This window comes from Cyrtonyx montezumae, unplaced genomic scaffold, assembly GCF_038088225.1.
Source record: "Cyrtonyx montezumae isolate F1298 unplaced genomic scaffold, pur_monq_1.0 scaffold_3, whole genome shotgun sequence".
In the NCBI taxonomy this organism is placed as follows: Eukaryota; Metazoa; Chordata; class Aves; order Galliformes; family Odontophoridae; genus Cyrtonyx; species Cyrtonyx montezumae.
The window spans coordinates 52,263,292-52,328,771 of record NW_027072034.1 but is presented as its reverse complement, the minus strand read 5'-3'; the positions used below and the strand labels follow the sequence as shown (position 1 = coordinate 52,328,771).

Sequence of the window (65,480 nt, the reverse complement as noted above, 5' to 3'; positions counted from 1 at the left end):
AAATATACTCAAAGTCATTTTTACAGGTCTCAGTATAGACTTTATTTGAATCCAGAAATACTACTAACCTTGGAGGGCCTACTTTCATTTTCAAGTTTATCATTGAAATCTGCTCTCAGAAACATGTACATCTCATTCTCATATAATTTAAATTTTGATAGAAGAATTTGGAACAATTCTGCCACTGTCAGTTTTCCACATGTACAGTGGTATGCACATAAGTATCCATGCACATAAGGAAATTAATCATTTCAACTGTTGTCCTGAAGGATACTGAAAGGACTCCTAACGTTCATTGTCTCTCAAGCTCTGCATCATACAGAATTCTTCATAAGAACAAAGCACCTGGTTTAAGTTACTCTAAAAGAAGGGATCCAGCTCCTCAGGTAGTATAACTAATGGCTCTGCTAAAGAAAGTGTCATTATGCTGTTTGGTTGGGCTTGCTCCATTCTTAGTCCCTCCAAAACTCAGCACCTCAATACAGTACTTTGTTACAATGGTTGGAGAAAAAACTGTTCTAGGTAGCCACGGAGTAGCAGTTAAACAGCACGCTCCCAAAGCGCATTAAAGCAAAATCTTCCTCTGCCAGAATCAATAGACACCTTTATAGCCTAAGTTCACCAAAAAGAAGCATTCCAGAAAAATAATCCTGCATTTCACTACAACATTGTCGTGATCGTTACCACTCAACCATTTCTAAACATCATCTTGTGTTAATCTTACATTTATGTTTATGTGAAAGGGTTTAAAAATAAAGCAGCTGGAGAAGTCAGCTGATGTTACTGAAGATCACACTACTGTAGTGCAACTAAGCCTGCAAGCAGGAATGCTCTGGCATAAAAAAAAAAGTAAACTGCGCTGTTTATGAATCACCATTCTCAAACACAAACAGATATTACCAAGAGAAGCAGCAGTAGTAAATAAGGTTGAAGCAGCATGTGGGATTCGTTTAATAACAAATTTTTCCAGTGTCCTAACAGTCACTGCAAGTAACTTGTTCATGCCCCCTTTATTAAATGATATATAAATTTCAGAATAAGAAATTGTCAGCCAGCAAGTTCAGAAACATCTGCTTGAATGCATTCTCTTACAAATAGAAAGACTTCTTATTTTTAGGGAGTCATGCAGATAGCCCATTTTCTCTTTGTGCCATCCATACTCACTTGCAAACAAAGAATAATCACACCACGGGGAGAACGCCTTAACCTCAAATATATTTTCTACTGCTATTTTCAGATCATCTCTCAACAGAACGAGTTCCTGCTTTTGTGATGTGTACCTTTGAAAATAAACCACAAGCCACTTAGGTATGCTAGGTCCTTCAAAGCCAGACAAACACACAAGGAGACAAATCAAACTCCTAAACCACAAAACACACTGTTAATAGTCATGGCTCACCTGTTTATTCCCTCCCTTGCCCCTTTAGAAGAAGTGATGTTGTATAATCCTTCTGCTGCCATCTTTTGCCTAAAAGCTGCTATCTGGGTATGCATATTAGGATTACAGTAAAGGGAAACACTTAACAGTATAAAAGGATGTCAGAATTATTTATCCCCAAGTACCTAACATAAACACTCTCAAGACCTCATACGTGTATCTTTACTTCTTTTCTTCCCAAAAAACTATTAAAATGACAACTTATTACTGAAAGTAGAATGCCTTGTTAAATATTTAATCATTAGTGATTCACAGGTCTTCTGATTTTCTTCCCAAAACAACAACAAAAAAAAGTGGAAACAATAGGGGATCTTACATTCACAACAAGGCTCAAGGAGATCTGCAGTAATAAAAAGTTTCAGCCTTCTCACATCATTTATGCATTAACAGATTTCATTGCTTTCCCCAGGCATAAGCTGCATGAAGATGCATCTGCATAGTTATCTAACAAAATACTTGTTTCTATAGATGTTTTCTGTGTTTATGAAGATACACATACACATTCTTTCTAAATATATCTCCAGCTTCTATACTACACAGACTATAGTTAAACTCCAACTTAGAGCTTTTTAGGGTATTTCACTGTCTTGACACATTTTGCACTCATGCTCTCCTCTCTCCCAGGTGAAAGTCACAAGCATCGGCCTCCTGCAAGTACACTCTCTGCCAGCTATCACAGCCTCTTCACCTGCTGTGATAAGAAGTCAGGAGAGACAGAAACCCTCTAAAGTCAAAACCACTGTCAATTTTCCTCTGGTTTTAGCTTGCACCTACTTAAGTAAAAAGCATCTCCACTTGAAAATCAGTAACAGTGACAAGTCAAGCAGCTGCCCTCCACTTAGTGATACCTGTCCTATTACCTGCTATTGTTTCACTTGGATTCCCTGTAAAAAACACATCCAATGCTACCCAAGAGTTACACATGAACACCATTCTGTTCCTCCTTCCATTCCTCCCTTCCTCATACACTACAATGTAAAAGAACCTTCAGCATGATCTTATTCCCTCAGCATTAACAAGAACAGGAGTGCCAAAATAAGTCAGCTTCAAAAGCATAGGCAGCTGCAAACAAGTTCAAATGTATACATCAGCAACAGAGTACTCACAAGCAAAACCAGAAGAGCTGTACCAAATCAAAGGACAAGAACACCAAACTCAGATCTGTTTATTTCAAGAACTGGAGCATAGGACAATCAAAGAAAATTCAATGTACTGCACATAAACATGTCACTATTCCACCACAACACAAGGACATAGAACTATGAGACAGCACCCAAAGGAGGGATACAAAGATGGAGAAGGGTCTGGAAAGAAAAAAGTATGAGAAGTGACTGAGGCCCCTTGGTGTGCTCAGTGCAGAGCAGAGGAGTTTGAGGGGTGGGCTGATGGTGGCTGCAGCTCCAAGGGTTGCATCAGGGGAGGGACAAGTGGGAGTTATGGAGAGGTTCTGCACTGGAGGGCAGTGAGCATGGCCTCAAGCACCAGAGTTCAAGGAGCACCTGAACAATGTTTCAGAAACATGGCCTGATTTTTGGATGGTCCTGCATGGTGCTAGTCCTTCAGTCCTGAGCTGACAAGGGAAACAACATCCTTGGGAAGGTGGAAAGCTTGAAACAGTTCTACACCACTCTCTTGAACTGGACTTTCTGCTCCTAAGCATAAAATCCCCCAACACAGATTATTTCTAAATATCCCCAAGATTTAATTCTGTTCTGAAAAGTGATGTACAGACTATTTTGTGACTGATTTACCAGTTTTACTACTGCTATTTAGTTATTAATTGATTAAGGCAGGCAGAACACTACAGAGTTCGCTTTCCTCACATACAAAAGGTACACAGCTATGCAAACACCATTGAAAGCAGTAGCAGGATCCCACCTAAGCTTCCTCACTAGAAGCTGAAGGATGTGGGTAATGAACACAAATCATTTAGAACATCTATTTCTCATCCTTTTCTCAAAACCCAGCTCCATCATGTCTGAAAACATGACAATATCGGATGTCTGTAACAATCATCAGAATTATCTTCACTAAGTTACTGAGAAGGCTTTTGCATGCATCAGTGGTTCAGGTACTCCACCAAGCCTAAAGCTGAATGCTTAACTGCTTTTACTTCAAACACAGACTCTTCATAGCAGAAAATGTAACAAACATTAAATACACTTACTCAAAACTAATCAGAAATGAGCTCATGGCTTCATTCAAAGTATTTTTTGTATAAGCACTATTGCACCAGTAATTTAAACTCCTAATTGAGAATATGAACTCTTAAAAATCATTTCCCACAAATCATTTCAAAATGTTTTTACTCTCTTTCATAGCAGAAATTAATCATCATCAGTGAGGTCATGGACCAATGTAATTTCAGAGTAAACTACAAATTCCTGGCAAATAAGTGTCTCAAACATCAAGAAGAGATTTGATCAGGAAGAACTTGTAGCTTGCCAAGGATGTTACTGTTTGAACAATGCCCTAAAAGTTTATCCCAACCATAAGCAAAACAATCCCTGCCGTAAGAAATTCAGATAAAAAAGAAATCTAAACACATTTTTTCTTAGATGCAAGGCCAACATCCAGGTATTAGTAGAATATGCTGTTAAATTGATCAAAGTAGCATCAACTCAGGTTCTCAGAACAGCAGAAACTAGACAAACATCTGCTAAAGAAAGTACAAGATTTATGAGCACACAAGCACCACCACTGCATGCCAAGCTTGTCACACCCTCATCTTTCAGCACACCCCTTACTGCAGCACCAGCCAGATGACACCCATGTTTGCACAAGTTATTCATACTTCACCTTTCTCTGCTACTATCCACATTTCACAGAGGGATGCACACCTTTGAGCAGAAATGGAAGACAGCAAGAAGGGATACACTTCTCACTTGTTAGTTTTCAACTGTACCTAATAAGTCATTGTCTTTTATCCACTCAACCACATCCTACTTTTTCACCTTTTCCTGACATTGAGGGTTTCAAAACCAGACCATGTTTAAACAGCAGCTTCACTGTAACCTTAAAAACCTTAGGAACTGTAACCTTCAGGAGCAGGAAATAATTTCTTCCATTTTTCCCTCCCATTAGGCCCTATCTACTTCCTACAAAGATTTAGGAAAATGAACAAGAGTTCAGAAGTGACATATAATGTATGTTCTTCTTAAATCTGATTTACTTCTCCAGTTCTGACGTGCCCCTTTGTAGGGTGAATTCCCCAGAAGAATAGTACCCACACAAAATAACGGAGGTGGATGGTATATTTTATATGGCTTATACAGATGGTATAAAGACAACCAGTAAATTAGGAAAGGCTCACCTGTCACTGACAGTCAAGGCTCACCCAGAACTCCACAAGGGGAGGGATCTCCAACAAGAGATCCTTCCCCAGTGGTGGTCAGCCCTGAAATGGGGTCTGGGAGAGGTGGAGCCAGACTGCACCCCTTCCGGTCACACAGTGCATTGCCTTCACCTGTGCTCCTGCGGCTGACTCAGTGCTCACCTCAGCTGATCCAGCAGTGCTTCAGGCCAGGATTCAACAGTTCCCATACACCCTTGAAATGAGGAAGCAAGTTCAGATTAAACTTGTATACAACTGTTCAAAAAGCTATTGACTCTGCCATATTGCAACTGCAAATGAAAAAGATCACTAATGAATGGCTTCCTTTAAAACAGTGCTGTCTCCCAGAAGTCAGTCAAATGCCTAGGGAGCCTGTTTTGGCAGGGGGGTTGGACTAGATGATCTCTAGAGGCCCATTCCAACCCCTACAACTCTGTGATTCTGTGAAATAACAGAATCCTTGGAAACAATGTTTCCATGGTCATGGACATTTACTTCCATGGTATTCAGATAACCTCCTAGAAGTTGAGCAACATGCTGACCAAAGAAATGATTCCCTCAAGCTCCAATCTGCTGTTCAAGTCCTGTCAGTGCATTGGTGCTATGCATCAAGGCTGACCCAAAAGTAATGTCTCTTGTTTTATTACAGTAGGCCACATCATCGGATCTGGATGTTGGTGGTATGGCAGTAAAGGCTGAATCTTCCTGTTATGTTGAAAAACAGAGTTTTGTAGTTGAAAATACTCACTATCAAATAGTATTACTATACTCTTTGTAGCTGTTGAGGTTTCCATGGAAATAAAAAGAAGGCATTACTTTTGGAGCAACCTACATACAATTCCCATATGATTTCTATCTCCTCTTTGTATATAAAAAAAAAAAAAAAGATATTCATACTTCAGAATGCTTTCCTCTCCCCTGCTGATGCATTGCTGCTTCTACTGTTTGTGGGGCTGTACAGATGAAGGGCATGAGTCCCAGTGAAGAGACTCTACAAGTTGAGCTCTATTCACTTCACAATTTAAGCCAACGTGTAATGCTGTCACTCCAAAAAACACAGTCTTTCTTGCAATAAAAAGATGCACTGAAGAGTAATTTCTTACAAAAGCAAACAAACAAAAAGAGCGTTGTAACAAATTTATCTGGAATTGAGACTTAGAGCAACTGAAAATAGAACAAGAGATGCCCCTGAAAATTTAAATATTTCAGACATGCATTTAAGTGAAGAGTCAGAGAGTTTCTCAATAAAGGAAAAAAAATGCTTACTGAAGGAGATCCCTGTTAACACACTTCTGTGGAACACAGTAAACATGACAGTGGAATCTTCTTTCATCTCTGAGATCTGTTTACATTTCTAAATGATACAAAAAGCCTTCCCAGGGAAGAGTTATAGTGAAAATAAAAAGGTGCTGATTAAAGTAAATGAACTATGAAGAAACTCTGGTGCAGGCTGATTCAGCAAGCAAATCCAGTTCCTGCATAATTGGTTCTGCTCTGAAGCTATCCCTCAGTCCATGGGGAGAAAAAGAAAAACACAACAACCCCACTCAGAACACTGAGCCTCTTGGTCACATCCAGGACAACCTAAAATACAAGCTCAAACAGCTTTTTCCTACTGCAGAGTCCAAAGGCTGCTCTGAACAGACTGCATTGGTATACATTTTATGTACAAGTACATGTTCATTGGCATACATTGTAGGTGTGTCTGTGGTTCTTCTGCATAAATAGATGGAAAAAAAAAATGCTCTAAAGATCCAAAGAAAAATATGTGTGTACCAGCCACCATGAATACACCTTTTACTACCTGCCTTGAACTCAGAGCCACACCATTCTTTAAGGTTTACACTTCAGCCATTCTTATTTATTCTGCTTCTTTATGTTACTTGTGTTTGCAAGCTCTGGGACAACACATAGGGATGTTAATCCCCACTATCAAGAAAGTTTGATAAGAAGGCAGAGTAAGTGCAGACAAGGAAGTAGCAATAAAGAACTGAAAAAACAGTGTGTATAATCCTACATCACAGCTGATTTCAGCCTTCACTCAATTAGCAGTTTCCCTTTCTCCCCACACTAAAAAGCCAGATGTCTTATTAATAAGCTAATCATCATATTTGAAATGCACATTTCTTTTGATAAGGAGGTTTGAAGCAGATAGCACTCTGCATATAACAACAACATGTTTTGTAGACACTCAAATAAGTACATGATAGCAAATTAACTCTATGAAAGGTTTCATAAGATCCTTCATACCTACTATCTTTCCACTGTAGAAATATAGCATCAACACAAAAAGGGATTTTCACATTGAATTTCAATTGAATTATGATTCCTCCATTCAGAAAGAACTGAAGATTTCAACTACCATAAGGAGTAGAAGTCAGAACACACTGATAAGTATCTCTTCACAGTAGTGGTAGTTCTGAAGGCAGCTCAGAAATATCAACATGTTGAACTCAAGAAAGTGTTTCAGCACACTGATATAGCCTGGAAAACATAACCATACCTCCAAACTCTTACAGAACATATTCCTCTAAACTTACTCAGATTTCTGAGAAGCTGTCATTGCAACTCCTGCTCTGCAGAAATCCACTAGAATCACTTAGATGCTGACCCCTGGAACTAGTTGCATTTAGGGGATAATTTGGTTCAGAAATGCACAGAAAAGCATAGAGCCAATAACTAAGCTAACCATTAGTGTTATTTGAGTTCTTTTATGCAAAGAAAGTTGGGGGAGCAAAGGGAAAGAGAATATGGAGAGTGTGCTTTGAGTCAGCACAGCTTTTCTGACAACACGCCTGATGAATAAGGGTTCATTGTGATCACCTGTCCCAGTCTCCCCACCTGTGCATAGCCCATAAGATTGCCCCATACTACATAATGCAAAAAAAAAAAAAATCATTTAAAGTACTGATGCTTTTCTAAAAAGTTAAGTTTTTAAATGATGGGGAAAAAAAAATGTGGCCTAATGAATGTTGCTATTTGAAAAAAAAACTTCTCTCCCTTTTAGTCTCAATATGTCAAACTTGAAGTTTCCAACCCTGCATGTTGAAAAGCTTTTCCTAGCCTAACTTAAAAGCCCATTACTCCTCACCTTTACATTTCTAAACAATGACCCAAGCATTTCCTTCATCCTCTTTGATACACTCAAGGCCACATGCTCTGAGAGGCTGTAAAGCAAGGGCTTTTTAGATGTTTCTTATACTGGAGTGGGCTGCTTCTTGCACACAAGCCTCTTACCTGAAGCACCTACAGTTAAGCAGTAACACCTATGGACCTCACAGGTAATTCTCATACCCCCTGCTCTTCTGTCATCTCACATTCAGGAGAGGCTTGCCCCTGGCTGACTGTCCACCAAGCTCCCAAAGCCTTCCCAGAATCACAGCTCTGAGGAACAGAATCTTCTAACTCGTTGTTCCTTGTGGTATGACTTATACTTATAGAATCACTGAATCATTAAGGTTGGAAAGACCACTAAGATCATCTAGTCTAGCTGTCAGCCCATCAGCACCATGCCCACTGAACTCAGTATGTTGAAATATGCAATTGGGTAGAGGAGCTCAATTACCAAGTAATCCAAATCACTGTTCATGAATGATAGTTCATTTCAGTTAATATTAAATAGGCTGCTTTCCATAGGATCGTTTAGGCTGGAAAAGACCTCTGAGCCCCATTGCTAATCCATCCCTCTCAGCACCACCAGGCAAAGCGAAAAGCTAGAAGAAAACTTTGGGTAGCACACGAAGGGGAGCTGCCCTCCACCTGAGCTCCCCAGAACCACTCACCCACAGAGAGGACGATTAACTACCCCCTTCTTACCGTCCCCTCTGCCCAACGAGAGCTGCCTGCAGCATCGCAGTCAAGAGAAGTCTACTACCTTCAGTTTTCATAGTAACGTTGGTTAAAAGAGAGAGAAAAAATAGCTCCGGTCAGGTTCCCGACGGCAGCAGCGCTCGGTGCTGTCGGTGCAAGGGAGCGGGGCGAGCGCAGCCCTGGCTCCCGGGCAAGGAAGGGCTCCCGGGCAAGGAAAGGCGCCCGCAGCCGGAGCAGCGCAGCCCAACCCGACACGGCACGGCTCTCTGCCGGGACTCCTGCCGCAGGTTTCCTCATTCTCTACTCGAGCGAGGAAAGCAAAATAAAAAGAACAAGAGCAATCATTTCTAAAAGGCTGCCGATAAAGAGAGAAGGACTCACCACGAACCTCAGTAGGAGAGAAGTGAGTGTATTTATCAGCATCCCCGCTGCAGCCGAGACGGCGAAAAGACTGCTGATGTCAACTCCGCAGCTCTACGGGGCGGGGAAGCAAAGTACTACTCCAGCCTCGGCGGGATGCAGTCCCCGGGGCACGTACACACGCAGGGCACAGCCAGGTTCTGGCAGGTGCAGCCCTGCGGCGGCCCGCCCGCTTCGCTCCCTCCCCTCCTGGGCTCTCCCAGCAGCTGCGCGCCGAGCTCCGCCCGCACCTCCCCAGCTGCTGCCGGCACAGCCCCGGCCGCCCCGCAGCGCCTCTCGGCGGCTGGAAGAGCGGCAGCCCCGCTGCCCCCGAGCTCGTAGAGAGCGGCCCCGCGCTTCCCGCAGGGTTTGGGAGAGGTGCTCCTTTCCCGTGACCATCTCGCGTTCAGCGGTGTTTTCGTTGCGTGGAGTGAGCAGCTCGAGTGGCAGCTCTGGTCTCTCGGAATGGGTTTAGAAGATGGTTTAGTCTGTCCTTTTGGCTATTAGGAAACAGAAGGGATAGCCATTCTGTGCAGTTGATGAGGGAAGAGTCCGAAGGGTAAAACCGCAATGGAAGAGCACAATGGAATGCATTCATCCCAGCTCTCCTCCCTACAGCAATATGAAATAGTTCTTAGGCTTTATGACCATCACTTTAATGGTTCAAGTGTCTCACGTTTATCAGCTAGCTGCAAGTCTGACAAAACATCCCAAAATTTGAAAGAAACCAGGCAAAAATGTATCCGGATTCATCCAGATGAACTAAATGATTCATTTACCCTTGTGGGCATCCTCAAGCCTCTGGAGAGCTCACATAGCTGGCATCTGAGGAGGGAGATAAGAAACCAATTTAGCACTCGTGTATTGCCTAACCTATTAGAATGGGGCTTTGAAATTTCTGCAGTATGCAGAGTAAGGCCATGTGGAAGCACTGAGGAGCAGGTCTTTTTCACAGCTTTAATTCTTTTAAAAAATGATATAATTTTTATCACTTTGAAAACACTGCAATGTGTGCAACAAAGATCACAGAATGGTTCGAGTTGGAAAGAACGTCAAAGCCCGCCCAGCCCCAACCAGTGCTGTGGGCAGGGCTGTCCTCCACCAGCTCAGGTTGCCCAGGGCCCCATCCAACCTGACCCTGAGTGCCTCCAGGGATGGGGCACGACAGCTTCTCTGGGCAGCTGTTGCCAGCACATCACTGCCCTTCTGCGCTGAACAAACCAAAGGACCTCAGCCACTCTTCATAGAGTAGTTCTATGTCCTTTTTGTACTGTTGTGCCTAAAATTGAACACAGTACTCAAGGTGAAGCCACACTAGTGCAGTGTGGAACAGGATAATCATCTCCCATGACTGGCTGGCAATGCCATGCTTGATGCAGCCCAGGATATGGTTTGCCTTCTTGGCTGCCTGGGCATTCTGTTGACTTATGTTCAACTTGTTGTTGACCAAGACCCCTGAATCCCTTTCCAGCAGGTCTGCTCTCTAGCATCTCATCCCCCATTCTGTATGTATAGCCAGGGATGTCCTTTCCCAAGTACAGAATCTGTCACTTGCTTGTTAATCTTCATGCAGTTGATGATTGCTCAGCCCCCTAATTTGTCTAGTTCTCTCTGCAAGGCCTTCCCACCCTCAAAAGAGTTAACAACTACTTCTAATTTAGTATAGTCAGCAAACTTGCTCAAATCACCTTCTAGTCCTCCACCCAAGTTATTTATGAGAACATTAAACATGAATTAACATGAAAACATCTGGCCCTAAAATGGAGCCTGGGGCATCCCTCTAGTTACCGGGACCAGCCTGATGTAATCCCATTTACTATAACCCTTTGGGCCTGACCTGATGGCCGCTTTGCTCACCCATGACCTTATGTTTCTGTCTAGCTGTATGTTGGACATTTTGACCAGAAGAATACTGTGAGAAACGCTATCAAAAGTTTTACTGAAATCCAAAATTATAGCACCAACTGGTTTCCCTTGGTCATTTAGATGGGTGACGTCATCATAAAAGCAAGTTAGTTAAACAGAACCTTCCCCTCATGAACAAATGTTAGCTGTGACCAATGATCACATTGTCCTCCAGGGGCTTTTCAGTAACTCCCAGCATGATTTTTGGGCAGTGTTCCTCCTGTTTATAAGCTCCATTCAAGTAGCTTATAAGGGAAGGACATAAGCTGTGCTTACGTTATTCCAAATAATGCATATGTTGGGAAGGAGGTACAACATTTGCAAAGCTTGCAGTAAACTACAACTCCTTTGAAAGTTAATTTGATTTTGCAGCATTATACTCTTATAATATTGTCTGGAGGGCTGAAGAAGGGGGAAATAACCCAGCAGCAGGCTGATGGCTCAAATACCATGCTAGCCACCAGAATACTTAAGTACAAAAAGAATTTCTGAGAAACCAGAGATATTTGTATTTCTGCTGGGGTAAAACACAGCTGTTCATAGAGGCTGGACAACCACAGTATTCTGGTAGCACTGTTAACTGTCATTGGTGATTCTGATCATAGCTGCTCACATTTGCATCACTGTAAAGATTGACCCCACAAGGTCCCCCTGGCTGCAGCTCTGTGAGGAATGGTTCAGGGTATTCACAGCTCTTGTCCACAGCGCTGTAGCAGCACTCGTGTCCTCTGGGACAGAAATTTTCTAACAGGTTTTCTTCTCTAGGTGAGGAACTGCGAACTCCACACACCAGCCATCAGTAGACTTTGGCATTTATTGATATCCCATTTCACATAGCCCCAGCATCTGCCGAACACACAGAACTCACACATATTACTCACTGTTCAATATCACTAATGAAGAAAACTTGGTTGGTTTACATTTCAGTTAGCAATACAAAGTGCTCTGTAGGCTGTTATTTCTCACTCAAATCTACCAGTCACCTATCAGTACTTACCAGAAAAGTCACTTCTGCTGCAGTTTTGCTAAACCTAGAAGTTTTAAGCAGGAAATTGTGTAGTGTGAAATAGAAAAGGGAATGTTTGAGAAACACCAACAGCTATTAACAGCGAGAGCTTCTCTAGGATAACATATATGTCTTTCACTCCTAAATAACACACACGTAAGGAGAAGAATTTGAAGTCAAAAATTGGAAAGAAAAGTTGGTCAAGGATGTTGAATTGTGCAAGTGCCTATCATCCAGCTGAGCATTCCCTAGGCTGTTTTCCAGAAGTATAATTGCATCTCTAACAGAGAGAGAGGACTTTTACTGTCATTGCTGAAGGTTTTGAGCTGTCACTTGGTACAGGTCTTCATAAAATAATAATAATAATAATAATAATAATAATAATTAATAATAATAATAATAATAATAATAATAATGCATTTCAGCAATGCCTCCCAATGGTCAAAAAGGTATAGAAGCCACTTCTATTGAAATGTCCTATTGAAGTGTCCTATTTCTGCCTATGTTTTCCAGTGCTCTGATTTCCCATATAAATTATCCTTTATTTAAAATGAAGAAGTTCTTGGAAATTCTGTAAAAGCGGGGTCCTGGTCAGTTTTCAGTGGCCCCTGTGAACCAGTGTGTTTCTTTATGCTGTAAAGATGGGGAAAAGATGATACGTTTTGGAAAAAAAAAAAAAAAGCTTGGTAGGATGCACTAATTAATAATGAGGCAACATAACATTTCAGGAAATATGAGAGCTGCTGCTGAAGCAACAGCACCACTATGCTTCTTGAAATCATTCATTACCTTCTTCAGTATTCCTCATTAAAAGGAGAGATATTTATTCAAGCACTGCTATTAAGCCATATTTCATTAATTTTATTAAAACATATATATTATTTCACTTGAGATGTCACTTCTCAGTTCCTGCTTGGTGACCATGTGACAAACAAGACCTAATGGAATTCCACACAAATCTGTAGACTCTGGTTTCTTCAGTGTGAATCATAAATGTCTGTGAGATCAATTCTAGCATGTAACTGAGCAATCTGGACCCATCTACCTATCCTAGGACTTGGATTTTGGTTTTATAACAGCAGTATTGGGCTGCAAGTCAGAGAGTCCTAAGATTATTTGCACAACTGTTTTTACTTACATGACATGAAGCGATTTTCTTACTACAAAGCCAATTAACTTTCTTCTGAGAGAAAAATAAAATTCTTCTAGCTTCATTCCAATTATTCAGTGTTCCTACACTCCTTTTCTCCTCTCATACTGAGAAAGTGATGTCAAAAGTAGAGGATGGTCATTCCAAAAGTGTTGCATCCCAGAAAAATGTTTTGAAATGGCAATTATTTGAGGGTTTTTGTTTTGTTTTGTTTTGTTTTGTTTTCTGAACATTTGTTTCTACAGGAACAGGAAAATTACATGGCATGGGCTTAGAGGTGAGAGTGAACTGATGTCATTAGCTGTTCTGAGACAAGACCATTTCTGTTACAGTCAGTGAAAAGATTTAGAAGAAGAGGTATTTACAGAAAGTTTTTCAGGGTAATTACTGTGCCTTCTGTTCTTTCTAAAGAAGTTGCTAAAGGCAGACTTAGAGATATAGTGAATGCAGCAACACATTTCTACTTTCTCCCCACACATCAGAAAATGAGGAACCTATTTTCTTGCTTCTCCTTCAGTACATTCAATACAAAAAGAATAAGAAAATAACAGAATACAGTAATGGGTGTCTTACTGCGCTACGTTAAGCTAGGGATTGAAGTACTGCCTAGAATGAAACTAAGGGAATGGTCTTGGAGCTCCCAGTACTGCGTGTGCTATTTACAGAAACACAGAATCACAGAACTGTAGGGGTTGGAAGGGTTCTCTAGAGATCATGGAGTCCAACCCCCTGCCAAAGCAGCTCCCTAGCCCAGGTTGCACAGGTAGGCGTCCAGGCGGGTCTGGAACGTCTCCAGAGGAGACTCCACCACCTCTCTGTGCAGCTGTGCCACTGCTCCATCACTGCACTGGGAAGAAGTTCCCACACACATTTGTGCAGGACTTCTATGCTTCAGTTTGTGGCCATTTCCCCTCATCCTATCACCACACACTGCTGAGAAGAGTCCAGCCTCGTCCCTTTGCCTCCCACACCTTAGATATTTATAGACATGAATCAGATCCCCTCTGTGCCTTCTTTTTTCAAGGCTGAACAGACCCAGGTCTCTCAGCCTTATTTACTCTTATCTGATATTTCCTATGGCATTCTTCACACAAGCATGAACAATGCAAAATGAGTAAAAGCTATAGAGCAACATCCTGAGTAAAGAAACGTTAAGTCAATATCCAGGCACCCTGTGCTTCACTGTTCAGACATGTTTCTTGAACCACCGATGAAAGAGCTCTTTAAATAACTTAAAAATATGAAAAACCTGTGAAATATAACCGGTAGTGCAACACAGAATTTCATCCAACAGGTAATTCTTATAATTACTTACAATTTTGCTTCAAAATAACTAGCTACAGTTCTATCACTTAACAAATCCATCAGTAAAATATCTGTATTTTTGAATGTTTTGTTGCAACTCGCTTTAATGAACCTTAAAAAATACAGAGAAGTGTCAGTGATTTCATGAAACCTGCCCACTTGTTATTTGCCAGACCTGTGAAGTTCATCAAGAAGATAGCCCAGGTAACCTCAATGCTTTTTGATCGTCTAGCTGTCAGTAGATAAGATTTAAAAACCTATTAGAAGATGCAGAGATTAAAAAAAGCACCATATTCCAATAGACAGTGAACAGAAGTATTTTGGTCAGAAACTGAAAGGGCATTTTTAGATCAAATAATTTGATTCAGTTTGTCCTTGACAAGAAAATAGCTTGGGAAGTGAAAAGCTGCATTCTGCATTTGAAACAGGGTTTGGAAAAACACCTTGGAAAGCAATCTTATATCTTCACAGGAAAAAAAAAAAAAAAACCACTTTCATTTACTATATAAAAGAATTCCTCACCCTTTGGAAACCTCAATGTCAGAGTGAGAATCACTAATTTGACTTTCTCTAATTTGCATTATGTTTTGCTCAAAGCTCTTGTTCACAGTTGTAGTCTCATGTGGTTACTTCTGATAAGAGGAAATCTGTCATCTTAGATGAAGTGTTTCTTCAACATGCTTTATACGACTTGGAAGCACAGCCCAACTGTATTTTCTTGAATGCTACAGAAAGAGAACACTTTTTGTAGGTACTGCTCTATGCAAGGATCCACTTTTTTTCTTTGTGAAAAGCACTTTTTCCAAAGTGAGCTCTGCTGCTTAGAGTCCTTAGGGCACAATCACATCTTCTGTCTCTCTCTCTCTTACTGTGTGAAGACCACTGTTGGTCCCTGTATTTCAAGTTCAAGGAAGCCCTCTAGTACAGAAGACAGAGTTCCTTTCTATGTTTTCCAGTAGTATGTTGAACAGTATTTTGGACAATGGCTTTGTCTTTTTTAGCCACAATTCCTTTTAGATGGAATAAATGTTCCTTACTTTGAAGTAGGACTGTGACAGACAAGAATCACTAACACCTCTTGCTACCTAACAGTAGCTTCTAGTAGGTATAGATAGACAATTTCAGTATAGAAAGTTTATTTTAAAAATGTACATCTTCATTCCTTGGGAAAGAGTTCATGTTTGGTTTAAAGGTAATACAATAGCTGGCAGCTACAGAAAGATGAAAGTCGCTGTTCGTGACTTTTTTCTCTCTTCCTCAATGATGCTCTGCCCTCTCCCTTGTCCTGCTTCCTGACCTCTCAGCAAACCAGATCTGTTAGAAAACCAGCAGTAAGTTACTCAGCTGTTGTTGCTGCCAATTTAGTGAGGAACATCCTCAGAGAATGGAGTCAAAGGAGCACCAGAGCCTCTGCCAGGGAAGGCAGAATTGTGCTGCAGAGGAAAATCACTGAGGGAAGAGGGGCTTGGCTGCTCCTTAGGTTCTTAAGGGCACTGAGACTTCAGAGCAGATCAGCTGTCTTGTGGTCTTGGGGTTCTGTGGTGTTTGCTCCACCTTAAAAGTAACGTGGCTTGGAGGTTGGTTTGTTGTTGTCTTTTCCAAACAAAAAAATAATAAAATCACTAACATGTAAATGTATCCATGTAACATTCTTGACAGTTTTTAACTCATCATTTTCTAGTGGTACAACTGTTTACAGCCAATAACAGGAATGCATCCCTGCAGTCTTATATTGGATATTTCACCTCATTGAAGGAAAAAATAGCTTAGAATGTAAGGTCACAGAGTAGATGATTTCAAATACTTTTTAGAACAGTTCTTATTTTTATTTAAATATTTATACATCATAAAACTTGTAGCCCTCAAATGTGCATGTTGGAGTTTTTGGACAAACTCATGGACCACTCTTAATTTACAATCCTACAGCAGCAATATGATTGCTTGAATAACATTAACAAAAACGTATTCTATGCATTTTAAGACGTTATTTTATGATTTACCAGGAGTAAATGAAGAGTTAGAAATGCATGAACAGTCTGTCTTAGACATCTGTGGCAAATTTTGATGAGTAATCCAGGTAATATTAACCACAAAACAGAATGAAGACTTCAAATACAGTGAAGTCATAACACTGCTGTTAAGTGTTTCAGTTCATTTAAATGGATAAGTATCACAGTGCTGGGCAAACTTTCTAGCACTGAAAAACTATTCTATCTTGATATGTGTCTTAAATACTAACCATGGAGAATAAAAACTGAACACATATAATACTGTCAACTCATCCAGTTTAACCCTAATACTCATGGTTTACATTGTTCTATCTCAGAGCTTATCTGAAATCAGGTGAGTCTCTAAGGAAGCCAGCAGTACTTGCAATGCAGGCATTCCAGTCTGGGCCTTGGCAGCACATCTGTGCCAGCAAACACTACACTTTCCACAGTCCACATGACTTGCAACAAGTCACTGCAACCACTGCAATGCTGTCTCCTCACCTTTTCCCATTATGCCACAAACAAAGCAGCTTGCACATTTCTGTGCTGCACTCATGTTCTCACTCATGATCACAACATGAGTTTCCAGCACTCTGACAATTACAAAAATACAGAAACCACCCCGACAGACCATTTGTAGCTATGGAAATAGCAATATCTATCACAATTCACTGATAATTTTTTAAACAATTGTTGAGTGGGCATTAAGCTCTTCGGAGGAGTTTGAGCAAGTCACTGCAGTTAATATTAGAACAACTCTCAGCAAAAAAAAATATAAAAAAAAATATTAAAATCAGGAAAGCTGAGGCATACAGCCAATGGTCTGGCCAACTTGAAAACTGCCATAGAGATTAGGCCAGGAGTCCATCTACTCCACTGCTCCATTCCTGGCAGCAACACTTAGTGATGCACAGGAAGAGAGAAAGAACAAAAACAGCACTCACTGATTCTTCCTCCAGCATGTGGCCACATGTAGCTTAGGAACTAAGTCGGAAGAATTAAACCCAGAATTGGAGCAGTTTTGACTTTTTGGTTTAAGGTGGATGGTGAAGGCTTAAAATGCTTGCAACAGCTAAAGGACATAAAGGCATGAAGCTAGAGAGAAGCCATACTATTTTTCCTGCATGAGATTCCCATTTTTTACTCTGCACGAGCAGTGATGAATCTCTGCAGCCTGTACTACCTCTCCAGTATGCCAAATCCTTTTCAAATATTTGCATTTTAATCAAGGAATGATTTGAGCTGCTGTGTTTATTTTCAATCTTTTAAGAGCTTCTGTTCTGCATGTGAATGATGAAAGCCTCCAATTATGTTTGAACTTAGTGCTGTATTTCTGCACCATCTCTTTCAGCACTTTCCATATTTCCTATTACAGTGCACAGAACTAATTATACTGCAATCCATTTGCATTTTCCAGCTTACAATTCACAGTAGTGTAGTAAAGAAATAAGCAGAGTAGTCAGGTAACTCCTCTTGAAAAGTGTACAGTTCCTTGTTACAATTTATTATAACTCTTTTGAAATCAATAATCATGTTAGCCATTCTTAGGAAAAATAAATACAGAAAGGAAAATACATTGGTGCTTTTGGTTGTCAAAGTTCTGTTGAAAATGGATCTGTGTGGAGGAAAAAAAGAAAAAAGAAAAAAGAAAGAAAATAACCACTTAGGAGCTGTGAAAGCTAAATTATTGTAAGTCTAAAACTAACTCAGAAGATGATTTAATACCTTCTGTTCCCTAAAGGAGAATGCAGGCTAGCTGGATGCCTAGTGGATGTTACTAATGTGCTATCAATCCAGCAGAGCTGACTAAAACACCAGGCCTGTTTCAGTGTTTTATTACTCATACTTGGGTTTTTTTTTTCCTACCAATATTTAAGATATACCTCCTTTAGTTCAAATTAAACCTATCATTTCCTTTCCTATTTTTTATCACGTGTTGGCCTGTTAAGCATTCCTTTTAGTGAGCTGCTGCACATTGAGATACCCACAGTGTGAAGAGACTGGGGAAGAGATAGAAAACAAATGTGGTTCCTCCACAAGTCACATTTTCTAAGCTTCTTTTCGGTCTCTCTGCTTCCAGGAGAAAAATCATTTTAGTCTCTGTCCTGACACCACACTGGGCAGAGAATTACACTTGATGCCTGGCGAACACCAAGAACAACATAATTGTGTTTTGTTCCTTTCATGATATTCTTCAACATAATTATTTATAACATCATCCTTTGGTTCCTATTTACTGATAGTCCATAATTTTCCATAACCTCACTGCCTAGTCTCCATTTATTTATCTGTGTCGATGTCATTTTCACAGGCTGTACTTTGTATTCTTTATGAAATTCCTTCCTGTTGATTTCACCAGCCTATTCAGTATTTATAATTTTATCCTGTCGGTCAGCATGCCTGTAACTTGCCATCATTAAAAGGCTTTTATAAGCATTACTTTTGTTCCACGATTGCAGTTGTTGCCACTAATACTGATTAGTTCAAAGAGGAGAGAAGAGAAAGTTCTTGAGTTTATTCCTCCTACTTTGATAACTCTTCATTAGGAGCAATTTGTTACTTTTTCTCTACAATCCATATTCTTACTTTAAAGTTACGTGAGAGAACATAACAAGACACATTTACTACAAAATAACATGCCTACTACGGATTTCCCTTTCATCCATTAAACCAGTGGTCCTGCTGAAGAATAAAATAAAAGTTGATTGACATAGATTCTGGGCACATCTGTGTTGGCTGTTCTCAGGTGCTGCTGGGTGTTTATCTGTAAACACTTTCCAGATTCATACCAGTTCTGATATTTTACAGAATTACAGAATCATTAAGGGGAGAAGACCTCTAAGACCATCTAGTTCAACCCCAGCCCATCACAGCAAGCCCACTGACCACATCCCTAAGTGTCACATCCACTTGGCTCTTGAACACCTCCAGGAACGGTGACTGCATCACCTCCCTGGGCAGCCTGTGCCACTGCCTCATCCCTGTTTCAAAGAAATTTTTCCTAGAACACAACCTGAACCTTTCCCATGCAACCTCTCATTCTAGAACCTAATAGTTCTCTTTTATCAGGCTCTTTCTCTTGAGCCTGATGAGATTCTTGTTAACCTGTCTGTATTGTGCAGTGGGAGAGAAGGATACATTTTATTTTTTCCCCTTTATTAGGACCACCACCTTCCAACCAACATACCAGTCCTTCGGGAGCCCTATTTTCCAAGGTGTCTACAGAGATTATAGCTACTAGTATTGCAAATAAAGTGTTTCTTTGCATATTTCTAAACAGTATGAAAAATATGTCTAGCAACCATTTCTTTAGATAATTGCACCCTGAAGAGATGAAGATATGCAATCTCAGAAAATAGAGAGAACAAAAGATGAACAAGATCCAAGACTAAGTTCTTCCTAGCACTATTAGCTTTATGTCTCAGTTGCCAGTGCAAATACAGTACATGCTTGCAGTAGCTTTTATTTCTTTTAAAATAAAAGTGGTATTATGTCTCTAGCTTTGAAATATAAATGCATAAAAAGGATATTTTGTTTTTCTCGTAATAACTCCCAAGTGTGAAAACCCAGGAATATACTGCACAGGTCAAGACAAAGAATACTTTATACTGAAGTTTTTGGGTTTTTTTTCATGTCTTTTTCCTATGACCATATCCATTTGTGCTTGTTCATAATAATCTGCTTTTAGAGAAGTAGTCTTCACACTCAGTTTTCTCATCCTACTGTCCTCACTAGCAAATATTACACATGAAAGCTAGTTTCAAAGATGATACAAAAGTGTTTTGTTTTGCTTCCCCTGTACTTCCATTCTTCTGAGTTTTTCCAATTAGCATACAATAAACACCAATCAACAGACACTTTTGCAAGGTATGCATGCATCGGTCCAAATAGGTGCCACCAAAGCTGAAACCAGATCTGAGGCAGCCTTGTTGCTCTACCTCTAAATCAACTTTTTACTCGGGTGACTAGTGATAGGACATGGGGGAATGGATTTAAACTAAAATGGGGGAGATTTAGATTAGATTTTGGGCAGAAATTCTATCCCCAGAGGGCAGCGATGTGCTGGCACAGCTGCCCAGAGAAGCTGTGGTGCCCCATCCCTGGAGGCACTCAAGACCAGGTTGGATGGGGCCCTGGGCAGCCTGAGCTGCTGGGGGCAGCCCTGCCCATGGCATGGGCTGGGTGGGCTTTGAGAACCCTTCCAACCCAAACCATTCCGTGATTCTCATCATTGTTTCTGTTTAGAAAGACCAGGAGAATTGTATCACATAGGTAATACTATAAGAATAAACCAGGAAAAACATAAAGGAGTTCACAGTTTTCTTACAAATAAAATATATATTTTAAAAAATGCACAAATTCTGCATTGTTCCATACTAGGTGTCTCTCCTGTTTCCCAGGCAACATCACAGCGAGTGAGAAGATCGCACCTGTCTGTATAGCGCCCCAATTAAAACCCAGAGCCGTTCCTTTGTAATAAAGTGGAATTTAAAGCAAGTCACCACGACTAAAACCTAACGGCAGCCGTGCGTCAGGCAATTTACACGGACCAGTAACAACAACAGGGAAGAAAACGCCGTTCCTCGTCATCAGGACGGCGCCCGGAGCACGCCCATCCCCAGCTCCGCAGAGCCCGGCCCGCCCTCGGCTGCCGCCCCGCGGAGGCGGAGCCGCGCAGGACTCGGAGGAGCCGTCGCTGCCGGAACCGCCGCTGCCCGAGCCGGGGCCATGGAGGACTTTCACCCCCACAACGACGAGGTAGGGGCTCTCCGCCCGGCCCCGTCTCGCTGGGGGGATCTGCCGGCCCCTACCGGACCAGAGCCCGGCGCCGGGCGGGGCTCTGCCGCGTCCCGGGCCCGCGGAGCGACGCGTTTGGGGGCAGCCGCTGCGGTCGTGCCGTGCTGGGAGGTGGGGGCTCCTTACTAAAAGGACCCGAGCGGCCTTTCCCCCCCTTGGGCCCCGCTTTCGGATCCGTAGCCGCCCGTTTCTATGGCAAACTCACGCTGCCCTTGAGATTTGTGCCCTTACCCATCTGGTTGGAACCGATGGGTGCAGGGAAGCAGATGTCACAGGTGGTCGTGCCGGGTTTCCTCTGGAAGCCAAGTTGAACTCCGAGGAGTCAGAATGAGTAGAGAATAGGGTATGTTAGAACTACAGGGAGTGTTTCTCAGGTGTGCCAAAAAATAATTGATTTTTCATCGTTGCAGATGATCTTCAATGCTGACGAGGCCCACAACATAGTTAAGGAGGTAGGTGTTAGTTTTACGGCTCACATTTCAAAAGAACTCTTTATCTTGTAAGATAGTGAAAAGAGACTTTTTACAGAATCTACTGGGGATGTTTAAGCCTGTACAAAATATAAGCTAGTATTTAAATCAGATGAAAGCAGACCTTCATTTGGAACTACTACAAGCTTCAGATGATTCTTGTTTTCAACTGTCTAAGGGGGAGGTGACAGAGAGAGGGACAGAATTTGCTTGACATTGGACTAATGAGGGAAAACAGTCACAAGTTGCATAGGAAAAGAATCACGTTATTTTCCCTTTATCCAGCTAGAAAACAGGCAATCACTGGAGAAGGCTATATGGAGCTGAGAAGTCTCCATCTTTAGACTTTAAAAAAAGCTGCCTGGACAAAGTCTTGAGCAGCCTTAAGATCACACTCGGAAAATTAGCTTTAGCTGGGGCAAGAAGTTGGACAACATGGGCTTGTTAGTCTATAAATATTTAAAATAATTCTTGCACAAAAAGAGCAGGCTGAAAGTGAGTAGCTTGCCAGTCTAAATTAAATGCCTGATAACATGATTAATGAAGAGTGCGTGGCATACAGATGCTGTCACATTTTACAAGGAAATACCATTTTTATAAGGGAATTTCTAGAGGGCTTGTGCAGATCCTTTCCTACCTGCCATGACAGGGCTTCTTGAGCTGCTCTGGGTCACAGCAGCAAGCCCTCTGCTGTCAGGTGAGTGACAGTTCAACCCTTATGTAACTGGCCCTGCTTTGAGAGGCCAGATATACTATCACAGATTCTTTTTGTTTTTGCATCTGAGGCTGGGAGCAAAGCCAAGTGTTTCTGCCTCTGGCTTAAAGCTTACATGGATCTCAGGAGTTGTGGTACTGGAAACATCTCTGGAAAAGAGCAGAGTCCCAGTAGCACCACTGTGCACTGTTGTCCTGTTTTGCATTTCTTTCATTTGAGTCATTGTCTAGCTTTATACAATGGGATTGGAACTAATTGGGTTTTATAGGATCTGGAGCACAAATATCTTGTGCAGCATGTTAGTGGGTGGTGCACACAAAGTCTGCACTACTGAATCCTGAATCAGAGAACATAGCTTTATTTTACTTACCTATTCCAAATGTACATTTCTTTCCACTGTAATACAGTTTTCTCAAGTACATAATTCTGAACTTCTATAGAAAGAGAGAATGCAATTTAAGAATTACAGTTGGACAGCAGACTGAGTGGCAGCCTTAAGCTTAAGCAAGGCTTGGCCAATCTGGAACTGTGGGAAAATCCACAGTTTTCAGGCATTTTAGCACTGTGGAACTGCAGCACTTCAGCATCTGTTGCTTTCGCATCTGCCTCATCATTTACACTGGGATTTGTATTTTGCTGCAGTGGCTCCAGCTATCTGAAGATTTCAGATTGTTGCTCAAAAACTCTGAAGGTTGACCAGCCCAAGTAAACATTGTTGATCAGAGTAGTAAAGTTTCCACTGCAGCAGCATCTGAAAGCCAAGCTGGAGTAGGCAGTCATTGAGAACAAACTGGGTGCATTGGTATTTTCACTGGTAAATAGATTCTGTGGTTTCACTTGGCATTTAAATCATATTGCTAAAGTCTTTCCTACACCAAGTTTTTACTCCAAGCCTTATTTTTATTTCCACATAGTAGCGTGGTAAATACATACTAAAAATAATTCCCCAAGAAAGCTCATTTTACTTCCCATTCAGCAGCTGATGAGCTGAAGCAATTTAGAGTAAGCTAGCTGACAGATTCAGTTCTTAAATTATACAAGACATTTTAAATCTTTAAATCTTTACAGAAAATAGAAAAACCTTCAAAGTGTAACTACTTTTTTCCCCTTCTGTTTTAGTGCATAGAGAGTGTTCTAGGCAAAGCAGATTACAATCAGAACAAAGTCAACCAGTGGACTGCAGCTATAGTGGAACAGTCGCTGACGCACTTGGTAAAACTGGGAAAAACATATAAGTACATTGGTAAGTGGAAGTACCCATATGCAATGCTATAATGAGATGAAAAGCATCACAATAATAGCAAGGTGGCAAGGTCTTTGGCTGCAGCAAATGAGAACAAGCCCAAATGCAGCAGCCATTGATGCAGAAATGAAGGAAAGGAGCTGCTTACCTTTAGAAGGCCTCAGGTAGGCAGGGATCTCCAGCAAGAGATGCTCTTGCCTCCACTGACAACCCTTAAATGAGGTCTGGAAAGGGGTGGATCCTGGCTCCACCCCTCCAGTCACCCAGGTACATTACATGCACCTGAGCTCCCCTGGGTTGGCCCTGCCTTCTCACCAGGTACTGGTTTAGGCTGTGATTCAGCATTTCCACTACACCATACATCTACCCTTCTACCTGTCTACAGTCACAGTGAGTAACTGCTGGAAGGTTCATTTCAGTGCAGCGCTCAATAGAAAAGTTTACTTGTTAATCTGTAAACAAAATAGAGCAGATACTTGAACTCTTGCGTTATAGAGATGTTTAGTAATAGTTCTGGTAAAGCTATGGAAGACTTACTTTGGCCAACCATGTCATTAAAAGCACAGAGATGACATATCATGCAGTCTTCCCTGACTCAAGCACTCCTAAAGAAATCGTATCAATGTTTTAGCTCATTTCAGGAGATTAATTGCAACACTGTAATGAAATGAAAAGCGCACCAATGATAACATAGTAGCAAAGCATTAAGCCGTAGCAAAGGAAGATAAGCTCAAAGGCAGCAGCTGTGGACACAGAAGCGAAGGAAAGCAGCTGCTTACCTTTGGGAGCCTTCAGGTAAGCAGGGACGTCCAGTGAGATACCTTTGCCTCTACTGCCAACCCTTAAATGAGGGAAGGGGTGGATGATGGCTGCACCCCTTCCAGTCACTGAGCTGCACTGCATGCACCTGAGCTCCCCTGTGTTGGCCCTGCCCTCCCACCAGCTGCTCAGTCACCATTTCAAGCCATGACTTAGCATTTCTTATGCATGCACACACACATACATACATACATATATATATATATATGCATATATATATATATATATATTTCTTTAATAAAAACATTTAATTGGAATTAAGCCTTTTTTAGGTACAGACTATAACAGGATTTTCAGCCCTGTAAGCTATTTCATGTCCTGTTACTTTCCTGTGCATATCTATAGAAGAGAAATGGAGAAAGTGCATGTTTAAAATGCTATCATGTGAACAATTCACAAAAAGAGTCAAAGCTAGTGTTTGTACCCTGGCCTGTTTTTAGTCTTTAATTCGAAGTTGATGTTTTTACAGCAGTTACAGATCAGTCTAGAAATGCCATATTACCACAGTGTGATTTCAGAGAGCAGCCAACCCTACCTTTGGGAAGCAGCTCTTGTCCAGTCTGACTTCTGTTGTACCTGTGAGGACAGCACTTGGAACCCAGTTCCAAGGTGCACCTGACAGAAGCTGTATCTAAGCAGTTTAAAAGATAAAAAGCACAATCCTATTAGCAAGCATTTTGCGAAAGCCATTGTCTCTACGTGACTAAAGATAATCATGAATCAAATACTGAGCTCTTGAGGAAAATACTGGGAGTGATGGAATTGTCAAAATAGGTGTTGTCTTAGCTGAATGCCTCCTAACAGCCATATGAAAAAATAATGTGAGCTGGAAGTCAGAAACTGTGAACGATTCACCTCTTCAATGATGAAAGCTGTGGTTTTCTGACTGTATCTTTCAGTAACCTGTGCGGTGATGCAGAGAAGCGGAGCTGGTCTCCACACAGCAAGCTCGTGCTTCTGGGATACTACAACTGATGGTAGGCTTCCTCACTCGGATCAAATGTTGTAGTTAAAGAAATGGTGCCTGTTGCTCAGTTGCAATGGTTCAGTTGAAGTGTTGGAAGAATGATTATAGAAGCAATAGGTTCCACAATTAAACCCTTGTTTACAATCCCAGGAAAAAATGTTTTGTTAACAATCTGTGTCTGCATGAGGAATGATTGCTTTGCAGGTGCCAGAAGGCAAATGCAGAAATGCCTTCTTATTGAAACAATAATCAAGAAAATTAACCCTCTTCAGTAACCACTGATCAATTGAAGAGGCAATAAAACATTGTTTTCAGTAAAAATGAGCCCATTGTCCAAAGCGTATCTGTCTGTCTGCTGTAAAGAGACAGTGCTACTCAGAAGAAGAACAAAGTTTGGTAAAAAATAGGAGCAGTTTGACTAGAACACATCTTTCAACTGCCTGATAATCAAGTCAGTTTATAGGCTTTTCATGTGCTTTCTAACATTTAAATTGGTTCTAAAGTTCAGGGTGTAATAATCCAGCTTTTAAAAAGAGATTCCCAGAGCATTTCCCTCCTGGTATTTAGGTAGTAAACCATGCCCAAGTTAATACAAATGTTAACTAGAGCCAATATGACAGTAACAGTAATTACCTTAAATCACAGCTGTATTATTCCTCTTAATTGAACATAGTTTACACTGAGATAAAATTAATGTAATAAAGGGACTGGAATTATTTTTTTTTGTTTTGTTTTGTATCAAATTGTAATGATCTCTTCTAGGGACCTGCACAGTGAGATGGGAAAACCGAACAATGAACTGCATTGTCAACGTGTTTGCTGTTGCTATTATCCTGTAGCTGACTGGAAGATAAATATAAGCAACACCGAAGCCTTTAAAAAAATGTTCCAAACACATGGCTAAATATTTCAGATAGTTATATATACATTTTTTTTTTCTTTAGGAGATGGTATAGCAGACAGAAGTTCTCTAGAGAGGGCATACGTTCTAAGCCAGTTGTCATAGATTACTTATTTGAGATGGAGCAAAAAAAAAGCAAGAAAGAGAAAGCAAGTTTTTATAATTTAAATATTCAGAAGTATGTTAATGAGAAGATGCCACAAAGATCAACAGAATTTACATCAAAGCTAATATCAAAGATGCTTTATTCAAGAGGAACATATCTAATCAAAGCAAAAGGTGAAAGGGCAAGCAAGACCTCTCAGGATTCTGGTGCCTTTGGGAACAAATTATGGATGCAATTCAGAGTGCACATGCTGTAAACGGTATCAAGTGCTTCATGTTTGATTAAATATAGCTGACTTTCCTATTGAGCGCTGGTGCCTTTGAAATTAAATGAGCATCACTCTTCAGTCAAGTCTGAACTTCTGCTTTGAGACTGGATCCATAAAGCTTTCCTCCTTGAGGCAGAGGATGACTTCACTAGAGCGAAGGTGCAATATACCTAGGCCTAACGAGAATACTGATTTTTCTTCAGAATGAAGAACATTATATTTGTTGTCAATTTGTTGATCAGACATTACCATTGAATTCATAATTTGCCCTTCCTAAAGCATTCTGAAGGTATTTGCACTTGATTTTATTCCCTGACTACATTATCTGTGACGCACTTTATTGAGTCCTCCTGCAATGCAAGACTGGCCAGGAGCAAGGGCAGTAAGAGTTGGCCCTTGTTTCCCCAAATGGGAATTTATAGTTCAGAGAGAAGGCACACACATTTCTAGAGGCTCTTGTTACCTTTGAAACCATTTATCTTAAAGCAACATATATATAGAAGTATTTCCTATATTCTCTAAATCTAGAATTGAATCATAATTCTATTAAAAAATAGTTATATTTTAAGCACTAAGAATTCCCATCCTATCAAGATTTGTGCGAGTTCTTAAATTTGCTCATCTGATGAGTCTTAACTTGAATTATTCCACATGGAAGAAAAGCATTTGCACAAGTATTTGTTAGATTGGGGCCTACATTTGTCTTTATTAATGCACAATGTACGTGATAAAAATGTATCAATACCAAAAATGCCTGAATGACTGCTGTCACTAAGTGGCAGCTACATTAAGTTGTTTTATCAGATGCTGCTTAAGGATAGAATTTTTTCTTCATTACTGCATGTCTTTGGAGGAGACTGGTAACTACCTAACAGCTACTGTAAGGCTGTCCTGCAGTTCTAACAAATGAGTATTAAAACACTGTTATGTGGTTCTGTTTGGTTTTCTGTTAACTATTAGGACATATAGCAAGTGATCTGTACAGAGTAAGCTAACAATTGTGTCATTGCTTAAAGTGTGTATTCATATAGCTGCTGTGAGACTACATGCAAATGGAATGTGTAATCCACAATGCTGTTGAAAAGCTCTTGTTTTGCAAACAGAGTTCTACTTTAAACCTGAGTGCAAGTAAAACTGAGCATTGTAACATTTCCTTTGCCTTAAAGGCAAGTGTAGTGTGAAGATGTGTATGTATATTGTACTGACCTTCAGATACGTAGTAATTCAACATTGTGTGGGTTAGGACAGCAGTTTCTGAATGCAGTGCTGCCACTTAAGAGCTGAGCTGAGAAACCAAAAGAAATGCAGAGTTTCACTGATTCCTCAGAATTGCACAAGGTGGAAAAGGTAAGTGGAGCAGCAACTGGAAAAAGTTTTGGTAGGGTTGGTAGAGTGAGAAATGTAAAAGCAGTGGTGGCTGTTATCCTGATTTAGTGGACATTCAGATGCCATGGTCAGAAGAAATATTCCATACAACTGTTTGTAACTTATTTGGTCTTTCTGCTTTACTTGAAAATAAGATGCACTGAGCAAGACTATCAGTTTAATGAGGTTTGGTGAAGGTTCCACTGCAAAAGAAACCTGAAAAATGCTGCTGAATTGTAAGAGTGCTTCATTTTTCTTTCACCAAAATCAAAAACTAAAGACTTGCCTTAGCTGTATCTTTGCCTTGTGTGTTTGATCTATGCGAACAGTGATCAAGAACAGTATTTCTCTTACTTTCCTTCACTTGTACACAATAGTAAGAACGTGGGAAATAATTTATTCAAGTTGTACAAGCATGTTAGAGGCAAGACTCATCAAAGGCTAATTCCCAGATGTCGACTGATTTTCCATACCTCTTTGTCTACTCAGATCTACCCCATGTTCTGTTTGTCACAGTGACGCAGTAGACAGTTTCTGTTGCTCCAGGAAGATCATTACAAAATTCTGGGATAAGTATTTGCATTCTTCATCGACAAAAGAATGTGCATCAAATTATTGCCTGTATATGTGGAGCTGTATGATCCCATGTATGACTTAATGACAAAAGACATCTGTTACTCCTTTCCTGCAAAATGACTGGAGAATTTTGTTATCAGAATTGTGTGAAAGGGAAGGTGCAGTGCCTCTCTTCCCTTTATACTTGCCCAAGGAAACTAATACAAACCCTTCTATAATCAATTTAAATTCATGCAATCTAAAGCACTTTGTAGAAGCCTTTCAGTTCCCAGCTTCTAGCTAGCCTGTTTGTTTTACGTTTGGCTGACAATTTAAACACACCACAAAAGAGAGCATATTATTACTAGCCTGTGTGCATTAGTTCAGCAGCTACCATACAGAGAAAATAGGGCTTTGCTCTAATAAAGCCCACAGATCCTTCAGAGAGAACTGCAGCAAATCCTGTAACGAGCAGTTCTGATTATGGGAATGCACCTTGCTGGCTGTTGTACATTCTGACCTGGTCAGTTTCCTCACATTTAATTTCAAGGGGGATTTTTCTAATCATGCTGTCACTGAGTGCAGAGCAGATCAAATCCTACATCAGACTATCCCAAGCCAGTAGGCTCTGTCTGTCTCACAGGACGTTCCCAGGCCAAGGGCAGTTTGTCTCTAGGTGAGTGAGCTTGGGTGCAATGTTCTCTGACTACAACAAACCTAGCTGCAGTGGAGGTGCTCTGGCCTACTGGCCTGTGTCAGATGAGGGAGCGGTGTGCTTTGCTTTGTGGGGGGTGCAGTTTCCCATGTAACAGAGGGAAGGCTGCAGACTGATGCCACTGAGGGATACGTTTCTGCTCTGACGAGTCTAAGTCACTACCAAGTAACTGGAGGTTTTAGCTCGTCTGTTCTTAGAGCCTTTGTCTTTAAAGATGGGAAGCAGGCCGTGTCAGCATGTTTGTTACATAAGAAGTTTTTAAAAGGGAACAAAAAATGGCACTAGAGTGACAGCTGCAAGCTTCTGTGTAACTGAGTGTAACTCTGTTCCACAGTCTGACCAAGAAGTAATAGAAAAGGACGAGTGGGGTTGCAGTAACACACCTCACTGTTAGCTGGAGTCAAGCACGTAGGCCTAGTGGGCCATACTATAGCGCGGACATATGAGGGAAAGACAGGCGAGTTTTGTGGACATTACGGTTGTAAATAGATTCTTCTGTACGTGAAGGTTTATTTCCGTTTGCCCGGCGCTGCTACTGCCGGCCGCCAGCAGGCGGCGCTGCGGGGCGGGCGGAGCTAGATAGGGGGTTGGAGCTGGATGATCTTTGAGCTCCTTTTCAACCCCATCCATTCCATGATTCTGTGATTCTGTAATTCTGCTGCTGGGAGACTGGAGGGGCAGCGCTGAGCTCTGCTCTGTGTGACAGCGACAGGGCCCGAGGGAACGGCATGGAGCTGTGTCAGGGGAGGGGCGGCTGGGGGTTAGGGACAGTGCTGCACCACAGCGCGGTGGGCATGGCACAGGATGCACAGGGCAGGGGGCACAGCAAGGTGCATTTGGACAACGCTCTCAAACATAGGGTTTGATTTTCAGTGGTCTTCTGTGCAGCCCAGAGCTGGACTCAGTGGACCTTGTGAATCTCTTCCAACTCAGGATAATTCCTTCTATGATTCTACAGTTAAAGTATTTCCAATTGTGAGGAAAAACATCACTGTCATTCATATATTATACCACAAAAATATCTATTCTATCTATTCTGTATCTGCACAGATGCTGGGGAATTAAAAATAGACTTGGTGTTATATATAGCCAGCCTCCTTTACTCACTGGCTGAAGCTGGCCAGGGGCTGTGCAGTGCTGTAAAACTTTGCGTGTTTTTTTTTCTCACTGAGAAGCCAAATCTGAAGTGGAGAAAAGCAAAGAAGAGAAAGCAGAGTGAGGGACAGCTGAGGCTGAAACTTGAGAAAGAGTGCAGGTCTCCAGGTGTTTTATTTTTGTTCAAACATGCATAGGCAGATGTAAATGACAGGCAAACTCGCAGTCAGCTGATATGCAGCTGAGTTGGGAACGATATCCCACTGGATGTTATTCAGACATGAAACAAAAGCATAGACGTTATCTGAATGCTGTGCAGTTGGATCAAGGAAGAGAGCATGTGGACAGAGCCAGGAATGGACAGAGGGATTACATGTCACAACAGCAGGAAAGACAGGAGAGCCCAGAGCTTCTGTACCAAGTCAGGAGGGACAAGGAGGCTCTTAGGATAGTGCTAAATGTGAAGGAGGTAGGTTATGAACAGCCATGAAATCAGTGTGAGCTGAGTGTATTTGTGCTGCTGGAGAAAAAAGGGCTAAGGACAACTGTCAGTGGTGGACTAGAAGTAAGACCTGAAGTTGTGTCCAGGAGGGATGTGAGAAAAGATGGTTCACTGTGGACAAAAGGGAACGACAGTAATCACAAAGGGAGGTGATGTGAGTCCCTCTGTAAGTCTTGGTTTGGTAAGTCAACTGGTTTGCAGATCAATCTGCATGTGAGCCAGTGAGCAGGTGGCATGGGTATCAGGGAGTTTGGGCTGCATGGGAAGCACAGACCCTGAGCTAACCTGATGATATGGTGTGCTTGGTACCAGGTAAAGGGAAATTAAGATCTTGGACAAAGATAGGCATGTTGATGATGACTGGTAAGTCAAAAAGAACAACACCAGGCAGATCTGCCTGCTTAGAAATAATAGTGATAGTATTTTGAGAGTTTAAAAGTAAGACTGAAGAAGGTTTGAGGTGGCAATTGGAAGCATCAGCAATAATATAAAATACTTTGTAAGACATGGAAGAGAAGGGCTGGTAGTTTGTCATGGTATATTAGGAAGAGATTAGCAATGGTATATTAGCATACATGTATTAGCAAGAGACTGTGTTGATAGTTGTTTAAATATGACAATATTCTAGAGTTGGGTGGAGAAAGAGACAAACAAGGTGAGAGGTTTGCTTTACAGCTTGTATGGCATTTACAAGATAAGAAAGGGCAGTCCTGTGCAGCCTTTCCCACTGACATGTTCCTTGTCAAGAGTAAATACCCAATCCGTACATAAAGCAGCTAGCTTGGGCCCACAGAATTTACTGACAGCTTTCTTTTGTGGCTACAACATGCAAAAGCTGTCCCCATTAGGTGGTGATGGACAGTGTTTTTGCACATTGGTAGGGGGAGAAGGGAAGGCTCAGCACCTTGAAACAAATTAGCTGGCTGTGGACATCAGCTAAATAACATCTGTTACTTCTGAATTGGAAGTGGCAACCTGAATGTATGCTTGGTCTCTGCGAATGACTTGAAAAATAACATGAGGATTGGGGCTAGTTTCTGTTGCGTATATAAATGTAGCTGATGGATTTTCCTAATAGGAAGCTGTCTGTATTGCTCTCTGAAAAATGCAGCTTTTTTTTCAGCTTAACAGCTTGGTGTTGCTGTTTTCCCCATCCAGCTTCACAAGTGAAGACTCATATGCACACTGTAGTTGTCTCCCTTGATTACTGCCGGTCCCAGCCTCCTTCAGGCTCAAACAGTATACTGTGCTCTTGTGACATATCAGCAAAGAGCTCTGGTTAAGTCCTGAAAATACACTAATACATTGGCCTGCTTATGAAAAACTCAGACCAACGCTCATATCACTGTGGTTATTGTGGAGCAGAGTTGATCTTCAGAGCTGCTGCTTGGGGAAATGTTTATCACGCATCATAGGGCTGCTGGAAAGCCTCAGGCAGTGATGTGACTGGCATCCCCAGCTGGCAACTTCATTTATTATGATGGTTTCTAGTTTGGTACCAGCTGAATGTCAGACAGACTAATTCAAATAAAGGTACCAGGGCATTTGTCGACCAGCAACAGTGAGTGACTTTAGGCAAGATTCAGTGGCTATTTTTACAGCGTGCGTTTTGCTGCCTGTGCTGAGTATGAAACAGCAGTGAAAGGACCCTCTCGCAGCTGCAGCAGCAACAGTGGCAGAGACTGTGGTCTAGAGGTTTTCTGTAAACTGAAAGCAAAACAGTATTGGGTAGCTGAGCATTAGTTAGTACTCTAAAAATAATATTTTGTTGCCACCCGTGTTGCTGCCTTTTACACACCTTTCTTGCATTTTTGGTTTGTAGCATTGGGTCTTTGCTGTTCAGTGCATTGATTTGTGCACACGTAAGATGGACAACAGCAATGGAAGAGGATCCACATATTTTCTCAGCCATTTGCAGCACTGCTACAGCGAGAGTATTCCGTGGACTTTTAACAGGTGAGAGGAACTTTCACAATTTTGGAGCAGGAGGAAGCTGCTGATCACCTGCAGGGCTTTTTGTCTTCTCAGGGAAGTTGCTCTAGAAGGTGTTTCCTTCTTGTTTGACAGCCTTTTCTGATTATATCCTTGCTGCTATTTGAGGAAGGTTCAGGTCTCAGAGAGCTTGTGTGAATTTGACATCTGAAAACAGGCTCGACCCAGTGTCAATTATAATAGATGAAAGGGAAGTATGAGAATAAGGCCAAGAGGGTAGTAAAACCACAGCAGCAACCATCTTCCCTAGCTGCTCATGGGAGCTTACTCAGCCCTGGGTTGACCTGCAGAGGTATTTGCGTATGCTTTGGCTCTGTGAGACTGTGAGGTAGAAAACTCTTCAGTTTGGAGAAGTGGAAGGGCTGTTAGATGAAATCAGGTTCCTGCTCTGCCAAAGTGCTCTCGTGCTAACATTGACACTGACATTTTGGCCTGGTAGCTGCAAAGAGATGATCATAATTGCTCTCTCCTTGTTATTCCCTATGCCATTTCTGGACCCAGCTGATACTGAGAAAAATTCTTTCATAGTTTTACCAGTACTCTCAATCACACACAGGGGGAACACTGCAAACCCTGGATTCTCTCACAGTCCACTGTAACTCACAGGCATATGAAGACAATAATAGTGAAAGAAGCACCTACACTTCATTTCAAAGTTACTTGATCAAAGATGTCTCCACTATCCACTTGTTTTGAAGGCCATAAAAGACACGGTCAGTGATATTTTCTTATTTTCTGGTCTATCCTGGTTTCAAGTGGGATAACTTTCTTCCTTGCAGCTGGTATGGCACTGTGTTTTGAACCTGGGAAGAGAACAATGTCAATAGCACAGCGATGTATTGGCTGTTGCTGAGCAGTGCTTACACAGAGCCAGGGATGTTTCAGCTCCTCACGCTGCCCTGCAGTGAGGAGTTGGGTACAGAAGGGGTCAGGAGGGAACATGGCCGGGACATCTGACCCAGACTGCCCAAAGGGATGTCCCACAGCAGGTGGTGTCATGCTGAGCTATAACACTGGGGGCTGGCGGGCAAGGGGGGTGGGGGGGAAGCTGACACCATTCAGGGACTGGCTGGGCATCACTTAGTGCATGGTGAGCAATCACACTCTCTATCACTCATTTGGCATATATTTTTTTAATCTTCCCCTCCTTTTCTGTCCTATTAAACTATGTTTACCTCAACCCTTGGGTGTTATCTGATTTCCAGTTCCCTCCCCTATCTCACTGAGAAGGAGTGAGCTGTGTGGTGCTGAGCTGACATCCAGGTTAAACCACAAGGGCACCAGTTGACTTACATGTATTGTTTTAAAAACATAGGAGCTCACAAATCTCCTTCTTTGTAGAATTTAAAATAACAATGATTAAAAAAAAACCCCACAAATGCAGTAGTTATATGTGGAAACAAAACATTACAGGAGGGAAACAACAGTCAGTCTAGGCAGTGCAGAGCTGCCTACAGCCCTGGACCATCTGTAGGGACAGGGGAGGCTGCAGCTCATTCACATCCTATGAGACACGTGCTGCACTGCTCAGAGCAAAGTACCCCGTGCCTCTTCCTGCACTTGTGGTGGGCCCAAGCACTTACAAAACCATCAGAAGCATTGCAGAAAGTGAGGAATCTCCAGAGACTTGCAGAGCTGGGGAGCAAGATGAAGTGGGTAAGTGAAGCAGCAGTTAGTAGGAGAGGATGAATGGAGAAAAAACCCTGGTAGATGAGTGAGCAAAGAGAGACCCATGCAGTGTCCAGGCAGTGGAAAGGGAAGGATGGATGTAGCAGAAGTACATATCTGGTGTGAGCTGGAAGGCATCTATAAGCTTTCTGCAGTTCTTTCAACACTTTTCTACTCTGCTATTATTAATTTCTGCTTGCCTGATCCAGCTTGTGTGTGGTGAATGTAAATGAGATCAGTGGCTTGCTAGGGTCTCTGTCAAGTGCCAAAATGAATGTGTGCCTCATGACAAATAACTACACTGGCTTGTGTCTTTGGAGCTGTTGTATACAGTCAGATGACAGGATTTGATGCTGCAAGCTCTCAGAACCGTTAACATCTTAATATTTGCTACCAACTTCCTTTGAGCATACATACATTTGTCCTTGAGGTGTGAAGGAGTACGTCCAGCTATGAATTCTACAAAACAAAGAACAATAAGAGCCAACAAACAGAAGCCCACACTGAAAGATGCAAAAAAAAAAAAAAAAAAAAGAACAGTGAGTGAAAATTAATTAGTTAAGAATAATCCAAAATAGAGAAGGAATCTGAAAAGGTATTTGCCAGGAAGCTTTTTGGTGGCTGTTGTTGGTTATTTTTTCTGGTTTCTAATTTGATTTAGCCTATCATTTGATGACTGAAATGCAGAAAGTCTCCACCCAGCAGAGAAAATCTTACAGGACTGAAAAGAGGAAGCCCTATTTCACAACTAGCCTGGTTTTCCCCAAGAGATGTGTGATGGTGAACAGGCAGAACAGTGTCTTTATAGTAGGTTAAAAGTTACAAAAACTTGGATTTCCTTTGTATGTGCGCAGCTTTGCAAGTACTTACCAGGGAAGGAAGGAAAACAAGATGAAACTCAGTGCATATTGAGACCTCAAATATATTAGCCAATATGACCAGATGCCTTGCATCCTCCAGAACTCCCTCCAGTTTTCAAAATTAAGATGGGGGAAATTACAGCTACCCAGCACTCCAGAGGAACCATTAGTTTTTTTTACTGAATTTAAGGATGTTGGTTAATTAATCAACTTCAGGCTTCAATCTTATAAACTTAGGTGCAGCTTGAGTTCAATACTGCATGAAACACAGGCTACGCTCCTGCTACTGGCAATCATATCACAAGGGCTAAGCAGTGCTCATTTCTTTTAGAGTCATTCATGCAGAAGGAGAGATAAGACTGGAGGATATTGTAGAAGGACCGTCTTAATGAGAAAGCCACAGCTAACGTTCAGACCCCACTGGAAATGAGGATTATTCTGAGGATATCCAAAGCCCTCCACAAGCATGGGCAGTGGCAGAGCTCTGCCTGAGCAATCCCAATAGTTCATTTACTTTGGCACCCTGCAAGACAGTGACTTGGTACAGGTGTGGTAAGAGAGGGTGGCAATAGACCCTGATCAATGAAAGACAGAGTTCTGTCAGTCAGAAACCTGACTTCTGCCTCTGGCTGCCAAACCTCCTCCCTCACACTGCCTCCCCAGCTGTCCAGAGGACCAACCATGGTGTGTCCCTGTCTTTCAGAAAATCTTACTGCTGCTTCTTGCGTCAAGGTCATGTGCCAGTTAACTTTGCCTAAACTGCTGAATACCACGTGCAGTCTCCCAAAGGCAAGAAGCTACCTTTTGTTTCCAAAGCAGGCCCTTCAGAGCCAGGAATTTGAAAGCAAAAGAAATCTGTTGATTATGATAGCTACTCCTGCTACCCCTGTGGCAGAAAACTCCCAGACACGTGGAAGGAGGGAGTTTTCAACAAGAAGCCCAGCCTACTGCAGTGGTCAGATTCCAAGCTGCATCACCTGGCCACAAAACTGGACTGTCCTATAGAGTCACCTGTAGCCCACTGTAACCCTAGCTCAGGAGGAGTGAAGAGCTCCATACATCCTGCATAGGAAGTAAGTGTTGTCACAGCCATCCCCATGCAAGGATGGATTTGTTTCTTGTAGCTCATCAGTAATATCACAGGCTTAGGGAACTCTTTTAGATCAGGCAAGCACTTGAAAAGAGGGCTTTACTCCTTTAAGTACCCTGGTAGACAGCAGCATTGATTAAAAACAGTACCACTGACATTATCCTATGCTTTGCTGAAGAGTAGGGAGGTTTCAAAGTAGTTTCTTTTTTGTTTGAGTTTCAGTGCCGTTTCACTCACATATCACAGATACAAAATAAATTTAATATTCAAATGCATAGGGTGAATACCCTGAAAGAATAATACCCACACAAAATAATGAAGATGGACAGTATGTTTTTATATGGCTTATCCAGATGGCATAAAGACAACCAGTAAATTAGGAAAGGCTCACCTGTCACTGGCAGTCAAGGCTCACCCAGAACTCCACAGGAGAGGGATCTCCAACAAGAGATCCTTCCCCAGTGGTGGTCAGCCCTGAAATGGGGTCTGGGAGAGGTGGAGCCAGACTGCACCCCTTCCGGTCACACAGTGCATTGCCTTCACCTGTGCTCCTGCGGCTGACTCAGTGCTCACCTCAGCTGATCCAGCAGTGCTTCAGGCCCTGATTCAACAGTTCCCATACAAGATGATGTCTGATAATGCATGTTTTATATCTCTGTGGCAGTTAATAAAACAAAACATAGAAGGAAACTGAGAAGTTTTCACCTGCTCGCTCTTTTTTATGTTTTAGGAAGGCAGTGGTTTAATAATAAGCACAGGATTCCTTTTTCTGAGTTTGAAAGAGCAAATGATCCCTGGTATACACATGCAGCAGGTCTGAGAACATCATTAGAACTGGCTACAAAAAGAAAGATCCCTGGAGTTGTAAGAATTCTGAACATATTTCCTTTAAATTCAAAGCCAAATATTTGAATACTCCCTGTGCAGGATGAGAGCCTTATCACTTCAGTAGCAATTCATTTTAATCCAACAAAGAAGTTTCTTTAATTCCACGTAAGCTCTGTTCTCATTTAATAAGTGGGTTTCAAACAGAATTATGTAGATTTAAATATGGCCCTTTTGAGGGAAAGAATTGAAAAATTCCCCAAGGGTTGATTTGTACTAGCATTTACCAGCTGTGACTTCCTGCCCTTCAGACGTGTCATATGGCAGTTCTGTATTAAATCATACAAAACGGTCATCTGTCCTTCTAAAGTAGCACGTAGTGCCCAGATAACATTTACAAATGGTTTAAAGGAGAACACATCCTGTCTGACAAGTTGGGGTGTAAAATATGCCACATACAGCCAGATGGCTACAGAAACTTGTCTGCAAACTTGACTTGCAGCTGTGGTATGGTGGCAGTGGTGCTCTGACATCCAGGTGGCTCCTTTTCAGTACTCTGCTTCCCTATAAAGAGAAATGGCTGCTTTTCAGCTGCTCATGCTACCTCTTCAACGAAGTGTTTAGGCTTGTACTTGGAAACCTGAGAGATTCTTGTGCTCAAAGGAGATTTCCCGTTTTCAGTCTTTCCCCTTCACCCTTTCCTAAATTCCTATTTTGAAGTACTCTCTGTAGCCAGCATGGGTTGTCTCTAAGTAGCAAGCATTATGCCAGAATGCTTTATTGTTTAATAGCATTAAGCTTTATCGAAGTGAATTGGCTCCCAAATGCATAGAGCTGCCTAGAACCTTCAGCAATCATAATGAATAACAGGAGTATAAAGGCAGTCATTTGAGGGGAAATCCCCTCATGCAGGCAAGGAATAGATTTCAGCTAAATTGCCAGCATGCAGGGGGCAGTGCAAACATTCCTAAGGCAAAACTTGACTCTTACTCAATGCATCAAAATACCTTCAAAGAAGCAAAAGAATATGCATTAGTGTAGCTGAGATCAGAAGCTGGGCTGTCTTTCCCAGACTCCAAACAGAAGGAGATCCAGTGTTCAGACTTTGTACAGAATGACCACCACGTGTTTGGGAGTTAGAAGTTTTCTTTGTTAAAAATGAAGTGTACTCCTCGTGGGTCAGCTTCTGAATTGCTGATGCTCTGCTTGTTGAGTGTGTCAGCTAGGCCCTCAGGTCCACAGAGAAAAACACCTATTCTGGAGCTGTTAAAGAAATGTAAACAAGGTCAGGAACTAGACACAGAGTAGTTGGATGCTGTTCATGTAAAAATTTTTGAAAGGAATTGTTCAGTTTTTTCCTGATAAGTTCAGATGCTCAGCTAAAGGTCATCTGTACTCAGGTGTTGTTTGCTTTGTTTTGTTTTTGAGGTAGAAGGTGTTATTTTTAGAAGTATTTAGAAGTTAAATGACATTTCTATCTACTTCAACAATGGGATATATTTTTCCTAAATCTATTAGTAATTAGACACTGCATCAAGTGTCTCACTACATACGGTTAATTTTTTTTTTAATTGTAGGCTAAAGCAATTTGGTCAAGACCAAAGGTCATGACCATGGCTGAAACCAGATCAGAAAATACCTGGAGATTGTTTTTAAAATATCAACATTATCAGTCAAAGAAACAAGATTGCATTGTTATGGCATTTAGATAGAGGACATTCACAGGCACTTTCAGTTGGTACAAGATTACCCTGGATGCTGCCTCGCAATGGTTTTGAACTCATTTTCCCAGTTAGGTCTTCCATACAATGTTTTCTGTTTAAGGCCTGTAATCACATCCTTCTCCTCTTCATGATGCATTACAAAATGAGTGGCCTGTGGGAAATGAAATACAGTGTTCTGACAATATGCACCAAATTATTTGCACTCCAAGAACTTTCCTGTAGAATTTACAGTATTTATAAAGGAAAATTAACATGAGCAAAGTTCTGACCAGCAGTGTCCATCTTCCTCTTTCCCCCCAGTCTGGGTTATGTCAAGAACTGGAAGATATAACAATTACATTCAATTTGCCATGAACTGCTTTAGTCCTATAAGAACTGTAAAATAAAGCTGCTAATTAAAACAGCTCTTTCCCTTCCTTTACAATAATACAGCTCCTATGACCTTAAAGAAGTTCTGTCAGTTTGATCTCTGGAAGGTTTGATCCAGATGTTTTATCTACTCTCTACATAAATTTCACCTAGAATAAGCTAAGTAGAGACAGGAAGAAATAGTAGACCGTTTTAGGAGATAAGTTGAGCCCTTGCTGAGTTCTGAAGCCAAAAAACTTATAACTTTCTCCAAAAGCAAGAATTGCATGACTTTTCTTCCTTCCTTCATGTTTTGTTTTCCATTGTATGTGTGAGGTAACCTACCTTACTGCTACCCTATCCCTATAGGTGAGCTACAGCACCTAGACACACAGTGAATTTTTCAAAAGTGAGATATAAGTGAAATAAAGCACCACTAGAAGTAATAGAGTGAGCACCTTTCCTTACTGAATCACATTCTCTACTCAGTCATGGATGAGCTGTTCCTTCATAACCCTACTGCAACCTATAAGAATGAGATAAGATAGAGAACTCAAGAAGGTTCTGAAACAAAGATGCACTCAAATTTTTCTGCATTGTCTTTTCTGTAAGCAATAATGGCTGTCTTAGAAATAGTTGCACGGTGATCTAAGGTTGATGCTGTGAGGAAATACCACTTCCCAGAGTGCACAGCCAGAGTGAAAGGAAGAGAAAGTCAGCACATCATGCACATAAGCATGATCTCATGTAAGTTCTAGCAAGTAATAATGATCTGCACTTAAAATCCCTAAGAGCCAGTTTGAAGCCCAGAATAATGACCATTTGAACATTTATCAAAACATTACACATTTGCTAACATCAGTCTCAGAGCACAAGAAAGTGATATTTTCAATAGTGTTGTTACCTGAGTTTCATCCCAGCCAGTTAGGTAGATGTTATAGCTGAGAAACTCTGCGTTATTCCTCTCCTGCATCTGAGTCTCCAGAGACTGCAAGAGGTCAGCAAACCATTCAAAGGCATGAGTGTCCCTGCAAAGCCAGTAAAAATAGATCTGGAAGAGAGAAGAGAGAACATAAGTACTTAGATTTCTGAGTTTCTGTTTGCTGACTAAATAAGAGAGTTCTTGAAGATATTGCCCTGACCACTTCAGTAAATGGGCAAGCTGGTGCTGCAGCTATTCAGGAGTTTGGATAGCAAGAGGTTGTGAAGCAGGACAAGTGACTGAAAGAACAAGGAAATATCTTTCTCTTCTGCTGGTGGGTCACATTGCAGTTCAGGATGTTTTCAACAGTTTTGTTCCTATAAAATGGTTTGTTAGGACATAAAATAATGACTTAGGTAGATTCTATCTCCCCATTTGCTAACAGGGAAGGTAAATTGAAGCAGGTAGCAAAACCAGTTCTGTCCACTGGATATGAATGTAACTGCAGTTTGACCCCATACCTCTGCACTGGGACTTTCCAGGGAGGTGAGAAGAGGATGGTAGCACTGTGCTTCCACTGACTCACAGTTACTCTCTGTTCTTAGAGAAGGTATACAATGTTTGCTCGGGCTGTAGTTAGTGCCTGTGAATTAATGGCATGTCTTGGTGTGTCTTGCACAGCTTGAATGGCACTTCTAACACGAGTGGAAATCTCCAGGACCACAGCCAGGATTTGGCTGTTGGATTTTGCTCCCAGGGTATTTCTATCTCTCTAGCTTTTATTTTCAGCTTTTGATCCTCGTGCTTCCATGATCACTTTTCTGGGACTGGTTTTATTTGGACTGTTGCTCCTCCAAAAACTAAATGGGTTCTGGGAAATTTCTGTGACAAAGAAGAAAGACTTACCTTCTTAAGTTTTAGGTTGGTTGCATCGTGGCAGTATTTGTACCAGACAGACTTGAGCACAGATGCAAATGGTGTTACCCCTATCCCGGCTCCAACCAGCATAACAGTTTCATAACTGAACACGTCCTCACTGGCAGTTCCAAAGGGGCCATCCACAGCTATCCTGCAATCGAAAGTGTACTGAATAAATAGATGGTGAATATTTATTAGCACCATTTAAAATAACAATGGAAAGGTAAAGTATTTGTGTGTTACACTAGAAAATAGAAGAAAAGGTGGAACTGATAGGAGGAGTGAACTGGCATGAGCAGTCTCAGACCAGCATCCATAATAGAAGTCGTTATGGATTGCATCTCAGGTGCCACCAACTGGGCTGAGCAAAATTTCAAATGCCCTAGATTTTGGTTGACTTTACAATGGAGACTCTGTACATACTTGGGCAACTTCCATGCTTCCTGGAATTCCTGCTTATCACATCCACAGGCATTGAACAAGCCCTCTGTCCAGTCCCCCACAATACGGACATGAATGCTGAAGTAATCCTCTTCTGGGGCAGAGGTTAATGTGAATGGATGCCATTCCAGTTTAGACACTGCTGGACATTTGACAAAAATGTATTGCCCAACTTCCATCTTGAAGCCCTTCTTCATCATCTGGAGCTCAATCGTCTTGAAGGGATGAATCACCACCTACAGTAAGAAGAACAAGGGGGAAAAAAGGCAAAAGTAAAAGGGTCTTCCCTGCTCACTGGTTTTATCTACATTCTTCATTGCTAACACTGTCTTCTCCTATGAGAGCAAGGAAGGCAGGTGAGACATTCCCAGTAGAACAAGGTCTGGCCTGACAGCCAGGTGAATGACTGCAGAAGATGATGAATTTTTGGCTAAAGTACTTTTTCACACCATAATTGCAGTCACTCCAAAAGGAACAGGTCAGAATGGGGACTGTTCAGCCTGGAGGATACTGAGAGGGGATCTTATCAATGCTTACAAATATATAAAGGGTAGGTGTCAAGACGATGGGGTCAGGCTCTTTTTGGTGGTGCACAGTGACAGGACTGCCCAGAAAGGTTGTGGAGTCTGGAGATACCCAAAACCCACATGATTGCTTTCCTATGCAACCTACATTAGGGAACCTGCTTTAGCAGGGTGGGTGGGCTACATGATCTCTGGAAGTTCTTTGCAACCTTGAAAGTTCTGTGATTTTTACCAGGGAAGGTGGAATATTTACATTGGTGAAAATTATGCAGATATCTCTAAGATTCAGTATTGTACTTAGTTAACTTTTCCTTCCTATGCTCGTTTGGAGACAGGCTTAGAGTCAACTACACTTTGATGTTAGAAGTCAGTACTATTTTTTGCCATGACATTCTTGAGAGGTCTTTAGTTAACAACATTGTCTGATGTGTAGGAACCTCTGGCTTTGCTGCACCACCTAGAAAAACTAGTAGCGTTTAGCCCATTGTCAAGCATAGCAGCAACACATACCTTTGTGATAACAACCTTCTGCTGTGATCTCCAAAACCGCACCAACCTCTCACAGAGGTACAAAAACATGGGACCTACTACCCATTTCCATGTCTGTTAACAGAATAAAATGGGAAGTTAGATCACGAAGATGGAAACTCAGATTACATTGAATTCTGGAAACACTATAAATAGACATTAAATTCAAGTAACATGTTATTTATCAACCTGAGTAAGGAACAGTTAAAATACATGACACCTTCAAAATGACTTCTGTTCAGAGGGGGAATTTCTTTCTTTGTTGAGAACAGTAGTTGCACTTTTAGTTGTTAATATAGTTATAGCAAGGTAATTTCCTATGAATGATTTTGACTCTGCCTAAAAGTTAAGGTAGAAAAGAGAAACATAGAATAAAGCTCTCAGTGTGTTGTTGACTCAAGCCTGTATTACTGCAGGGAAGATCACAGAATCACTGTATTGTAGGGGTTGGAAGGGACCTCTAGAGATCATGGAGTCCAACCCCCTGCCAAAGCAGCTCCCTAGCCCAGGTTGCACAGGTAGGCATCCAGGTGGGTCTTGAAGGTCTCCAGAGGAGAAGACTCCACCACCTCTCTGGGCAACCTGTGCCAGTGCTCTGATGTGGTTGTGTTGACTGAGCTGTCTGAAATGTGAATGAACAGCCAACCTAGTTAATCAATAAAAGCTGAAATTTCAGAGTCAGATGTCTGGAGACATTCATTTTTCTGTTAATGATCATCAGGCCATTAATGATGTGAAACTACTATATAGATTATATCACTTTTTGGAGCCCCCATGACTACAAAATACACTTTGGTTAACAGTTCTCAGATTTACTTATCTGCTTTGCCTGTTAGTTGTGCTGTTGTTATGTGACACTGGAAGTGGTTGTTTGTAGTCCTTTTTGGCTTATAATCATAGAATCACCAAGGTTGGAAAAGACCTACAAGGTCATCCAGTCCAACTGTTCACATATTGCCAATCATTTTCACAAAACCATGTTCCTCAACACAGTGTCTAACTGTTCATTGAATACCTCCAGGGTCACCTGGGTACACTGCTGGATCATGTTCAACTGCATGTTGACAAAAAACCCCCCAGGTCCATTTCTTCCACACTGTCTTCCAGCCACTCTGCCCTAACCTGGGGTGGTTGTGGCCAAAGTGCAGGACCCAGCACTTGGCCTTGCTGAACCTCATCCCATTGGCTTCAGCCCAGCTATCCAATCTGTCCAGATCCTTCTGTAGGCCCTTGATACCCGCAGGCAGATTGACACTTCCAGACAACTTGGTGTCATCTGCATATTTACTGAGGGTGCACTCAGTGCCCTTGTTCAGGTCATCAATAAAGACACTGAACAGGACAGGCCCCTGCACTGACCCCTGGGGAACACCACTTGTGGATGGTTGCCAGCTGGATTTAACTCCATTCACCACCACTCCCTGGGCCCGTTCCTCCAGCCGGTTCCTTACCTAGAGGAGGGTTCCTTACCTACACAGAATATACCTGTCCAAGCTCTGGGCTGACAGCTTCTGCAGGAGAATACTGAGGTAGACAGTGTCAAAGTCTTTGCTGAAGTCTAGGTAGACCACATCAGCAGCCTTTCCCTCAACCACCAGATGGGTCACTAGATCATGGCTTGCTTAATGTAAAGAAAACTACTTTCTACTGCAAGTGAATTCATTATTTAACAAAAAAAGTAAACAGTAATTTTTTTCTCGGATTTGTTCTTACCATAGGAGGATTCCCTGCAAACTGAGGGACTGGGCAAGCTCCTTTCTTTCCCCAGTCAGTGAAGTTCTTAGAGCACATCTCTGGAATATGTTCAGCTAGACTCACAGCTGTCTGTCCCCGCACAATACGCCTGAAAGAAATGCAAAATATTCAGGGAGTAAAATGGAAATTAAGGAATATCTGTCACTTATGTACTTCTGCAGTGCTAGTGTACCTTTTGATACCTCTGTATAACTCTGATCTATCCATAAAATTGTAGGGGAATATACCAGCTACAGGATCAAGTGAGGAACTGTGAGGTAAATTAATTATCACTTCTGGAGTGTAGTTGCAATAGGAAAACTCAATTCTTCTCAAAACAATCCTACTTTTTCCTTTAATAAGAAAAATAAAACATGGAGTGGGTTCAATAATTTTTCTATTGATCACTGCAGCAATGATTTCTGTTATTTTTCTTAAAAATCATGGAGAGTCCTTTCCAAATAACATTCTTCCCTTGGTACTTTCTTCCTCTTTACAACTGTACTGTAGATCTTCAGTTGGTGTGAAGGAACACAGGACCCTCTAGCTCAAAGGAGCTACATTGGCTAAACCAGTTAATGTTAGCTGATAATCTAGACTGCATTCTAACTTTAGCTTTGCTTGTCATTTTTTGTCCATTTATTTTATTACAGAGAAGCCTGATTGCTCCAGTTCAGCAGATTTGATTCTGGAAAAAGAATTCAGTCTTGAGAAATCAAAATATATAATTTGATCTTATTGACTATTTCCAGTACCTCTGTGAAGTTCTACCAACCTCAGGGCCACAGAAGAGCCCCTCAAATGATGATAATTAGTAGGTTAAGACCAGATGACTTTCCCTAGAAGTGGTCTGGTTCTGATCAGACTGTTTGGTTTTATGGTGATAGAACTCTGTTGATAGTTTCTTCCCATGACTTCTATTTCTGCTTTTATTTCCTTGAACTTGACTGTGCTTCTGACATTTCAAAGGAACTAGATATCTAAGTCATATGTATGCCTAGATTTAAGTGACAAATTTATCAGAGGATTATTAGAATGCCTGGGTGCAATCTTGAAAGTTAAAAGATTTCACTGTTTATAGACATTACTAATGAACCTCTTCCTCATTAAGGGTTTGCCTAACATCCTGCCTAAAAATAAAGGGAAGGAATGTCACTGTCACTGTCACTGTCCCAGGAGCATCATGAGTTGCAATTTTCAGGAACAACATCGGCTGCAATTCACTTCCCTAATAGTGACAATGGCTTCATTTGAGCTGCCCTTGGAGTGATTTACAGGAATGGGAGGAGCCCATTTTCTGCCTGTTTTCTGCCACTCCTAAACTCGTTGCTTAAGGGCTATTGGTTTTCACACTGCCCTGTACTCCATTCGAAGTCTGACAAGTCAGTAGCCTGTTCAAGGAAAGGAAAAGACTTATTTTTGCTTATTACACACTATAGATAATCTTCCAAGATTGTAATTAAGCCTTCAGCAATATAGCCTTCTAATTTCTTCTTTTTCTGTTAAAAAATTTACTTTAATTTGCAAAGTAGAGTGATCTGAACCTCTGTACTCCTTCCTCTTTACATTTACTATGTTGGGAAAGTCAGGACTTCTGTTTGTGACATGTAACCAATACACAAAGTACATCAGCACTAAAAAAGTACTGTAACAGCTTGCATCAGACAAGAATTTGCCCTCTTCATTCCATTAACGATGTGTGCTTCAGTTTGCTACGTATATGTATATATTTATATATGTGTTTGACAACAGCCTTCTGTCTCTTGAGATAAAATGACACCTATGTGTCTTTCAAAAACACTGAGTGAGTCAGATCACACTCCTGTGTTCATCTCCTCCCAAAGCAGTGTCTGACAACCACATGAACCCACACTGCTGCCCAAACTCTTCAGTACTGCATTAAAATGGTGTAGGTATAGTTGTCATTGAAGGAACAGAAAATCTTTTAGGAAATATATGCTACACACTGACTGTTAGAAAAAGTGATATTTGCTTTCTGATAGCATTGTGTAGTGACTGCTGAAAAGTGTAGATATTTTGTCAGTAGGTATATGATATTTGCCAGAGGAAACATGAACCGTTAGTACTTTTACTTCAGTTTTTGCTCTAACATTCTTCTCACTTCAGAATTTGAAATGGACAAACATGCTGGTGGTGATTCTCATCTGCCTTCTATTTCTGTTCTTCCTGCTATAGTCTCATTTCTGTCTTTTTTTTTTTTTCTGGCACTACTGGACTAAGAGGAAGTGTTGTTGAATAGTCATTATTACTGGGCATTTTAAAAACACTTTCTAGTGCTCTGAATCCTCAGCTATTTTTAAGGCAATAACACCTAGACTTTCATTTTAAATGGATAACATAGTATCTATGAACTATGACATTTGCCTTTGATACTTCAGCATTCTTTTTATGCGTCGTTTCTGTGGTTTTATATAATGAACTGAAGTTTCATTTTGGAAGGCCAACAGGACTGACATCTTGGTGGGGGTCTGTTACAGACAGCCTAATCAGGAAGAAGAGATGGATGAGGTATCCCACAAGCAGCTGGCAGAAGTTATGCGATCAGCAGCCCTTGTTCTCATGGGGGACTTCAGCTTCCTTGATATATGCTGGAAATACAATACAGCATAGAGTAAGCAGTCTAGGAGGTTTCTAGACTATGTGAAAGACAGCTTCCTGATGCAGGTTCATAGGTTCATAAGGTTGGAAAGGACCTACAAGATCATCTAGTCCAACCATCCTCCTATCACTATCCCTACCCAACTACTAAATCAAATCCCTCAGCACCTCATCTAAATGCTTCTTGAACAGCGCTAGGGACAGTGCCTCAACCACCTCCCTGGGCAGGCCATTCCAGTGCCTGACCACTCTTTCAGAGAAAAAATGTTTCCTCAGGTCTAATCTAAATCTTCCCCGGCGCAACTTGTGGCCATTCCCTCTCGTCCTGTCGTTATTTATCAGGGAGAAGAGGCCCACCCTCTCCTCACCACAACCCCCCTTCAGGAAGTGGTAGAGTGCAGCTGGTAAGAGAGCCTACCAGGGAAAGAACCCTGATAGACCTGCTGATCACAAGCAAGAGAAGGACTGGTGGGAGATGTGGAGGTCAGGAGCTGTCTTGGATAGAGAGACCACTGAATGGTAGAATTTTCAATTCCTGGTGAAGTCAGAAGGGGGTCCAGCAAAACTGCTGACTTGGACTTCCAGAGGGCAGAATTTGAACTGTTCAGGACACTGGTAGGGATGGTCCCTTGGGACTGAGTCCTGAAGGGGAAAGGGATCCAGGAAGGCTGGTCTCACCTGAAGAAGGAAGCCTTAAAGGCACAGGAGCAGGCTGTCCACTTGTGCTGTCAGATGAGTCAGAAGGGAAGAAGTCCGGTGTGGATGAACAGGGACAGGGAGCAGAATAAACTCTCCACAATTTAGGTAGAGGTGGTTAGAGACCTTCAACTCAACCTAAACTGCCACAAGTCCATAAGGCCACATGGGATCCACTCGAGGGTGCTGAGGGACCTGGTGGAGGTGATTGTCAAACTGCCTTCCACCATCTATCAGCATTCCTGGTCAACCAGGGAGGTCCCAGAGGACTGAATGCTTGCCAATGTGACTCTCATCTACAAGAAAGATGATAAGGAGGGTCTGGGGATCTACAGGCATGTCTGCCTGACCTTAGTGCCAGGGAAGTAGATGGAACAGATCTTGAGTGAGATCATACAGCAAGTGCAGGACAACCAGGGGATCGGGCCTGGTCAGCACGTATTCACAAAAGGCAGGTCATGCTTGGCCAATCTGGCCACCTTCTATGACTGGATGACCTGTCTGGTGGATGAGGGAAGGGCTGTGGATGTGGCCTACCTAGGCTTCAGCAAAGACTTTGACCATGTCTCCCACAGTATTCTCCTGCAGAAGCTGGCAGCCCAGGGCTTGGACAGGTGCACTCTTCACTGGGTAAAAAACTGACTGGATGGCCAGGCCCAGAGACTGGTGGTGAATGGAGTTAAATCCAGCTGAAGATCAGTCACAAGTGGTATTCCCTAGAGGTTGGTACTGAGGCCTGTCCTGTTCAACATATTATTGATGATTTGCATGATGGCATTGAGTAACTTACCCTTAGTAAGTTTACAGAAGACAAAATGTGCAGGGAAGTGTTGATCTGCCTGAGGGTAGGAAGGCCCTTCAGAGGGATCTGGACAGGCTTGGTAGGTGGGCTGAGGCCAATGGGATGAGGTTCAACAAGACCAAGTGCCAGGTCCTGCACTTTGGCCACAGCCACCCCAGGCAACAATACAGGCTTGGGGCAGAGTGGCTGGAAGAAATGGACCTGGGGTGATTGGTCAACATTCAGTTGAACATGAGCCAGTGGTGTGCCCAGGTGGCCAAGAAGACAAAATGCACTCTAGCTTGTATCAGAAATAGTGCAGTCAGCAGGAGCAGGGAAGCAAGCATTCATCTGTACTCAGCTCTGGTGAGGTCACATCTCAAGTACTGTGCTCAGTTTTGGGTGCTTCACTGCAAGAAAGACATCAAGGCTCTGGAGTGTACCCAGAGAAGGGTAACTAAGCTGGTGAGGGGTCCAGAGCAGAAGTGGGGAGTAGTTGAGGGAACTAGGATTGTTCAATCTGGAGAAGAGGAGGCTCATGGGAGACCTTGTTGCTCTCTACAGCTACCTCATGGAAGTCATGGCAAGGTGGGGAGCAGCCTCTTCTCCTAGGCAACAGTGATAGGACAAGAGGTAATGACCTTAAGTTGCATCAGGAGTTCAGGTTGCATATTAGGAAAAATTTCCTCTCTGAAAGAGTGGTCAGGCGCTAAAACAGGTGTGTGTGATGCAATTCCTTCTAGGATTCAGACATCAATTAAGAAAAAGAAACAAGCATTTTTAAAAAAGATTTTGAATTTAAATATCATAAGAAGTTGATTATCAGTGAGCTTAAGCATGCCTGAGTCTCATAAAGTCTCATGCGTGTGAATAACTTGCTGTACATATCTGAGGGCCTGCTGGCCTCAGAAACTGTACCAGGACATCATTACCATCAGAAATAACTGTTCCTTAATGACTTAAGTCTCTATATACTTCTATGAGTAGAGAGTATTAAGCTAAAATAGAGTAGTGATCATGTATTGTATTATAAATGCAAATACTCACCCAGCACCATGGATGACAAGGCCAATAAAGAAGATGACAAATAGATGGTGGGTGTACCAAAACACTTCAAAATATGACCTTCGGATGATTTTGGTGGACGATGTGATGATTAGTATGAGGGCCAGAGTGATGATAACACCAGTGAGACCAGCCAAGTACGTAAAAGCCACATATAAGCCCCCCACAGGATTCTGTGAAATAATTGCACACATTGATCAAAGTAATTGTTTGCATCAAAGCTGAGGCAGCTGAACCATAATCAGTCTATCTCACTTGCCAAATCCTTCACCTTGTTGCAAATCTTTAGGTTATCCTCTGTGAATTTGGCAACAGTGCTTTGAAAACCCACTCCAATTTTGTTGCACTGCAGATTTACTCCTACTAGAGGAAGTAGGAGTAGAAATAAAGGGTTTTAGACCTATCTGCACACCAAGGACTATTTCTTATTCTGCCACTGCACAGCAATATGAGCATGGGAAAAATGAACATTTTTGCATAGCTGTCTTGCTAAAGCTAAAGTCCTGTATCCATATTTAGGGAGAGAATTAAAGCTCTTATTCTTAGTGGTGCTCAGCAGTTGTGGGTCTCCCAGTTTACAAGTACATCAGATTCTCAGGGCTTCTGAGAAATGGGAAGGTTTCTTTTTCATTTTCTTTTTTTTTTTTTGTGTGTGTGTGTGTGTGTGTGTGTTGTTTTTTTTTTGTTGTTGTTTTTTTTTAAACCTGAGTTTAGGGAACCCAATTTCAAATGTTTTTCTCTATTTCTGTCTGCCTTTCTGTGGGGATGTCTGGTTTGGTCAAAAGACTTCTTTTACAGGGGATTTGCTTTTTTTAAAACAACTTTGAAATCCTCATGTGAAAAAGCTTAAGGCATTATCAAAAATCAGCAACACTATTATTGATCAGTATAGGAGAATTAATTACAAAAGGCTTGCCTGCAAGATGATTCAAAGACAGATTGTGCATTCCAGAAATAGGCAGCCTTCTGAGATACTCTTAGGTAATCATCTAGATTAATGTAATAATGATTCTTCACAGCTGGATGCCACTTACCGGAATAGTTTGTCTGTAAAAGTTGATATAGCTTTCACTTGGGCTATCACCAAGTCTAGAAAGTACGGCTGCCAAAGTACCTTTCTCTTCAACACGTGCATGCACACTCCACTCTACATTGAATAAGTGTGCAATGGTGTGAATTGCTAGGAGAGACCAGAAACAAATAATTAGGGATAAGTACAGACAAGTACTCCCTCTTTTGGGATAACATTTGGGTAAACTTTATAAGATTTCTCAACAGCAGCTCAGAACCTTTGCCACCCCCATCACAATTTCAGATCACTGATGAGTGTTAGTTCTTCCATAATTTTTTTTGCTTCATAATTTCATTTGTTTCAAATGCACCAGCTAAGAAATAAAGCTGAACAGAAATTTTAGCCACAGTATTTGGTTCTCAAGGCATTGCTAAATACCCTTTATTAATACTTGTCACAAACATTACTAGCAGTGAAAGAGAAAGGCATCCTTTCTGATTCATCTTTTGTTCTCTATCAGTTGCAGAAAAATATTTGAAAGGTTTCAAGTCTTGATGCACTCTGACTCCTTTAAGTTAATAAAATCAGCTGTCTTCTTATATCCTTAAGAACATGGATCTCATTTGGATTCTATTCTAAAACAAATGGGAAAGCAGTAAGCAAAGAAACATTTGAGTACCAACCAGTATGAAGGGCGATCATCCATGCCACCATTTTGTGAAAGGTGAGGTTCCTGTCCAGTTGCCGTCTTACACGGGTAGAGCAGCACTTTGAGTTTGAGGAAAAAAATATTTGCAAACTACTTGTGATTCCTACATACACTTATTTAAATGCAGAGAAAAAAAAATGGAGGCCCTGGGCACAAGAATTGGTGACATTGCTGGTAAAGAATTTGAATTCCTAAATACTCACAAAAATATATTACTCCATACATCAGAATTTCAGTAATAACATATTATATTTTAATATATATAATTGAAATAAAGTATATGACAATGAGAAAACAAAATAACATCCATTATGGCAAAAATACATCTTATCTATGTTAAATTTAAATTAAATGTTACCAATGAAGGGAATAATCATACTCTGCCATACCAGGAGGACTTGACTGTTTTTGATAGTCTTATATTGCCACATAGTAACAGGACCCTGCTCACACTTCGGGCGCACCAGCCACTTATGGTTCTAAGCGATTCCTTTCCCAAAACGCTGGGTGTACTTGGCAACCATTCACTTGCGACTTGTCAGTGGAATTACCCAAAGAAAAACAAGAGTAAAAAAGTCTCTGCTAATACAAGCTGAAGAACAGCTCTTAGGAAAACAGAATGACGTTTTCATTAATTACAACAGGTGCCTGAGAAGTCCTGTCCAAATTATAGTCCCTGTTATAGTGTCTGCTATAGTCAGCAGGAGTTTTCCTATAAATCAAGTTCCAGTAAAGCTAGCATTTGCTGTCTCCACAGAAAAGAAAGTGTAATTATCCTGTGTTGTGTCCTTATATTGCTTTTGCTGACTGACAAAGGACAGAAAGTACTAAGCAAGCTAAAATGTGTACGCATGAGAGCCATACAGGTGTTTTACACAACCAATTAAGAGAGCAAATAATAATCCAAGTGCTTGCTGAACATTAACTTTGTAGATGGTATAGTAAAGTATCTTCCCAGATAACTGTGTGGATCACATCATCCCAGACATCCAGAGCAAAAAAGAAGTAGGGATAATAGAACACCAGAACAGTTTAATTTTTGATTTGTCCTGTTGTCAATGGCGTTATTCTTCCATACCAGTCCATATTTCTATTTCCAGTTATATTTCTAAATATTTCATGATTGTTAATGGTGCAAATAAATAAAAGAGCACCAAAAAAAATCTCTTCTCTGTTTATTCTCCAGCTGTGACATTGATTAAAGGGCAAATTCTAACACTCCAGGAGTATTAATGACAACTACATTAGACTATAACAACAGCCAGAATAAATTTAGCTTTCTCTGTATCATATGCTTTGAGATACAATTAAAAATACCATAGAATAAAGTGTAGTACTTATCTATCTGTTTTACTGCCTAGCAAAAAGCATGTATGGACACTTGATCTTGCTGTTTACGAAGCCTAAGACCAAGCAACAGCAAAATGCTACAGTTAGGTTCAGTGGTGAGCCTCATTAATATCAGCAATGTATACAGCAATAAGGGGCATGCAAAGAAAACACAGTCATTAATAATAAATAGCTTTGTAGTGCATGATTTTGGGGTGACAGGATGTAAAGGGCGTGAGTTTCCAGCACATTGCTATTGAGCAATTGGTTTGAACTAACTTCCCCTCTCCCTAACTTCAATGGCATTGCTGTTGAAAAGGCCACTACCCTTCCAATATGTTACATGACATTTAAAAATCCTGATTTTCTTAAGAGATCCTCACAGGTCTTGCTTCTAGAGCATAGTTAATTAGACTGTACAGCAGAACAAGCATAAGCAGCTGCACCGCTGCACCAAGGCCACCACAGTCCTGGCACTACCCCTGGCACATTGGGCTGGCCATGTTTTGTTCAAGGTAACTATCACCTTCCTGAGGTATAGCTTTATTGCAACAAGCAGCTGAAGTTAAACAAAGTCCAACTGCCTAACAGTTCTATTTTATGTGCCTTCCTCATGTCCTTGCATACCCTGAGAGCCTTTAGCTTCCTCATACAGCAAGACAGTGACCTGCAGGCAGACACCAGAACTATGCAGCTCTCTACATGGTTCTCACTTGCAAACTGAATAGGATGTGAGTAATTCAGGACAAGCAGCTTTAAGACCCATCTGGAATAAAATTCTCAACCCTTGGAATCATATTTTAGCATTACAGTAATGTCTCTGAAAATGTCTTCATTTCTTTCATTGCTTCAAGCTCAGAAGACTTCTTCCCAACCTGCTTTTAGCTTGATATCTGTGAAATCTACTTCAGACCTCATGAAGACCTAGTGTGATCAAGATCTCATCAATATTTTCCAGTTGTATTCATCCAATGACAGCATTAAACCTTACTAAATTTATGTTCATATTAACTTCTGCAGCTTGGAGAGTCATCTGTCATTTTGGCATATACTATTTGATCTTCCTCAAAGCAGAGGAAGGACAGCTTTAGCCCTACATTTTTACTTACTATTCTTTTCCTTTCACACACATGGAGACAGCTGTCTGCTTTTACCACTTCTCAGAATCTGAAGGGGTATAGAACAAGATAGAAAATCTGGTCTGGATAGTTCCAGGTTTATGCTTCTGAGTGTTATGCCTAAACAAGGCCAGAGCATTTTGGAGAGCAGAGACATCTCACATTCATTCACAATGACTTTCAGAGTATATGTACTAGATGAGTGTATTGCCTGGGTTGTGTCTCCTTATTTTCTGGTGGCTTTATATCCCACTCTCCTCTGCTATGAAGGACTCTTGAAACTGCATGTATCATATGTCCATTTTGTACTAACAAGATTTGCAACTTTCAGTGGCCTAATCATCATAGCTATGGAATAACAGCCATTTTTGTTTTTTACTATGCCTGGATAAAATGACTGCATTTCTTCCTGCATTGTTTCTGTTCTAACAGACAGCAACCAACATGTCAGCAATGTGATAAAGCCAGTGCTATCATAGGAAGCCAATCCAGATATCACCTGGAATCAACTGTTCTTTTCTTAATGCTGTTTACTTGGTACTGGGCAGTTTGGAGTTAGAAATGTTCAAATGGCTGGTGAACTCTCATTCTGAATATGCAAGCACAGGAGATGTGGGCTAATTTATCCCACTATCGATGGGTATTGTATCATTGATAAACTAGGCAAATACATGTAAGCACCACCAATGATGGCTGGCATAGAGAAGAGGGCATCTGCATCCAAGACAGCATGATGCCCAAGAGGCAAGAAAAAAGGGGAGATCTGAGGAAGGCTAGGTCGAGGCTAAATATCTCAACAGAGCTCTAGGCTTACCACTGGCATATAGACCTCAGTCTTCCTCAGAGCAAAACTTAGCTTCTCTGAAGAGGACATCCCAGAACTACAGTATATTTGGGGAACTTGGGCTAAAACTCTTGGTATACTTGCAAAGCTACTTGTGTTATTATCTATCATAAATTTTGAAATTCTTTCTTCATCTTACCGCACTTGATCCTCTGAGGAAGGAGAGCAAGTTTCGACATACTGGCAGCAGAATCAGCATGCAATTGAAATTCAGACAAGCTGCAGGAGCTCTTGCCAGAGCCAAAGCATGCTGAAATTGGAGAGATGCTATTACTCAATTACCTAAGATATTACAGGAAACAGACAGGCATAGATTTTATATATGATTATGTCACACCTATTCATGAACGTGAGATCTACAGTTAATTAACAATGCTTGCATATCATAGTAGCTGTGCTCTGGCCTAGTTAGGGGCACAAACGTAGAAGAAAAGATTCCTCCAGATAGGCTACCTTCTATTGCCAGTACTGAAATAAAACAGCAGTATGAAAAGCTCCCTGTCACATCTGGCAGTTGGTAGCCAAGTGCAGATGCAAGTTTAAGCTAGTAACATTTTCTTTCGCAACATTTAAAGAAAGTTTCCCTGCTGCAATTTCAGTTGGCTGAGGATTAGGGTAGACAGAAGGACAGCTTACGAGGGAAGTGGTTGAGTGTTCAGAAAGGCAACAGGACTTGATCCAGAATTCTTCACAAATGTAGGTTAGTGTTTCCTGCAGCTAGGAGCGGTATCAAAGAAGCTTTGTCATGCTCATAAAGCGCATTTCAGTTTCAGAAGGTTAGTGCCTAGGACTCTAGCTCCAAGCTGTCCCTTGTGTGTGCATCTCTGCTGACAGTCAAAGGAATCCAGGGAAACTCACTGTCTCATCTTTTATGAATATGTTCCCTTAATAGCTATGTAAACTGTTCATGCTATGAAAAACAATTGGAAGGGAAAATGGTTGCACCATACTTCCAACGGCAATACTTTGTTTGTCTCCTCCTTAATAAAGTACTCACCATGCATATTCACTTCAATTACCATGAGCACATTTGTTATCTGGAAACATCTTTAGAATGAGATCTCTATTTTGCTATCAGCTTTCTATTCAGAAGCTCTGGACAACAGTGTGCATTCAGTTATCTGTTTGTTCGACTTTTAACTCCTTCATGAATCTGCTTCTCCAGCAAACTTATCCTGTTTCAATCAAATAAAACTATGGAAAATGTGACATGCGCAGTCTATGCCAAGATAATGCATGTACTTACGCCAAGGAGTACTCTGGTGTAGAAGAAATTCTGTGGGAGATCATATGCAAGATAGAACCACCAAAAGAGGAAGACATTCAACCCCAACCACACCAGCTGAAAGAAAAATGATGAGGAAACGTTAAACTTTGTTGTTAAGGATCATACACAAGAATTTATAGTGCAGAAAATGGCCAATTTGATCTTTGTACTTCTATTAGTAGAGAAAGCTGTGCTGCTGAGTGTGAAGGGTTCAGCAGGGACTATATAATTTTATTTATTTATTTATTTTTCTGGTAGAAATTAGCTTTGGAGAATATAGGAATGGGAATAAACCCAAATACAGATATTGGCACCTGAAACTTCGGCATCGTTCAAAGGTTTTAGACGTGACTATATAAGAACTGTCACATTACATGTGTCTAGTTGAGTCTGCAAGTCTAGTTGAATCTCCAGTCATTAAAAGTTAGGGCTTCTTCCAAACAGAGCTTCCTCAGATGTGTTAACATTAAGAAGCTCAAGATCTAAATATGGATTGCCTTAATTACACCTGAGACCTGACCGAAACATTTTCTATTGTGTAGGAGGCTCTAAATGTCTGAAATCAGTCGGCAAGGAATATAAATGCAGGCACTTAGGTAGAGTTTAGACTATCAAAAACTGGGCTTCTTCACAGCACAGATTTCTTCTGGAAAAGAGAATTTATTAGTTCTTTTCAAAGCTACCTAAGGTAGCCCATCTGGCTGCAGAAATTAAAATTAATGTGGCCACTTGTCCTTCAAATCCACTGTTGACTGCTTTCACATGCTGTGGTGAAACCAATTTGTATCAATGCATCTCTATTCTAAATAGATTCACCAGGATGTAAAAACAGAGAAAAGAAACCCCAATAACTGGGAGAAAACTCAGTCTATGCCTGTAAGTTAAGGATACCAGAAACTGTGACTTGACAGTCCCTCAGCCCTCCTAACCCATATTTTTGCTTGTCCTTTGGCCCAAATTGACAGTGTATAAACTTGGGATTAATTTGTCTTTTGAAGACATTTTACCTGTATGGAATTAATCTGGGAAAGTGAAGGGATTTCCATCGGTATAAGGCAGTATATAGGAAATCCCCAAATTCTTATTATAAAATTATTCTCATCTCAAGATAAAATGCTCATGCATTTAAAGTGAGAGTGTGTCATTTCCATGTTCAGTAGCCTGACAAGACATTGATCCCCGATGGACCCTCGCAGTTGTTGGTGCTGACCCATTCAGAACATGGACCCTTTGAAAAACACTGTGACATCCTTTGTCAACTGGAGCTGGGTAGCAAAGTTAGCTGCTAGTTAGCTGCTTCAGCTAGGGCCAGTGGAAGGAGTGTGTACTGGCATTAAGGCTGCTAGGTGTCTGCTTTGTAGGGGCAAACCAACACAAATGGTGTCTGTTTCTATCAGGCATGGGCCAGCCCTTTATCATAATGCTGTAGTGGACAATGGAGAATATTTTGGTAAGGATTTCAGTGAATAGTACTCACACATACTAACCCCACTTTGCAGAAATCCCTTAAATGGTGACACTTTTTGTTACATGTATTAAAATATATGCATATAATTATGCTGAATATGATATCACACTGATGTGAAAAAAGAGAGCTCTGAAATACTGACTTCTGCTTAAGTTTTCTCCCATGAGGATAGCCTTGACTTACTGCTCATCTAGTTGAAATGAGAGTCAGACGTTTAGTACTTGCTATTTTGCTTAGAACTCAGCATACTTTCACAGCCACTCCAAGCAAACTGTATACAAAATGGATTGAATTGTCAGTTGCCCTAATGAAGAATTCATGAATCTCTGCCCTAAATCTGACTCTAGTGCTAATCTTCTATCCTTAAGACACATCCACCATGCTCTGCTACATCTACTTCTGTTTACAAAAGTGCAAGAAAGCCTTGTTGTTGTGATTGCTTTCCATTTTGAAGTTCAATAGTTAACAATGAATTGCAATGTTATTTCTTTTCCTTAAGTCATCGCAGAAGTACTGGGTACTTAAATGTATTTCTACCTAAGAAAACAAGTTAACATGCAACCATTTGTCAGATCACAGTGGAGCCTGCAGCAACCCATGTACCAGGGAGAGCTCCTTAAAAATCATGTTCCTGAAGTGCGTCACAGAACTTGCTGCCCTAGCTTCAGAACAGTCAAACACTGAAACATTATTCACTGACACAAAGAGATCTGCTGGACACAAGAAGATTTACTGGACACAGATCACAATAAAAATGGTACTTACAACGACAAAGATGGACAGTCCTTCGTTCTCCACCCAGTTACCCATGTTTGCCTGAGATGAGGGTGCACAACAGCCCCGTTCTTTCTGGGACAGTGTCTATGACTTCTCTCATAAGGAAGTGAGAGCAGAAGCTTACAGCAACCTGTTTCCTTTCTCATTCATTTAGGAAATAAATTAACCATTGAAACACACTCATAGTTCAATTTCAAATGTTTCTACCAACTTTTTATTACTCACAAGTGTATAAACCATTGAAATAAACTATCTCTTCCTCAAGATACAGATAAAATAAACAGAATTGGTGAGGCTTTCTGCTGAAAAATATAAAAATAGATTGCCACTTTGTATAGCTTTCAGTGCAGAACTGTAATATACAATTCACAGAACAATTACCTCATCCTTGGCCTAGCATTTTTTATTATCCCATCTCAGAGATGCCATTCCTACAGATCTCTTTTAATAAAAATTCACTAGGATTATTTGTCTTTTCATCACTCCAGGTTCACAGAAGCCTCCAAATACAATCTAAAACTCTTCTTATCTGGGACATACATGCAAACCTTAATATTTCCTCTCTACTTGGGTTAACAGTGAGGACACATGTCACTTGATTGTCTGTTTTTGTTTTTTTATTTAAAAAAAACAATACATTTGAGGGAGTTTAGTGATTTCTGAATGTTTTGCCTCTGTGGTATCACAGTTCCCAAACCCACAATAAAGAGCAGTCAGGGAAGGAAAAGTGTCTGTTCTGATTTGTGCATGTCCTTTCTAGCAGTGAAGACCAGCCAGCTCCCTCCACCCAGAAATACCAGTACTCTTGCCCTCTTTTCTTCCCCAGTCCAGGCCAAGTTATTCAGTTTCTTCAAGCAAGTGTGGGAAGCCAGGATGCTCTGAGCTTCAGCAGCCCTTGCTTTCCTGGCAGCTCCTCAGATACCCAAGCCACTGAAACATGGATTCACTGCCTCAGGAGGCTTCTGGCAGGCATAAATCCAACAGGGGCAAGGCTTAGATCAGTCACAGTTGTCAAAGTTTGACATTGTCTTAACAGCCTGACTCGCAGCCATAAAGCAGAATACATTTTATCCAAGCTCAGCCAAGCAGTTATCTAAATACCCATAGCTTATCTCACTGCCTGAACTCAAGGCATAGAGTTTTTGAATACTTCCAGAGCTGGTGGATACTGTGGCTCCCTGGCATTTGCAAACTTTGCCACCAGTTTGAAAATTGCCAGGACAACACATAGCAAAAGCCTTTGGATAGCTTCTGCACATAACAGGTCTGGCTAGAGCTGGTATCAAAACCACCCACACATCATGCTTGATTTAATTCTGATGTTTGAACCTTCATTGGTGTAATGTCACAGAGACGTGTATGTTTCGTGCTTTGGTCTAATTAAAAAAAACCTAGGATCATATACAGTGAAAAGCAATGTTGGCAGCTGTGCATTAACTATTATGTAGGAGTGTGTTGACTGAAGTATGAAAAACTGAAACACTTCTTTCTTATTCTGTTTCTAAAACGTCCGTCACGCTAGCTGATTGTGTACATCGTTTTTCCATTTTTCTTTGTAGTGAATGGTTCAGTGAACAGTGGCTCTTTCGCTGTGTGACAGGACTGAAAAAGTATTCAGATCTCAGGACTCTTCACTTCCTTACAGTAATTTTATGCCCTTGCTTGGCAGTTATTTTGGTTCCTCTGCTGATCTGTGAAATAGAGTTCTGTATGTTTCTGTACAAATTTAAATGCCACAGGACTGGGTATTTCACACCTGCCTACTAAAAGGGCCATGTAAAATTCTGAATGCATAGATTCCCAAAGAGAGAGATGAAGAAGAGAAAATGAAAGAGATGCAGTTCCTGCATTGCTGCCAATTTGCTAAGACAAGGTTGCTGAGTTCTCTCCCATGTAGCCAATGAGAAACATTGTCTAGCCTCTTATATTTCATAGGTTGAAATACTTATTTTGAATTCTACGCGTCCCATGTCTCTCAACCTTCCCTTGATTCTACAACAAAGAGGAAGAAGTGGACAAGAGTCTTGTCAAGACTTCTTACATGGAGGCGAAAGCCTCATTCTTATCTATTCTCTGAAAGCATCATCTACAGAGATTTGTCCACTACACTACACACCAGACCTGCTTTCACATCCAGTCTCAGGCTATCACTGTATTGCCGTGCCTTCACTCAAGGGAATAACGTAGTATGAAACTCCTGCCCATCCTGTTAACAAACAAACAAGATCCCGGGCCTTATGACCCGCTGGGCGCTTCTCTCCCGTGCCCTTAACGTGACCAGCGCCGGCACACGGAGCTCGGGGAGGCCTGCGGCGCCTGCGGGCGGGCAACGGCGGCTCGGCACCGCCACCCGGCGGCAGCCCGCGCCCCTCAGGCCCCTTCCCGCCCCAAGCTCCAGGCAGCAGCTTCTTTCCCCATACAACCGATAATGCCACGTCCTCGCTGTTTCCCTAAGTAACCCAGCTCCGCTGCCGTTCGCTGCCGTGTGCTCTTTGATGTTTCTGAACATCTGGCGGACTTGCCTCATCACAAGTCTTTCGGGGCTAAAAGAGAGGCAAGCTGCCTCGCAACGGAGTTTCCCTCTGGTAGACATCTGTCACTGCTCTCTCATCCTTGACTTTGAAATCCAGTTTTTGAAAATGAGCCTGTCTCCTTGCTGTGTGGATAAGCCATACTGAAAATTTGGGTTGCTGCAGCTAGAAACGTGTTCACATCCAAAGTCACTTCTAGTGCATAAACCACCTGCCTCTGGTACAAAGCCTCTTTGCTGTAGACACTGCGAAAAAGCAGGCAACAAACCCTCAGCTCTGGGAGTTCAGATGTCTCCGCTACTGTGCTGAAGGAGAGAGATGGGCAGGGGCGTGAAGCAGAGCCAAGACGCAGAGCGGACACTTGGGAGCTTCCTGGGAATGGTGCTCACAATACGACGTCCCCACATTGAAAGTAAGCTGAGACCAGGAGCTCTAGCATGGTGGTGGCCCACTGGCAATGAGACAGACTTCTGCACACCCTGAACAAAGGCAGCCTGGGAGCATGTACATGCATACAGAAGGGTTTGTAACCCTGGGTCTAAAATGTATCAGCACCACATCCTGATACAGCTTTTTCCATGTGTCCTAATGGCTGTGCTACAGCACAGGAAGAAACAGCATCAATATCATCACACAGCCATGGAAGTATCTCAGTATCCCCCTACACGCACAGAGATGGCTATTCGGGTAGGAAAACCTTGCCTACATCCTAACTACACAGGGCTGTCCTACTCTACACTGCTGCAGTTTATATTATAAAACACAAATGAGTGTTGTGACTGGTTGGTTGTTTTTTTTTTGTTTTTTTTTTTTCTTGGGGGGGTTGCTGATTTTTCTCTTGTTTCTCAGCATGAGAGACACAGGGCAACCCAGGTCAGTTAGTAGATGCCTGTCTGCAGCATGACATCTGATAGACATGGCCTCTGGCTCAGCCTTGTTTGTACTGAGGACATTAACATTGAGTTTAACACCATTAACAGCAACAGGAAAAACACTGAGGAGTGATCTCATGTTAAATGCAGAAGAAAGATAATGCAACACAGTGAACCGCGGCACCAAGGAACAAGCTTTTAAATAAGGCTTGTCTTTAAAATTATCTTTTATCCAAAGTACTAAGATGTGTCTCATCCCTGTGCTAAGGCTGAGCATGAAGCCTGTATGCTGTCATACTTAAATTGCCTCTTAAAACAGAATAGCACTGCACAAGCCACACATCAGTGGATTTACATGTTTCATTTATATTTATCATTTATTTTTATTTTGTCACTTGCCCTGATGACTGTGAGACTTATCTGAGAGTAGCTTGCAAAACTCCATCTGGCTTAGGTGGTCTTATGTCAACCTGCTGGCTCTGTCCTGTGAGAACGACAGACTGTTCTGTTATGCTTATAAGCTCTGAGGCAACCATCTTTTTGAAAAGCTTGACGAGGTCATAAATTACATACAATCTGAATTTTTGAACTGGGATGACGTTCTTCCAGGTTAAATTACCACCTACTGAAGCCTCCTGTTGCAAGATTATTCAGAGGATGTCACATCTCCTCTCTCTCATAATAAGTATTTAACATTTTCAGAGAAACTGTCATTCAAAATTGGGGAAGAAAACTCTCTAACACCAATATGGTGTTAGAAAGCAGCATTCTTTTATTCCTTGCGATACATGCTCAGCTACTTGATTAGTTACTGTGACTCCAGTGCTCCTGTGAAGCAGAATCACTGAGAAAAACAAGGCTATTCACACACCAGGCAGTTAGAATGGCAAGTCTTAGATCTGATACAGGTTGGTATAGCAACAGGGATCAGTATATTACTTTAAGGACCAATATATTAGTTTAGCAAATCAATGAGTGCTAGTTCTAGTTCAATTTCTATATATATACCTGATTGCCCAATAATGAGGAGAGAGATTTCAAACAAAGTGCAGGCTCAAATTACATTTGGTAAAGGACAAATCCAAGTGCATACTCTAGGAACCAAAGCTATGGGAGCTCAAGTTCTTATGTTACAGAAATTGTCCCCTCCCAACCAGACAGTACCGGAAGGAGTGGAAATTGCAGTGATACCATGGATCTGAGCATCAGGAACACTTGGATGGTCGAGACAATCCAAACCTGTAACTATTCAGCTGAAGCCAGGAGCAGAACTGGATCATGAAGTACCAAGTGGTCCTGGTGAAACAAGAGCACACAGAATTAAAAGTAACGAGTGTACAGAATCCAGCCTTGTTTTAGAACACGACAATAGAAGAAAGGGAAATGAAACACAACTGACTTCAAACTACTGAACAAGTATATTCTAGCTGAGTTGATTTGAAAGCCAGTCCCCTTGAGAACCGAGATATGGAAATGTTTGTAAATGGTAGCAGTTTTGTGCAAGACCGTGTTAAGGCCAGAACTCTGGCACATACCATCTAAGCACAGAAAGCAGAATTGATAACATTGTTGAGAGCTTCGGATTTAGTGAAAGGGAAAAGAGTCAGCATTTGGACAGACTCAAAATCTGCATTCTGGGTTGTGCATGCACTCACTGCTATATGAAAAGGATGAGGCTGCTAACCTGCCAGGGAACACCCACAAAAAATGGAGAAACAATAATAGAATTATTTAAACATGTGCAATTACCTTTTTGTTATTGCTGTAATGCATTGCAAAGCCCACCAATCAAATAATATCAGTATATCAGTATAGGTAAAAACCATGCAGATGCAGCAGCCAAGAACACAGCAGAAGGAGTTTTCCTCCAATTAGTATCCCAGAAATATCAAGATCTAATTGATGAATCTCCAAAATACCACATAGAAGGTGAGAAATAAGCTTCCCTGCTGAAAGCTAAGAAAAATGAAGCGGGATGGTAACTCCAAACAACGTAATGGTTCCCCAACCACTAATGAGGAAAACAATCATCAAATCACATACTGGGGAACAGAAGCCATTGCCAGTATCTTAAAGATTCGGGTTTTAAGCATGTGAATGGGAGGAATTGTAAAAAGCATGGTGAGGAAATGTGAATTATGCTTGAAAAATTAAAAAAGAACACCTCCTGTAGTCACGAGAAGGGGAAACAGCCCAGGAGACTACTGGCAGGTAGACTTTTCCAAACTCCAACAGCAAGTTGGCTACAGGTATTTGGTATTGGTTGATACTTCTTCAGGATGGTGAAAGGTTTATCCCTGTTGTATAAACAAAGCAATGGAAGTAGTAAAAATCTTGCTAGAAAAAATTATACCTAGATCTGGGGCACCAATAGGGATATCATCAGATAGAGGTTTGCAATTTGTAGCTGAAATTGTTCAAAATCTAGCAAAATGGAATGGAAAATGGAATGGGATTTACATACTTCTTATAGGCCACAGTCCAGTGGAAAGGGCGAATCAAACTTTGAAAATGCAAATTAGTATAATCTGTCAAGAAGCAGACTTGCAGTGGCCTGAGGTTCTACCTCTCACCTTACTTCATGCTTGGGCAAAACTACATGTTAAAGAGAAAATAAGCCCTTAAGAAATTACGTATGGAAGACCATTTCAGGTACTGATGGGTAATAGTGCTGTAAATCAATTGGGTGAACTAAAACTAAGAGGATAGGCCATCTCTTTAGGGAAAGTCCTATCTTCTACCCATAGGTTTGTGGCTCAGGCAGCATCAACAACTCTGGAAGTCACAGTACATCCTTTCCAACCTGAGGATTGAGTTTACATGGATCTGGAACTGCAAAGCACTAGAGGAGAAGTAAAAATGATTATACCAAATATTACTACAAATAGCAAAGAAGGCACCCATCCCACAGCTGCAAGTGGAACAGACTGCACCAATGAAACTGAAACTTTCATGTAAATGAGCACAATTTACAGACAGGAAACAGAAAATCGTATTATGAACTACGAATTATCTTTAGTGTAACAGTAATTCTTTGCATTACATTATTTGTACTAATTGTTTACTAATCTTTTTTTGTAGTACTTAAGGGATATACTCTGTTTAAATTAATAATTGTAATCTTAGCAGTAATTACCTACACTTATCAGTTTGATGCATGGGATCAAAACCAGCATATGACGTTGATGAAAAGGGTGGCTGTCCTGTTGCTAGGAATTATAAATTATACTTCTTGTTGGATATGCATGAAACTGCAAAAATATGAGGCAACTCCATATCCACTATGGGGTATGCACTTCCAAAACAAAGTTGGAATACAGTATTTGTTACTAAATCCATAGAATATTTTGCAGATAGGTAGGAGGAATTGCAGACAGACTGTTGGAGCCCAGCCTATGAATGATACCATTTGTTTGATGAACGGATGAATTAGTCAAGTAGGGAGTGCTTCAGCAGGATAATAGCCACACTTTGAGTGGTATTACAGATGATGAGTATTTTGAAAGAAAAAAGGATAAATACTACGTGTCAGTTAAAGGCAAAGGACAGTACTAGTTATGTGGAGCTTGGAAGGTGTTACTCCTATGATGGACCAGAACCTGTACCCTAGGAATAGTAATGCCAAAGGTCTGGTAACAGATCAATGAACAGGGATAATACAGGCCCGAGTACTCTCAAAGATTAAAAGTACTCAATCCATTAGTAGAAAGGCCTAGTAGCTTTCAGTCTTCATTAGGTGATCAATTCCCACTCTAGTAGTCACAGAACTAGGAAAGACTATAGTAAATACCTAAGCAAAATAAAATATTGGATACTATTATTGCCCTTAAAGAAGAATAATAGAATCATAGAATAGCTTGGGTTGGAAGGGACCCCAAGGATCACCAAGTTCCAACCCCCCTGCTACAGGCAGGGCCACCATTCTCCAGATCTGGTACTCCATCAGGTTGCCCAGGGCTCCA

At 41.3% G+C, this 65,480-nt stretch overlaps 2 protein-coding genes across 2 annotated transcripts; one reads left to right on the top strand and one right to left on the bottom strand.

Moving 5' to 3' along the window:
• Window positions 1-21,008: 21,008 nt before the first annotated feature.
• On the top strand, window positions 21,009-28,285 carry DYNLT3 (dynein light chain Tctex-type 3). The gene is made up of 5 exons (XM_065741560.1): window positions 21,009-21,096; window positions 21,546-21,587; window positions 23,440-23,563; window positions 25,282-25,359; window positions 26,112-28,285. Exons 1-5 carry the CDS (start codon window positions 21,067-21,069, stop codon window positions 26,186-26,188), a joined length of 351 nt encoding a protein of 116 aa, XP_065597632.1. The 5' UTR covers window positions 21,009-21,066; the 3' UTR covers window positions 26,189-28,285.
• A 7,219-nt stretch (window positions 28,286-35,504) lies between these two features.
• Window positions 35,505-58,215, bottom strand: LOC136051885 (cytochrome b-245 heavy chain). The gene is made up of 13 exons (XM_065741559.1): window positions 58,104-58,215; window positions 55,850-55,945; window positions 54,743-54,853; window positions 51,287-51,371; window positions 50,626-50,771; window positions 49,574-49,764; window positions 44,410-44,539; window positions 42,679-42,771; window positions 41,627-41,880; window positions 41,192-41,354; window positions 40,268-40,414; window positions 39,042-39,166; window positions 35,505-38,554 (listed from the first exon to the last, which is right to left on the bottom strand). Exons 1-13 carry the CDS (start codon window positions 58,146-58,148, stop codon window positions 38,428-38,430), a joined length of 1,713 nt encoding a protein of 570 aa, XP_065597631.1. The 5' UTR covers window positions 58,149-58,215; the 3' UTR covers window positions 35,505-38,427.
• Window positions 58,216-65,480: the final 7,265 nt, after the last annotated feature.

What these genes read in the sequence shown, in the direction of transcription:
- DYNLT3 (XM_065741560.1), top strand. Translation starts at nt 21,067, where the DNA reads ATGGAGGACTTTCACCCCCACAACGACGAG. An exon ending in CCCACAACATAGTTAAGGAG is followed by an intron (nt 21,588 to 23,439) that starts GTAGGTGTTAGT and finishes CTTCTGTTTTAG; the next exon opens with TGCATAGAGAGTGTTCTAGG. An exon ending in AAAAACATATAAGTACATTG is followed by an intron (nt 23,564 to 25,281) that starts GTAAGTGGAAGT and finishes TGTATCTTTCAG; the next exon opens with TAACCTGTGCGGTGATGCAG.
- LOC136051885 (XM_065741559.1), bottom strand. Translation starts at nt 58,148, where the DNA reads ATGGGTAACTGGGTGGAGAACGAAGGACTGTCCATCTTTGTCGTT. An exon ending in TTGCAGGGAATCCTCCTATG is followed by an intron (nt 42,772 to 44,409) that starts GTAAGAACAAAT and finishes TTCTGTTAACAG; the next exon opens with ACATGGAAATGGGTAGTAGG. An exon ending in CTGGCTGGGATGAAACTCAG is followed by an intron (nt 39,167 to 40,267) that starts GTAACAACACTA and finishes CATTTCCCACAG; the next exon opens with GCCACTCATTTTGTAATGCA.